The sequence below is a fragment of the Rhinopithecus roxellana genome, chromosome 21 (assembly GCF_007565055.1).
Source record: "Rhinopithecus roxellana isolate Shanxi Qingling chromosome 21, ASM756505v1, whole genome shotgun sequence".
Lineage (NCBI taxonomy): Eukaryota > Metazoa > Chordata > Mammalia > Primates > Cercopithecidae > Rhinopithecus > Rhinopithecus roxellana.
The window spans coordinates 54,773,402-54,845,490 of record NC_044569.1 but is presented as its reverse complement, the minus strand read 5'-3'; the positions used below and the strand labels follow the sequence as shown (position 1 = coordinate 54,845,490).

The 72,089-nt window shown below is 36.1% G+C and overlaps 1 pseudogene; it reads left to right on the top strand.

Moving 5' to 3' along the window:
- The first annotated feature begins 48,701 nt into the window (after positions 1 to 48,701).
- Positions 48,702 to 49,448, top strand: LOC104658705 (annotated as a pseudogene).
- The last annotated feature ends 22,641 nt before the right edge of the window (positions 49,449 to 72,089 follow it).

Sequence of the window (72,089 nt, the reverse complement as noted above, 5' to 3'; positions counted from 1 at the left end):
CCCCCCTCCCTTTTGCCCCCTCCCCACAATAGGCCCCGGTGTATGATGTGCCCCTTCCTGTGTCCAAGTGATCTCATTGTTCAATTCTCACCTATGAGTGAGAACATGCGGTGTTTGGTTTTCTGTTCTTGTGATAGTTTGCTGAGAATGATGGTTTCCAGCTTCATCCATGTCCCTACAAAGGACATGAACTCATCCTTTTTTATGGCTGCATAGTATTCCCTGGTGTGTATGTGTCACATTTTCTTTTTTTTTTCTTTTTTTAAAAATTTATTTATTTATTTTTTATTATACTTTAAGTTCAAGGGTACATGTGCACAACGTGCAGGTTTGTTATATATGAATACCTGTGCCATGTTGGTGTGTTGCACCCATCAACTCGTCAGCACCCATCAACTTGTCATTTACATCAGGTGTAACTCCCAATGCCATCGCTCCCCCCTCCCCTCTCCCCATAACAGGCCCCAGTGTGTGATGTTCCCCTTCCCGAGTCCAAGTGATCTCATTGTTCAATTCTCACCTGTGAGTGAGAACATGCAGTATTTGGTTTTCTGTTCTTGCGATAGTTTGCTGAGAATGATGGTTTCCAGCTGCATCCATGTCCCTACAGAGGACATGAACTCATCCTTTTTTATGGTTGCATAGTATTCCATAGTGTATATGTGCCACATTTTCTTAATCCAGTCTGTCACTGATGGACATTTGGGTTGATTCGAAGTCTTTGCTATTGTGAATAGTGCTGCAATAAACATACATGTGCATGTGTCTTTATAGCAGCATGATTTATAATCCTTTGGGTATATACCCAGTAATGGGATGGCTGGGTCATATGGTATTCTAGTTCTAGTTCCTTGAGGAATCGCCATACTGTTTTCCACAATGCTTGAACTAGTTTACAGTCCCACCAACCTTGTAAAAAGTGTTCCTATTTCTCCACATCCTCTCCAGCACCTATTGTTTCCTGATTTTTTAATGATTGCCATTCTAACTGGTGTGAGATGGTATCTCAGTGTGGTTTTGATTTGCATTTCTCTGATGGTTAGTGATGATGAGCATTTTTTCATCTGTCTGTTGGCTGCATAAATGTCTTCTTTTGAGAAGTGTCTGTTCATATCCATTGCCCACTATTTGATGAGCAAAAAAAAAAAAAAAAAAAAAAAGTTTGTTTTTTCTTGTAAATTTGTTTGAGTTCTTCGTAGGTTCTGGGTATTAGCCCTTTGTCAGATGAGTAGATTGCAAAAAATTTCTTCCATTCTGTGGGTTGCCTGTTCATTCTGATGGTAGTTTCTTTTGCTGTGCAGAAGCTCTTTAGTTTAATTAGATCCCATTTGTCAATTTTGGCTTTTGTTGCCGTTGCTTTTGCTGTTTTAGACATGAAGTCCTTGCCCATGCCTATGTAGATTGTTTTTTTAAAGGTCAACAGTTTGTCTTTGTGACATCTTTTACTCAGCCCGTAGTCTCCTCCTAGGATCATGCCAAAATTGAGGACTCATTTCCTTTGATTATTTTTCTCCTTCATTAAAAAAATATTCAACACCAATTTATTGAAACTTGACTAGTTACTAGACACTGTTCTTAAATTTAAGTACAAAGATAACCTCACACTTTACGCTTACAAGCCTGTACTGTCCAACATTATTTCTTACAACTTAAAATTCTCCACTGCAAGTTTTCACACAAAATTTCTTTATTTTAAAGCTGCTATCATGTTTCTGCCAGACTCTCATCTTTCTAAGGCTAGCCTCTTTAATTCATTTAATTGTTTCTCAGAGAGCATGGTTTCCAATCTTTCTAACATCTTGGTCATTCTCAGTTAGCTTTTTGTCCTATAAAGCACAGCACCAATAATTAAATGTAATTAAATATATATTACATTTAATTCCCTTCCCTTACAGAGAAGATTATCACTTTCACACTTTTTATTCTAGTTATCTTCATGCTTACTCTAACATAAACTAAATATGTATTAGCTTCCTTTTTGTGGCCACATGGCAAAGTGGATTCAAATTGGATTTATTGTTGATTAACCTGATTATGCTTTTACACATCTCTGTCTCACTTTAACTTGAAGAGCTGATTTTTAAAATTCACTTGCTCTCTTAAAGTTCATTCATCCCTGTTAAACTCATGCCATTAGATTCAGTTTGTTGCTCAGACTTGACATCATCTTTTTAGATTTTTATTTTATCATTTAACATGTCTCCCTCCTTTCCAACATCAGAACACACTGATTTCCTGATTATATATCTTCTTTATTGTCATACAGATTATGAAAAAAAATTGCTGTCACAGTGTCAAGGGCTATCCTTGAGGCTGACAGTAATCTAATAACAAATACTCTTTAAGCATGGTTATTCAGTTATTAATCTACAACTGCATAGAGTGCATAGAACCTCTCCTTTTAAATAAAAAGTTGTAAAATTGCACACTGAAAAATTCTCAGATACTTTTTGTGACATAAATAAGTCTAATAACATGGTCAAAGTGAACAATTAAATGAGTCTGATAGAATGTATATCATTGTATATAATGATATAATATAATGTATAAATCCATGCCAGCTCCCAACAATCACTGCTACTTTTCCTACATACTTTTGAACAATCCCTTTGAGTTCACAAATATGTAATTCATGGAATTTCACACAATTTTTACTCTCCAGTTTTTTTTTTAAAAATCATATCACATTCTCCACAACTATGTAAAGACTACTTGTGTTGATTTGGAAGCCTAATTTTCAGATTATCTCAGTAAATGCAAAATATGTGGAAAAAAATATGATGCTGTGACCAAAATGAGTTTGACATTTTCAAAAGCAGATGTATATCCAAGTGTACATGATTACTGAAGAATAGATTACTAGATCTAAGTGATATAACCTTCTGCTTTTGGACATTCTTCCAGCTTTCATCCATTTCACAAATAGACTATCTTAACCTGATTTAACAGACCCTTGGAAAAGTCTGTTTCAAGCATTTGGGGAAATGCAGGTAATGTAAGAACTAAAAGATGAGAGTTGACACATTCATGGTTTCGATTTTCATTAGCTTCAGTCCATTAAAGAAGCATTTGCCAATGTAATATTGTATGCATAAAACAACTGAAATATTCATTACATGGAAAAACGACTAAGGATGCAAGCCAACCGTTTCTCCTAGCCAGTTTTGCTGTAGCAATACAGCTCACCAGGGTCCACTGTTTTGCCATTTAGTTTAATTTTTTGAATATAAGGTTTTTAAATATCTGTGGCTCATCAGACAAATATATTTAAATTTTTATGGTGGAAAAGTTTTTTTTCTTTGCATCAAAACCATTGAAATATTAGGTAGGGTTCAAATACTTTTCAGGAAATATCCTGATCTATATGATTCAAGTCATCAGACAGAGCCAGTCCCCTTATTTTTTAAGTAGAAATACTTCCTCTGATGAATTAATTTGATTCATTCCCCCCAACATCCTTTCATGAAAGGAATGAAACAATTTTTCAATGCATTTCCAGGAATAAAGCAACACATGTCACTGCCTTCATACTCATAGATTAATGGAGAGATTAGACAGACACATATGTTAGTATAAAGTGAGGTAAAATGATGATGAAAAAATGATCTGAGTAAAATCAGTGGGTCAGTTTAAAAATAGGGAAATGTTGCATATGCTTACTAGATAATATTTTACATGAAACTCAGTTTGACAGGTAGAAATATGGGGTGTTTGATTCCAAGTGCATGAAGGAAGATCCACACGGTAGCAAGCATTTGCTTTGGAATCAGGAAACCAAAATTTCAGTTTAGATCTGCAAATAACTAGATTTGAGACATTACACAGTCACTTTTTCTATCTGAGAAATATTTATTACTTCTAAAATATGCCCATAAGATTTCTAATGTCCAGCTGTAAAACAAAAGATGTGTGAATATCATGTGCAAATTCATGAAGGTAATAAAGCGCATGTCTAGGGAAGAGCGTCACCATCCAGTTTGACTAGGTTTTATTATGTAGAAGGTAGATATAAATGGAATGACAGAGCCTTTGAAGTTCTTCCATGTCAAACTTAGGAGTTTTCATGTAACTAAAAAGGTATGATCTTAAAATGGTAGGATAATTTATGCACAAGAAAAAGTCACCAAGTTTTAAGAATACAATTTCATTAATTTTGACAAATATGTTTATAAATCTTAAAATGTATCTCTTATGCTGATAGTTAATCCCCTGTACCAATTCCAGCCTTCTGGCCTTCTTTTGTTACTATAATTTTGCCTTTTCTAGAATTCTAAATACATTGAATCATGCATTATATAGACTTTTGTCACTGACCTTTTTCACTTCCCATAATGCATTCTAGATTTATCCAGGTTGTCATGCATCCATGGTTCATTCTTTTATATTACTGAGTAATAGTGGCTATATGGCAATTTTACAGTTTGGTTCCCTTCACCGGCTGATAGGCATTTGGGTGGCTTGCAGTTTTGGACTATTATGAATAAAACTGTGTGAGAATAAAAATATAATTTTTTTTTGTGAATGATTTATTTTGGGAAAACACCCTGGAGTGAGGTGGCTGGATTACATGAAAAATGCATGGTTAAATGTGGAAGCAACTGCCAAACTGTTTTCCAAAGTTGAGGTGCTATTTTCATTCCCAAAAGTAACGTGTAAAAATTCCAGCTGTTTCAATTCCTTGCCAATATTTGACATCGTCAGAATTTTTAATGTGTGTAGTAGTATCTCAATGTGATCTTAATTTGCATTTTTCTAAGGACTAATCATGTTAGCACATTTTATGTGTTATTTGCCATATCTCCTCATTTTTTATAAGTTTTATACACCTCTTAATCAATTTTTAGTTGAGTAACTTTTGAATACTAATGAGTTTTTTATGTTTGCTATATATTCTAGATACAAATCTTTATCAAATATGTGTTTGCCAGATTTTGTTCTACTACTCTTCCACACATCTTGCTTTTTCATTTTCTTGATAGTTTCTTTTAAAGAGTAAATTTTAAAACTTTGATGAAGTCTGATTTACCATTTTTCCTTTTGTGGTTTGTATTCTCTGCATCCTTTTGAAGAAATCTTGGTATAACCCAAGTTCATCGAAATAGTCTCCCATGGTTTACCCAGAAGTTTCATAGTGTTGTCTCATAAGTGTAGAACTGTGATTTTTTGTTAGAAAAGCAATTGATTACTTATGAGTGGAAGTATTTCTGGACTTTCTATTCTGTCTATCCTTATACCAACACTGTACTATCTTAATAATTGTAAATCCATAGTAAGTTTTGCTATCAGATAATATAAATTCTCCACCTTTTATGCATCTAACAAAGCTCTAATATCCAGAATCTACAGGAAACTTAAACATATTTACAAACAAAAAACAAACCACCCCATTAAAAGCGGATGAAATTAAACTAAAGAGCTTCTGCACAGCAAAAGAAATTATCATCAGAGTGAACAGGCAACAAACACAATAGGAAAAAATTTTTGCAATCTATCCATCTGACAAAGGACTAATATCCAGAATCTACAAGGAACTTAAACATTTTTCAAGAAAAAAACAACCCCTCAAAAAGTGGGCAAAGGATATGAACACACACTTCTCAAAAGAAGACATCTATGTGGACAATAAGCGTGATAAAAAGCTCATCATCACTGGTCATTAGAGAAATGCAAATCTAAATCACAATGAGATACGCTCTAATAACAGTTAAAATGACAATCATTAAAAAGTCTGGAAACAACAGATGCTAGAGAGGATGTGGAGAAATAGAGACACTTTTACACTGTTGGTGGGAGTGTAAATTAGTTCAACCATTGTGGAAGACAGCATGGCGATTTCTCAAGGATATAGAACCAGAAATACCATTTGACCCAGAAATCTGACTATTGGGTATATACCCAAAGGATTATAAATCATTCTACTATAAAGACACATGCACACGTATGTTTATTGCAATACTATTCACAATAGCAAAGACTTGGAACCAACCCAAATGCCCATCAATGATAGACTGAATAAAGAAAATGTGGCACATATACACCATGGAATACTATGCAACCATAAAAAAGGATGAGTTCATGTCCTTTGCAGGGACATGGATGAAGCTGGAAATCATCATTCTTAGCAAACTAACACAGGAACAGAAAACCAAGCACCGCATAATTCTCACTCATAAGTGGGAGCTGAACAAGGAGAACACATGGACACAGGGAGAAAAATATCACACACTGGGGCCTGTCGTGGGGTGGGGGGCTCGGGGAGGGATAGTATTAGAGGAAATACCTAATGTAGATAACAGGTTGATGGGTGCAGCAAACCACCATGGCAGGTGTATACTTATGTAACAAACCCTTCATTCATGTTCTGCACATGTATCCCAGAACTTAAAGTAAAATAAAAAAAAAAAAAGTGGGTAAAATACATGAACAGGCACTTATCAAAAGAAGACATACAAGCACCCAACAAACATAAAGAATATTCGTTATCACTAATCACCAGATAAATATAACTCAAAATCACAATGAGATACCATCTCATGCAAGTTAGAATGGCTATTATTAAAAAGTCAAAAACCAACTAATACTGGCAAGGCTGCAGAGAAAAAGGAATGCTTAAACACTGTTAGCGGGAATGCAAATTAGTTCAGCCAGTGTGAAAAGTAGTTTGGAGATTTCTCAATGAACTTGAAACAGAGTTACCATTCAACCCAGCAATATAATTACTGGGTATATAATGGGTATATCTAAAAGGAATATAGATCATTATACCAAAAAGACACATTTACTCCTACATTCGTCACCGTGCTATTCACAATCGTAAAGACATAGAATTCACCTACGTGCCCATCAGCGGTGGATTGGATAAAGAAAATGTGGTGTATATATATACACTGTGAAATACTATGCAACAATAAAAATAGCAAACCATCATGTCTTTTGCAGTCACATGGATGGAGATGGAGGCCATAAGACCATAATCCTAAGCGAGTTCACATAGGAACAGAAAACCAAATGTCACATGTTCTCACATACAAGTGAGAGCTAAATATTGAGCACACATAGGTGTAAACATGAGAAGAATAGACACTGTGAACTACTAGAAGCGGGAGGGAGGGAACCTGGTATAAGTTGAAAAACTACCTATTGGGAACTATGCTCACCATCTGGGTCCAATATACCCAGGTAATACTCCTATACATGTACCCTCTGTTTCTAAAATAAAGCTAAAATATTAAAAAATAGACTTTATTTTTAGAGCACTTTCAGGTATAAAGAAAATTGAGCAGATAGTACAGAGAGCTTCCAGATATCTTCTCTCTCTCTTATTGATAGGTTCCCCTATTTTTAACATCTTACATTAGTGTGGTACATTTGTTGTAATTGACAAGCTGATATTGATACTTTTTAACTGAAGCCCATCGTTTATTTATTCATTTATTTATTTGTTATACTTTAAGTTCAAGGGTACATGTGCATGACCTGCAGGTTTGTTACATATGTATACATGCGCCCTGTTCCTATGCTGCACCCATTAACTCATCATTTACATTAGGTATTTCTCCTAATGCTATCCTTCCCCCATCCCCCCACCCCATGACAGACCCTGGTGTGTGACGTTCCCCACCCTGTGTCCAAGTGTTCTCATTGTTCACTTCCTACCTGTGAATGGGAATATGTGGTGTTTGGTTTTCTCTCCTTGGGATAGTTTGCTCAGAATGATGGTTTCCAGCTTTCCATGTCCCTACAAAGGACATGAACTCATTCTTTTTTATGGCTGCATAGTATTCCATGGTATATATGTGCCACATTTTCTTTATGCAGTCTATCATTGATGGACATTTGGGTTGGTTCCAAGTCTTTGCTATTGTGAATAGTGCCACAAAAAAACATACATGTGCATATGTCTTTATAGCAGCATGATTTATAATCCTTTGGATATATACCCAGTAATGGGATGGCTGGGTCAAATGGTATTTCTAGTTCTAGATCCTTAAGGAATCGCCACACTGTCTTTCACAACACTTGAACTAGTTTACAGTCCCACCAACATTGTAAAAGTGTTCCTGTTTCTCCACATTCTCTCCAGCACCTGTTGTTTCCAGACTTTTTAATGACTGCCATTCTCACTGGTGTGAGATGGTATCTCATTGTGGTTTTGATTTGCATTTCTCTGATGACTAGTGATGATGAGCATTTTTTCATGTGTCTGTTGGCTGCATAACTGTCTTCTTTTGAGAAGTGTTTATTCATATTCTTTGCCCACTTTCTGATGCAATTGTTTGTTTTTTTTTTCTTGTAAATTTGTTTGAGTTCTTTGTAGATTCTGGATATTAGTCCTTTGTCAGATGAGTAGATTGTAAAATTTTCTCCCATTCTCTAGGTTGCCTGTTCACTCTGATGGTAGTTGCTTTTGCTGTGCAGAAACTCTTTAGTTTAATTAGATCCCATTTGTGAATTTTGGCTTTTGTTGTCATTGCTTGGTGTTTTAGACATGAAGTCCTTGCCCATGCCTATGTCCTGAATGGTATTGCCTAGGTTTTCTTCTAGGGTGTTTATGGTTTTAGGTCTAACATTTAAGTCTACGTGATCCAGCATGTAAACAGAACCAAAGACAAAAACCACAGGATTTTCTCAGTAGATGCAGAAAAGGCCTTTGACAAAATTCAACAGCTCTTCATGCTAATAACTCTCAATAAATAAGGTATTGATGGGATGTATCTCAAAACAATAAGAGCTATTTATTTAAACTCACAGCCAATATTATACTGAATGAGCAAAAACTGGAAGCATTCACTTTGAAAACTGGCACAAGAGAGAGATGCCCTCTCTCACCACTCCTATTCAACATAGTGTTGCAAGTTCTGGCCAGTGCAATCAGGCAGGAGAAAGAAATAAAGGGTATTCAATTAGGAAAAGAGGAAGTCAAATGTTCTTGTTTGCAGATGACATGATTGTATATTTAGAAAACCCCATCGTCTCAGCCCAAAGTCTCCTTAGGCTGATAAGCAACTTTAGCAAAGTCTCAGGACACAAAATCAATGTGCAAAAATCACAAGCATTCTTACACACCAATAACAGACAAACAGAGAGCCAAATCACGAATGAACTCCCATTGACAATTGCTTCCAAGAGAATAAAATACCTAGCAATCCAACTTACAAGGGATGTGAAGGACCTCTTCAAAGAGAACTACAAGGCACTGCTCAATGAAATAAAAGAGGACACAAACAAATGGAAGAACATTTCATGCTCATGGATAGGAAGAATCAATATCGTGAAAATGTCCATATTTCCCAAGGTCATTTATAGATTTAAAGCCATGTCCATCAAGCTACCAATGACTTTCCTCATAGAATTGGATAAAACTACTTTAAAGTTCATATCGAACTGAAAAAGAGCCCATATTGCCAAGACAATCCTAAGCCAAAAGAACAAAGCTGGATGCATCATGCTACCTGACTTTAAACTATACTACAAGGCTACAGTAACCAAAACAGCATGGTGTTGGTACCAAAATAGAGATATAGGCCAATGGAACAGAACAGAGCCCTCAGAAATGACACCACACATGTACAACCATCTGATATTTGACAAACCTGACAGAAACAAGAAATGGGGAAATGATTCCCTATTTAATAAATGGTGCTGGGAAAACTGGCTCTCTTTTCTTCTTTATTAGTCTTGCTAGCAATCTATCTATTTTGTTGATATTTTCACAAAACCAGCTTCTGGGTTCATTTATTTTATTTTATTTATTTATTTATTTATTTATTTATTTATTTATTTATTTATTTTTTGAGACGGAGTCTCGCTCTGTCGCCCAGGCTGGACTGCAGTGGCCAGATCTCAGCTCACTGCAAGCTCTGCCTCCCGAGTTTATGCCATTCTCCTGCCTCAGCCTCCCGAGTAGCTGGGACTACAGGCGCCTGCCACCTCGCCTGGCTGGTTTTTTGTATTTTTTAGTAGAGACGCGGTTTCACCATGTTAGCCAGGATGGTCTCGATCTCATGACCTCGTGATCCGCCCGTCTCGGCCTCCCAAAGTGCTGGTATTACAGGCTTGAGCCACCGCGCCTGGCCTCATTGATTTTTTTGAAGAGTTTTTTTTGTGTCTCTATCTCCTTCAGTTCTGTTCTGATCTTAGTTATTTCTTGCCTTCTGCTAGGTTTTGAATGGATATGTTTTTGCTTCTCTAGCTCTTTTAATTGTGATGTTAGGGTGTCAATTTTAGATTTTTCCTACTTTCTCTTGTGGGCATTTAGTGCTATAAATTTCCCTCTACACACTGCTTTAATGTGTCCTGGAGATTCTGCTACATTGTGTCTTTGTTCTCATTGGTTTTAAAGAACATCTTTATTTCTGCCTTCATTTCGTTATTTACCTAGTAGTCATTCAGGAGCAGGTTGTTCAGTTTCCATGTAGTAGCATGATTTTGAGTGCATTTCTTGGTCCTGAGTTCTAATTTGATTGCACTGTGGTCTGAGAGATAGTTTGTTGTGATTTCTGTTCTTTTACATTTGCCGAGGAGTGCTTTACTTCCAACTTTGTGGTCAATTTTGTAATAAGTGTGATGTGGGGCTGAGAAGAATGTATTTTCTGTTAATTTGGGGTGGAGATTTCTGTAGATATCTATTAGGTCTGCTTGGTTTAGAACTGAGTTCAAGTCCTGGATATTCCTTATTAAGCTTCTGTCTCATTGATCTGTCTAATATGGACAGTGGGGTGTGCAAATCTCCTATTATTACTGTGTGGGAGTCTAAGTCTCCTTTGAGATCTCTAAGAACTTGCTTTATGAATATAGGTGCTCCTGTATTGGGTGCATATATATTTACTATAGGTAGCGCTTCTTATTTTATTGATCCCTTTACCATTATGTAATGGCCTTCTTTGTCTCTTTTGATCTTTGTTGGTTTAAAGCCTGTTTTATCAGAGAAAAGTATTGCAACCCCTGCTTTTTTTTTTTTTTTTTTTTTTTTTTTTTTTTTTTTTTTTGCTTTCCATTTTCTTAGTAGATTTCCACCATCCCTTTATTTTGAGCCCATGTGTGTCTCTGCACATGAGATGGGTCTCCTTAATACAGCACACTGATGGGTCTTGACTCTTTATCCAGTTTGCCAGTCTGTGTTTTTTAATTGGAGCATTTAGCCCATTTACATTTAAGGTTAATATTGTTATGTGTGAATTTGATCCTGTCATTATGGTGTTAGCCAGTTATTTTGCCCGTTAGTTGAAGCCCTTTATTCCTATCATTGATGGTCTTTACATTTTGGCATGTTTTTGCAGTGACTTGTACTGGTTGTTCCTTTCCATGTTTAGTGCTTCCTTCAGGAGCTCTTGTAAGGCAGGCCTGGTGGTGACAAAATCTCTTAGCATTTGCTTGTCTGTAAAAGATTTTATTTATCCTTCAGTTATGAAGCTCAGTTTGACTGGATATGAAATTCTAGCTTGAAAATTATTTTCTTAAAGAATGTTGAATATTGGCCCCCACTCGCTTCTGGCTTGTAGAGTTTCTGCCAAGAGATCTGCTGTTAGCATGATGGGCTTCCTTTTGTGGGGGATCCAACCTTGCTCTTAACATTTTTTCCTTCATTTCAACCTTGGTGAATCTGACAATTATGTGTCTTGGGGTTGCTCTTCTCGAGGAGTATCTCTGTGGTGTTCTCTGTACTTCCTGAATTTGAATGTTGGCCTGCCTTGCTAGGTTAGGGAAGTTCTCCTGGTTAATATCCTGAAGAGTGTTTCCCAGTTTGGTTCCATTCTCTCCGTCACTTTCAGGTACACCAATCAGACCTAGATTTGGTCTTTTCACATAGTCCCAGATTTCCTGGAGGCTTTGTTCATTTCTTTTTACTCTTTTTTCTCTAAACTTCCCTTCTTGTTTCATTCTATTCATTTGATCTTCAATCACTGATACCCTTTCTTCCACTTGATTGAATGAGCTACTGAAGCTTGTGCATGTGTCACATAGTTCTCGTGCCATGGTTTTCAGCTCCATCAGGTCCTCTATGGTCTTCTCTACACTGTTTATTCTAGTTAGCCATGCATCTAATCTTTTTTCAAGGTTTTTTGCTTCCTTGTGATAGGTTTGAACATCCTCCTTTAGCTCAGAGAAGTGTGTTATTACTGAACTTCTGAAGCCTATTCTGTCAACTCGTCAAAGTCATTCTCCATCCAGCTTTGTTCCATTGCTGGCAAGGAGCTGCGATCCTTTGTAGGAGAAGAAGCACTTTGGATTTTTTTAGAATTTTCAGCTTTTCTGCTCTGGCTTCTCTCCATCTTTGTGGTTTTATCTACCTTTGGTCTTTGATGATGGTGACCTACAGATGGGGCTTTGGTGTGCATCTGCTTTTTGTTGATGTTGATGCTATTGCTTTCTGTTTGTTAGTTTTCCTTCTAACAGTCATGTCCCTCAGCTGCAAGTCTTTTGGAGTTTGCTGGAGATCCACTCCAGACCCTGTTTGCCTTGGTATCACCAGCAGAGGCTGCAGAATAGCAAATATTGCAGAACAGCAAATATTGCTGTCTGATCCTTCCTCTGGAAGCTTCATCTCAGAGGGGCACTCAGCTGTATGAGGTGTCAATCTGCCCATACTGGGAGGTGTCTCCCAGTCAGGCTACACAGGGGTCAGGGACCCACTTGAGGAGGCAGTCTGTCCATTCTCAGAGCTCAAACCCAGTGCTGGGAGAACCACTGCTCTCTTCAGGGCTGTCAGACAGGCATGTTTAAGTCTGCAGAAGTTTCTGCTGTCTTTTGTTCAGCTATGCCCTGCCCCCAGAAGTGGAGTCTACAAAGGCAGGCAGGCCTCATTGAGCTGCCTTGGGCTCCACCCTATTCGAGCTTCCCAGCCACTTTGTTTACCTACTCAAGTCTCAGCAATGGCAGATACCTCTCCCATAGCTGGGATGCCACCTTGCAGTTTGATCTCAGACTGCTGCACTAGCAGTGAGCAAGTCTCTGTGGGCGTGGGACCCGCTGAGCCAGCTGTGGGTTATAATCTCCTGGTGTGCTGTTTCCTAAGAATGTTGGAAAATCAGGGGCAGTCTCCCAATTTTCCTTGTACAGGAAAATCCCTTACAGACCCCTTACACTTTCCGAGTGGGGCAATGCCCTGTCCTGCTTCAGCTCGCCCTCCATGGGCTGCACCCATTGTCCAACCAGTCCCAGTGAGATGAACCAGGTACCTCAGTTGGAAATGCAGAAATCACCCATGTTCTGTGTTGATCACGCTGGGAGCTGCTGACCGGAGCTGTTCCTATTTTGGCATCTTGGAACAGACCTCCAAGCCGAAGGTTTACATTAGGGTTCACTCTACTGTTCTGAGTTTTAACAAATATGTAAAGCCAGGTATTCACCATTATAGGATCAGACAGAATAGTTTTACTACCCTAAAAATTCTCTGGGCCCCACCTCTTTATTCATTCCATCTTTTTCAAACCCCTGGCAATTACTGCTGTTCATTTATTTATTATTTTTTAGCTGTCTTTATAGTTTTGCTTATGCCAGTATGTCATACTGTTGAAATCATAATGTATTTTTAATTTTAATTTTAATGTATTTTTAATTATTTTTAATTTTAATTATTTTTAGTCTTTCTTATTTTATTAAGCAATATGTATTTAAAGTTTCTCCATGTGTTTCTGTGCATTGATACTCATTTATTTTTATCACTGAATAATATTCCATTGTATGGATGAACCACACTTTACCTATTCTCCTGCCAAAGCACATCTTGGTGGCCTGGTGGGAGAGTATGTATAAAGCTATTATAATCATTTGTGTGCAGATTTTTATGTGGACACAAGTTTTCAACTCATTTGGATAAATACCTAAGAGTGTAATTGCTGGATCACATGGTAAGACTATGTTTAGTTTTTGAAACAGCTGCTTTACTAAGTGGTGTGCCATTTTCTATGCCATCAGCAAGGAATGGAAGTTTCTGTTGCTCCACATTCTTGCAAGCATTCCATCTTGTCAGTATTTAGATTTTAACCATTCTAGTAGGTGTATAGTGATGTCTCCTTCTTGTTGTAATTTGCAATTCTATAATGGCACATAATGATTAACGTATTTTCATGTACTTATTGGATATCTGTACATCTTCATTGGTGAGGTGTTTGTTCAGACTTTTTACTGATTTTGTGGCTTTGAAAAAAAAAAAAAGAAAATGGACAGAAAGAAGTAGAGAAAGACGAGAGAATAGCCACAATTATGTGTTATCACAGAGTCTGCCTTTCATTCCAAAGGACATTCCAAAGGACACAGACCTACCATTTATCTAAAAAAAATCCTCCAAAAACATAGAGTAAGTTCATGTATAAACTGAAACTAAAAATGGGGCAAAAAAAAAAAAAAAAAAAAAAAACAGTAAAAAGATCAGCTCTTGTAATGAAATATACTGTCTCCTTTTTTATTACATCTTTTCTCTGTACACATGCTCTGTTATTCTGTTTCACCCTTTCAGTGGGCTGCTTCTGTTCACTCATATTTTCTAATTTCTCATAATCTTGTTTACCAGTTTGTTATCAAGGGTGCCTCAAATGTCTTCATTATGGTTTTTCAGTTTCAACCTCTACTAACTAGTTCAGTCTGTTTATGTTCTTGGTTTAAGTACAGACACATGAAAAAATGCTCATCATCACTCGCCATCAGAAAAATGCAAATCAAAACCACAATGAGATACCATCTCACACCAGTTAGAATGGCAATCATTAAAAAGTCAGGAAACAACAGTTGTTGGAGAGGATGTGGAGAAATAGGAACACTTTTACACTGTTGGTGGGATTGTAAACTAGTTCAACCATTATGGAAAACAGTATGGCAATTCCTCAAGGATCTAGAACTAGATGTACCATATGACCCAGCCATCCCACTACTGGGTATATACCCAAAGGATTATAAATTATTCTACTACAAAGACATATGCACACGTATGTTTATTGCAGCACTATTCACAATAGCAAAGACTTGGAATCAACCCAAATGTCCATTTGTGACAGACTGGATTAAGAAAATGTGGCACATATACACCATGGAGTACTATGCAGCCATAAAAAAGGACGAGTTTGCGTCCTTTGTAGGGACATGCATGCAGCTGGAAACCATCATTCTTAGCAAACTATCACAAGAACAGAAAACCAAACACCGCATGTTCTCACTCATAGGTGGGAACTGAACAATGAGATCACTTGGACTCGGGAAGGGGAACATCACACACTGGGGCCTATCATGGGGAGGGGGGAGGGGGGAGGGATTGCATTGGGGAGTTATACATGATATAAATGATGAATCGATGGGTGCTGACGAGTTGATGGGTGCACTAAACGGACTGTTTAGTGTGAAAGCAGATAGACACCATATAACATGCCTATAACCAAAGTCACTGGGAAAGATAATTTTAAAATTGAGGAGGTGACAACCACCTTAAAATGTAGATAGTGCAAAGAGAATGAGGAATAAAAAAAGTCTTTAGACTTGACGATTAAGAAAGCAGCATGGATTTGTGATGATTCACCACAGAAAGGAAAATTTGTGAAGAATGAAGATTGGAAAGTAATATACAAAGTGGCTAATTCATCATTAGAAAGAAGTGAATTTTTTTTTTTTTTTTTTTTTTGAGACAGTCACTCTGACTGCAAGGCTGTAGTGCAGTGGTGCAATCTCAGCTCACTGCAACTTCCACCTCCTAGGTTCAAGCAATTCTCTTGCCTCAGCCTCCTGAGTGACTGGGACTTCGGGTACTACAGGCATGTGCCACCACTCCTGGCAAATTTTGTACTTTTAGTACAGACAGGGTTTCAGTATGTTGACCAGGCTCAAACTATTGACTTCAAGTAATGCACTCACCTCTGTCTCCCAAAGTGCTGGGATTACAGGAGTGAGCCATCATGCCCAGCCATAAGTAAGAACATTTTTGATTGAGAAACAGCATAGGCAAAATCCAGATAAAGAGATTAGAAATACTGAATACATGGAGAAGATAAAAGGAATTGCAGAAAGGAAAATAAATTCAAATATTGCAATCAGTTAGTTAATATTAATAAGGCTTTAGTAAAGAGTTAGCATATTATAATATGTCTTATAAGAAATATACTGTATTTAAAAATGTAAGAAAGTGAACTAAAATGACCAAGTACATTAAACCTTAATAAAATGTTACTTTCTTATATAGGCATTTTCTTTCACATCACTGCCCTCATATCTCATGATTCTAATTGAGTATTTAGAAGACAAATGTCATTTACAATTAGTCTAGACTGTTACTTGTTATTAGTTAGCTTTTGTAAGAAACACCATAAATTACAAAATTATAGTCTCATTTGGAGCTGTCAAACCTCTTGTCATGGAAGCAATTTAAAATCCTAGTATTTGATGACATCATTACATCATTCCCTCTGTCATTTTGGAGGAACACAATTTAACTTGCTGAGAAAGAAGGCTCTAAACAGTATTGTGAGATTTTCTTCTTTTCTCATCTTTCAAACTACCAAATAACATTATGTGATCCACACAGTCTGGAATCACAATATTTTATATTTTGTTTCATTAAAATCATCAAACTTTCTCAATTTATCCTTAATCTGCTTGGTCAAAACAGAAAAGAACTATGTTGACAATAATTTAGTGGACTTTATTCTCCTCTTCTTGTCCAACAGCATTTAAAAATGACTGAATTTTTTAAAATACACAGCTTTCAAAATGAAGACAAAAACTGTGTTTTTTTAGTTTTTTTTTTAATTTCCCATTTATTTATAAAATGAATGATCAAACACCCCAGTGACGTAAATTGTCTTCCCCTTTTCAACGTGTCTTTCAGATCCAATATGGAGCAAGTTCTAAGTCTGCAGCACATGGCCAGAGACGTGAAAGTCACAGAATAACTAAGAATTAGAGGTCAGTAACTGAATGATGTCCATTGAGGTTACATATTGACTTGACAAGTTTGGTAAACAGGCTAGAAACTTGATTATGCTCATGCTGCACAGATACTGACAGAGCACTATGATCAGCTTGTTTGTAAGTACAAAACGGGTTTATAAGTATTGGGGGCAAGGATGAGTTGCAAGGAAGACACAGCATTCTAAAACAGACCCCAGGTGATAGATGTGTCCTGCTAACAAGAACCTACTCAAATGCTTTTCTTATTGTGGAAGTGTTATGGTCCTTTCTGTTTCACTGTTGAGGAATGCATTCATTTTCTGTTTCCTCTCTACTGAATTTAAAATGTAAGATAGCTGCATTATGTTGTAGAAGTACTAGAGAATTGGGCCCTTGCTTATTGTTCTACAGATAAGCATAACTTTACTGGTTTAGGGGAAAAAATAGAATGAAGAAGAGGATCTCTATTTTGATCGGAACTCTTAGCCTCATATTCTCAAGAGAAACAGAAGGCAGAGATCACAAGGAATGTGTTTTCAGAAGACAAGTCATAATTTCCTCTCTTCATACTTTGGAGAGTCAGGGAAGATTCCCTAAAGAGGGATTTGAGTCAACACTGTAAACCATCTAGTCTTTAACATTTGTCTTAACTGCCCCATTTAGCTATTAGGTGACTCTAAGGATCACATTCATCTCATTCCTCCCCTATGGAGGAGAAACATTGCTGTACATGAACTGTGCCCAAGTGCATGTATATCTTAATAGTAGAAAATAGGATACAGGATCAAAAGCTTGGATTTTTGCCTGGTGAGTCCTCTTAAGATTTTAAACCCTTGGGAGGCTGAGGCAGGCGGGTCACCTGAGGTCTGGAGTTTGAGACCAACCTGACCAACATGGAAAAACCCCATATCTACTAAGAATACAAAAAAAAAAAAAAAAAAAAAATTAGCTGGGCAAGGTGGCACATGCCTGTAATCCCAGCTACTTGGGAGGCTGAGGCAGGAGAATCAACTTGAACCCCAGAAGCGGAGGTTGCGGTAAGCAGAGATCGTACCTGGACTCCAGGTACGTACATTGCACTCCAGCCTGGGCAACAAGAGTGAGACTCCATCTCAAAAAAAAAAAAAAAAAAAAAAGAATTTATACCTTTGGGATTGACCATAATATCAGATTATTTCTTCACAGGAATTTCTACTCTGTTTTTGTGAATATGGTAGGGAGCTGGGTGGGAATCTGTCCTTAGAAGGCATAGGGAATGCAGAAGTCAGGGATGCTTTTACACTTGGAAGACCCTTTACATCCAGTTTAGAATTGGCTGACTTTTGGTGAGATCTAGAAAGTCTAGAAGAACAAAGTTAAATAAACCTTTCCGCCCTTGTAGTGTAAGGTTTTGTTGCTTTGAAAGATGGAAAGAAGGAGTCTATTAGTTCCACATGGGCCAGCTCAGTTCAGCTGGAGTGGTTGTGTGGAAGGGCGCCCTGTATAGCATGTGGGAGCAGAAGCCTTATAGCAATATGGAACGTGATTTGCATAGAACATCTCCTCCGCATATATTATCACACAATCTGGCACTCGGTGAGATAAATAGAAAAAGATTCATGTATCCTGCATGCTGTCAAATATCACCTAATATGAAATAAACTCATTTAAGAAGTTTTGTTACTACCCATCATTTCAACCTGCTTCATTGTTTGATGCTGTGGTTAACATAATTGGAAAAAAAAAAAAAGATACCTAGGGAAGAGAAGTGAGGTTCTGGCCTTTAGCATCAGCTCTAGTCTAAGTGATAGGAGAAAATAGAAAGCTTGGTTTTCTATAATCTGACACAGAACCCACTGCACTCCCATTCCCCACCATGCTGCGTGTCAGGGCAGTTTACTACAAATCTGCCACTTATAACAAGATCACTTCTACTTTCACAACTTTTACTTTATTGTTCTTCTCACCAGGAAGGACTCCAATTTTCCTGTTGTCTAGAAAATTTCTACTTATTCTTCAAGGCCTGGGCCAAGTGCCACCCCTTCAATCAAGAATTTTCTATCCCTTCCCCCAACAACTTATGAACACTTAATGCTTTCTGAGGATTCTTTAAACTTTTCAAATGGTGGTATCTTGTTTCAATTTAATTTCAGACTCATCGAATACCATAAATATATCTAACCATTTCTTATATACATTAGAGCACCAATTATCAGTGAATTGTTTGAATTAAACTGAAATAGATGGTGTGATATCAACACATCCAACAGTGACTATGTACACAGTGCTCTTGTCTGGAGACTGGGTATTTTTTCATTTACTAGTCCTAGTAGAATATTTAATAAATATTATCCATTTTGCTCTTTGAGATCTATCTATCTATCTATCTATCTATCTATCTATCTATCTATCTATCTAGTATTTATTTGACATATTCCCTTCACCCATCTGTGCCCTTTGGCAGTGTCCCCTGCCACACACTGACTCCAGACTGGTCTGACAACTTTCTTCGGTTAGTAAGAGTTGTAATGTGCTGCACATTAGTCCTTATCTGTCTCTTGCTGCTCCTTGGAACCTGGGGACTAACATGTGCAGAATCATAGACAAGCCTCCTGAAAGGTGAGAGAACACGTGGAGCATAGACAAGCCAACCCAGCTAAGCTTAACCATTCTGCCAACTGACAAGCGAGGAAGGCCATCACAGACCATTCACGCTAGCTGAGGTGAATCATTCCAAGGGTTACCCCAGCATACCTGCAGGCTTGTTTTAAGCCACCAATTTGTGTATAGTTTCTAAGTTAGCAAAAGCACACTGATTTCCCAAATCACAGCATGCAGAATGAAAATCAATTCTTTTGAATTACCTCTGCCCAGCAGGTTTGTGACTGCCTAGAAGTCTTTAGGACAACAATGATAAATGACTGTATTAGTCAAAGGTGGAAGAGTTAGCTGTATGCTCAGGCTCTGAGTTGAAATGCATAGGGAAAAAGTCTTCTCCTCTGAAATATCTCTTCCAGCTTAAAATTCTTCCATACAGATAATTTGGGAGATGTACAGTATTGCTTATTTAGTTCCACAGAAGATTCTGGTAAGTTTATTTAGTTGAGCATCTAATTCTTGAGATAATGGGATACAGGACAGTTTTTTTTCAGTTTCTATAAGATTTTGGATAATATTGAGATTATCTATTCATTGATTACAAAGTAGAAACTTCTCTAAACTACTCTGAATCTTTTATTTACTGAACTGACAGATTTACTTTTCACAACTGAGTCAAAACTTTAATAGGAAAATTTCCACTTTAAATTTTCAAATTCATAATATTTTTATCTATGTGTTTAAAGAAATTTATATATTAGCTGGTTTTTAAATACCAGTATTATTGATTTCTGCATATTGTACTCATTGTTTAGTTTTGCTAGAAATCTATTTCAATAGCTTTTTACAAAAAACACTTCTTTTACATTGTTGACTCTATTTATTTATTTAGATAGGGACTTGCTCTGTCATCCAGCCTGGAGTGCTAGTCTCGAACTCCTAGGCTCAAGTGATCCTCCCACCTCAGCCTTTCAAAGTGTTTGAATTACAGGTGTGAGCCACCAAGCTTGGCCAAATTGTTGACTCTTTTCTTCTTCTGTGTTTTTTTTTTTTTTTTGCATTTTTATGATATTTTATTTATTTACTATTTTGTTTTAATTTCTTCTATCATTCTTTTTTATGAAAACAATAAATAAATATATGTATAATTTGAAATCACAGAATTATAGGCTTTTGATCTGGGAAGGTTTGAATCCACAGAATCAAGCACAGAGATAAGCCCCACATAAGGGCTCAATAAAAACTTTTTGAGTTGAATTAAATATAATTGTTTTCCATTTTACATTGTTTATCAATTAATGATCCTGTATTATGCTTCAGATAGAATATTTAACTCATTACATTTTGGTATTCATTTTTTCTCAAATATAAATCTTCACAAGTTTTGATGTGCTGCATTTACATGGACAATCATTTTCAAATATTTTTTAGTTTCCATTAAAATGTAGCAAACTTCCCTCACAAAGTAGTCAAGCTCTTCTACAATGTAAGCATAAATCTATAATCAGTGACTTTTTCTATCACAAATATTTGTTCATTGTGCCTTATGAAATAAAGACACAACTGATTTTTGGCATAGGTTCTAAATTAGCAAAAGTTAACTGACTTCTGAAAACACAGCATGTGGAGGGAAAGATAAATCTTTCAAATTATCCCTGCCCAGCAGTATTGTAGCTGTTCAGCAGTTTTTAGGACCACAATGACAGAAGATTGTTTTAGAAGATCCCAATTTTGGCAATATGATTTCATAAAGTTGGCGGTAAGAATTTGGCATGACACTGTTTATATTCCAGAGCTTATGTGGTTTTTATTTAGAATGAAATTGAGTTCTAAGTGAAGGGTAGAATTTGAAGACTGCTTTCCTCAGTACATTCAAAAACAGTTTTTGCTTTTTTTTTTTTTTTTTTAAATACTTATGGAGTCTATACTGTGAGTTAGGAATAGGAACAAATATTTTAAATATGAAATCTAATATTCTATATTTTAACATACCTCATCTTCATTTAAATTATGTAGAAACTAGGGTTTAGAAATGTTAAACTACCTTTACCAAAATCACCCAGGCAATAAGAATTGAATCAGGGGTTAAAATCCAAGCTAACTTACTTCATAGTAGCCTCTAGTCATCTCACAAATGAGTTGCATACAAACTGGTTAATGTTCACATGAAATTACTTAATTTTCAGGTTTTTGAATTAAATTAAAGACTAAAATCAATTTTTTTCCTGGAAGTATTAATTCACACATTTATCTATTGGCCCATGATTAAGAAAATATGTGTGTAAAAATGAAGAAAAATAATTTAAAAATTTCAAATATGGTAATGAAGAAAACAACCGGAAGAAATCAGGAAGTAATTCTGCTTGGATCCTGCCAACAATAGTGTGAGTGACGAGTAAACGTGGATAAGTTGTTTGAGCTCAGGAGTCTTCTTTCTGCAGTGAGAGGTGAGAATTTGGTTTCTTGGGTTCTTTACAATCTTGGCAATCTTTTAGAATCTCAGTTTAGCATCATCCTAGAGAGATGACGATAATATTCTAAAGACAAACACATCCCTCTAAGCACTTTTTGAACCACAGCCACTAATTAGTCATTCTTTTTGATGCAGATATAGAGTTTGCCCTGGAAGGTCATCATAAAAACATATAATTTGAAGTCAGAATAATAGGGTTTTGATCTGGAAAGGTTTGCATCCACAGGATCAAGCACAGAGATCAGTCCCATGTAAGGGTTCAATAAATATTTTCTGAATTGAATTAAATATTATTGTTTTCCATTCTACAATGTCCATCAATTAATGATAATGCATTATGCTTCAGGGGTAGCAGCCCAGTCTCACCATCTGAGTTGTCAATCCTTCAAGGCAGGAGTTATTTCTTCTAGCCCTTTTCTTATCAACTAACAAGATGAGGGCAAGGAAAGCATTCTCATTGTTTAATTTAATCCAATGGGTAAAACACCCTTCCTTTTTGGATTTGTTGAAAGCAACTCCATTTAGGTAAAATGATGCCTGTCAAGTTCCTTGATGGTTTCACATTTCCTGATACAATTACAGAAAGGCACACAAGGCTGGTCCTAAGTATTTCAGTGGCATGAACAGTATAGCTATAATTAGTGATTTTTGCCTGGTGTTAACAAATGCCAGAGGGCATCTCAATCTCTGTAGATGAGTTCTCCAGGATTTAATTAGCTCTCTCCTTCATTCTTTGTAGAACTGTGCTATTCCTGATATACCTGGTGCTTGCTTCAGGCATGGGTCAAAACATGCAGCTGTCAATTATTTAATATTCATGACATTTTAAACAAATGAACTGTGCAAAAAGCCTGTAGTATTAAAGGATATTGAAGCCAGTTCATTTATGGAATAGATAGCTTACATTTTTTAAAATAATTGTATGAATAACTCAGAGACACAAGAAATTTGTTCTTAAATCTTAAAATCTGTCTTCTCTATTTGCTTGTAATTATCAAGACAGAGAATGAAGCAAGTGTTATCTGGGTTTTAGTTTCTATCCTCTGTTATCTCAGTATATCAATTTTGCACATCACTGCAGGTTTCAACTTTTCATCTTTAAAATGGATAATTGAATGAGCTGATTTCTAAGACTCCTCTAGTTTTAAAAGTCTAGGCTTTGATGGTGATTATGGAAATTTTTATCAAATTCAGACTCATTTTTCTTTAAAATAGATTTCTGGGAGAAATTCTAATTTTTGCTTTATTATATGTGTGTACTATAGAGAGAAGGACATTACATAACTTTTTAAATTCTGTAATTTCTGTTCCTTGAAAAGTTTGAAAACAATTTTCTTGGCTACGCCAGTGACATGTGATACATAAAAATGTTTTGGAATGAATCCCTGGAAATAAGTTACACAGCTCAGAAAGTTACTGTAGTTTTTTCCAACCATCAGGTTACATTTCGGTGCCCTAAAGCAGAAATTTACTGAGTATCACGGTTAATATGGCTTCCTGAAATGGCTTTTATGTCTCTGGAGAAACTGATTCCTTAAAATATATTACAGTCAATTTTTAAGTTAATTCTGAAGATTGGGCTAATGGCTTAGCTACTGATCATTGCTCATTTAAGCTAAAGTCAACATTCCTTACAGACTAGACCTGTGATTTCACTTTTACTTATCTTAGCAATTATCCTGTTTACATCCTGATGGATGGGCAATGTATATGGCATAAAGTTATATGGATATGACAGTGAGCTTCCTTTTAAGTCTATCTGTTGCATTATGACAATTTTTAAGTAATAATAATGACACATATGTAGATATACCACAGGACCATGCTTTGTGTAGAGTATGGCAAGTCACCAACTCTTATGAATAACATTTATTTAATTTCACATGGAAAGTAATAAATATTTTAACAGCCTTACTGAGGTAAAATGGACAAATAATAAACTGCATATGTACAATTTAACAATTTTGGCAGATGTATGCCCATGAAACTATCACCACAATTAAGATCCTGAACTTACTTTACCTCCCAAAGTTTCCTTATGCCCTTTTTGAATCACTTCCTCTTGTATATCCCAATCTCTTTCCCTAGCCAATACTGAGACGTTGTAGTATGTCACTATAGTTTGTACTTTCTGTATTTTATATACATTAAATTGTATAGTATGTACTTGTTTATGACTTTTTTCACTCAGCATAATTATTTTGAGATTCACTAGTGTTATTGTGTGTAGCAATAGTTCACTTCTTTTGACAGTTGAGTAGTATTTTATTGTATGAATATACTGTAATTTGTTTATCCATTTCCCTGTTCATGAATATTTGTGTTATTTCCAGTTTTTGGCTATTACAAATAGACCTCCTATGAACATTTGCATGTAAGTCTTTGCACATTATATACACACACACAAACACAAATACACATATATGTATTTTCTCTTGATTGGTTAAATAATTATAAATGCTAAAGTAAATTATTAGTTCTAATAATTTTTTTGTAGATCCTGTCAAGTTTTCTATGTAGAAAATATCATCATCATGGCCAGGTGTGGTGGCTCATAACTAATACCAGCACTTTGGGAGTCTGAGGAGGGCGGATTGCTTGAGGCCAGGAGTTTGAGACCAGTCTGGCCAATATGACAAAACCTAGTCTCTACTAAAAATACAAAAAATAACCAGGCATGGTGGCAGGTTGCCTGTAACCCCAGCTGTTCAGATGGCTGAGGCAGGAAAATCGTTTGAACCCCGGAGGCAGACATTGCAGTGAGTCGACATCATACCGCTGCACTCCAGCCAGGGAGAAAGAGCAAGCCCCTATATCAAAACAAAGTAAAAAAAGGAAAAAGAAAGAGAAAGAAAGAAAAAGAAAAGAAAATATCATCGTCTGAGAATAAATATTATTTTACCTCTTCGTTTATAATCTGAAAGCATTTCTTTTCTTTTATTGCCTGATTGCACTGGCTGGACATCTAGTACAATGTTGAATAGAACTCGTGAGAGCAGACATCCTTATCTTGTTTCTGATCCTGGGATAAGTCATTTAGAATTTCACCATTAAGCATTATGTTATCTCTCTGTAGGTTGTCATAGATGTCCTTTATCAGGTAAGGATTCTTTGTGTTACTAATTTGTTGAGAATTTTTATCAGGAATGAGTGTCAAACTTTGTTAAATGCTTTTGCTGCATTGATTGAGATGATCATAAGTTTTTCTTTTACAGTTTGCGATATTTGCTACCTTGATTAATTTCCAAATGTTAAACCAATCTTTCATTTTGACATAATTCTTACTTGGTCATGATGTATTATCCTTTTCATACATTGTTGCTTTATTTAGCAAGAAAATATTTATTTCTAACAAATATTCGATAATTATATACTTTGAATGTAGTCATAAGCATTTATTAAGAGCATGGGCTCTTTGGTTGAGTGGATTTGTTCAAAATATCAGCCTTGGTTAAGTTACTTGAGCTTTTCTATCTTTCAGTTTGCTTAACTGTCAAATGTCAACAAGAACAACAGCTTAGCTATTTCATAGGCAGTTTCTAGTACAAAATAAAGTAATGCATTTGGGATTGCAGTATAATACCTGGTACATAGAACATGCTAGACATGGTTAAATAGCATTAATATATTTTGAGTGGCTGTAGTAAGTCCAGAGCATTAATGTGTGGCAAGTCATCAGTGGTGGGAAAATATGAGGGGAGAGGGTTTTGAAATAATTATGAGAGTGAGTTATTGAGCCAGTTGGAAGAATTGTTAAAAGTCAGTAAGAGACAATGAGAGATTGAGTTAAAGATAGACTTGCTGGTTTGAAGTTGGTAAAAGGGAAAGGTTCTAGACATTCTAGAGGTGAAAAGTTGAGTGTCTTAGAGTATATCTGTCTAGGTACATATAAAGGGACTTTTACAGAAAACCTATCAAAGGGCCGGCTAGATACTTAGAGGAAGTTAATAATACCAAAGTCAGTATTCCAATTCCAAAATCTCCACCTAGTCTTTTAGAATGCAATTTTCTAACAATCCTTGACTCTTTAACATCTTCAAATAATTTTATTCCCTGGACTCTTTTGAAGTGGAAGGAACTCTTTCTAACTCGTTCTATAAGACCAACATAACTCTGATACCAAAACCAAACAAAGACACAGAAAAGAAAGAAAGAAAGAAAGAAAGAAAGAAAGAAAGAAAGAAAGAAAGAAAGAAAGAAAGAAAGAAAGAAAGAAAGAAAGAAAGAAAGAAAGAAGGAAGGAAGGAAGGAAGGAAGGAAGGAAGGAAGGAAGGAAGGAAGGAAGGAAGGAAGGAAGGAAGGAAGGAAAACTACAGGCCAGTATGTCCAACATAAACACAAAAATCCTTAACAAAATATTAGCAACTGAATCCAACAATACATCAAAAAAGATAATATACCATTATCACATGAAATTTATTCCAGGAATGCAAGGATGTTTCCACATATAAAATCAATAAATGTGATACAGTACACCAACATAATTAATGACAAAAACTATATGATCATCTGAATAGATGCAGAAAAAGCATTAGATAAAAGTCAACATCCCTTTATGATAAAACTCTCAATAAATTGGGTATAGAAGGAATGTACCTCAACAAAAAAGCAATGGCAACAAAAGCCAAAATTGACAAATGGGATCTAATTAAACTAAAGAGCTTCTGCACAGCAAAATAAATTACCATCAGAGTGAAGAGACAACCTACAGAATGGGAGAAAATTTTTGCAATCTACTCATCTGACAAAGGGCTAATATCCAAAATCTACAAAGAACTCAAACAAATTTACAAGAAAAAAAAAAAAAAACCATCAAAAAGTGGGCAAAGGATATGAACAGACACTTCTGAAAAGAAGACATTTATGTAGCCAACAGACACATGAAAAAATGCTCATCATCGCTGGTCATCAGAGAAATGCAAATCAAAACCACAATGAGATACCAACTCACACCAGTTAGAATGGCAATCATTAAAAAATCAGGAAACAACAGGTGCTGGAGAGGATGTAGAGAAATAGGAACACTTTTACACTGTTGGTGGGACTGTAAACTAGTTCAAGCATTGTGGAAAACAGTGTGGCGATTCCTCAAGGATCTAGAACTAGAAATACCATTTGACCTAGCCACCCCATTACTGGGTATATACCCAAAGGATTATAAATCATGCTGCTATAAAGACACATGCACACGCATGTTTATTCCAGCACTATTCACAATAGCAAGGACTTGGAACCAACCTAAATGTCCATCAGTGATAGACTGGATTAAGAAAATGTGGCACATATACACCATGGAATACTATGCAGCCATATAAAAGGCTGAGTTCATGTCCTTTGTAGGGACATGGATGAAGCTGGAAACCATCATTCTGAATAAACTATGGTAGGGACAGAAAACCAAACACTGCATGTTCTCACTCATAGGTGGGAATTGAACAATGAGATCACTTGGACACAGGAAGGGGCACATCACACACCAGGGCCTGTCGTGGGGTGGGGGCGGGTGGTGATACACCATTAAGAGATATACCTAATGTAAATGACAAGTTAATGGGTGCACCACACCAACATGGCACATGTATACATATGTAACAAACCTGCACGTTGTGTACATGTACCCTAGAATTTAAAGTATCATTTTTTTTTAAATCTGTAAAAATAAGAAGTTAAGAGACTGATATAGAATAAATTAGAAAAAATAAGAAAACATTTTATTTCTTAAATATCTTTTCAAGTGAAATCTGTACATATTCCTTCAGTTCTTTATTTGAATGCCCCCTTTCCGTAAGGTCTTGTCTGGCTACTTTCTCTAAAACTGCAATATTTGGCTGGGCATGGTGGCTCACACCTGTAATCCTAATAATTTGTCAGGGGAAATCACTTGATCCCACAAGTTTGAGACCAGCCTGGGTAACATGGTGAGACTCTGTCTCTACAAAAAAAATACAAAAATTAGCTGGGTGTGGTGGTGCATGACTGTAGTCCCAGTTACTCGGAAGCTGAGTTGGGAGGATTACCTAGGCCTGGGACTCAAGGCTGCAGTGAGCCATGATCATGTCATTGCATTCCAGCCTGGATGACAGAGTGAGATCCTGTCTCAAAAAAAATCAAACAACAGTAACAAACCTGGCAGTACTCTCTAACCTGCCAACAGTGCCTGAACCAATTCTCTAACTTAGTTGTCTCCTTAACATTTGCTATTATCTAAACCCAGGCTCAGCAACTAGCCCATAGGTCCAATTAGGACCACCTCCAGTTTTTATATAATCCTAAAACGAAAAATGTATTTTTTAATATTTTAAATGATTTTTTAATCAAAAGCACAATATTTTATAACACAAGAAAATTTTATTAAATTTAAATCCTAATGACCATAAATCAAGTTTTTTGGAACAGAACTCATTCTGTGTATATGGCTACTTTCTTACTACAAGGGCAAAATTGGGTAGTTGTACTATCTGGTTCCTTAGAGTAAAAATTTTACTGATGCCTGTTTTAACATATTGTATTTTAATTTCTTTCATTTATTTACGTATGATATTTCATATATTGTATTTTTATTGTCTAATTCCCGTCACTGTTTATAAACTATTTGATGGTAGGACTCTATGGCTTTGTTTTGTTCTTTAGTCATTACTAATGTCCAGTAACAATATACGGCACATTGTAAGGCTTTCTAACCATTTGCTGGTTAAATGAATGTTTGCCACATTAATAACATACTATGTAGAACAGTTGAATGAAACAAGAACTATCAGAAAGAGAAGAGGTTGATCAGTGTGTGAGCTTTTTAAGAATGCCTTAATAAAGAATCTTGATGGATGAGTATGCCAACCCATAGGGGTGCCAAAAATCTCCAGGAAAATAACAGCAAGCTCAGGTTGCCAAGGTGGCAATTAGATGGTTCATTCAGGGAATAATGAGAAAGAAACCTAGAAAAATGGTTAAACTTTTAAGATGAGGAAGAAGTAGAAATACAATTGAAAACCATATAAATGAGGCCAGGTTATGTGTAACCTAAAATGCCAGGACGGAAGTTTGGTTTGAGACCAACTTTTGAATGTCTTCACTCAAATCTGTTTGTTTACAAACCTTGGAAAGAAATGGAGGCTGAAAAGGTTACAACTCAACTGAGAAGATGTCAATTTGCCCTGTAGTTACTTGTGATTTGAGCAATTCCAAACAAAAGCAGCAAATCGAAATATCCACGCCCTTTTATTTTCTACCCTTCACTTTAAGAATACCAATTACAAATGATTGAAAGAAAACATTTTCATGGTATTTCCCCAGACCTGATTGTATTACAAGTCTAGAGACAATCTCTAGGACTCCAGCCAGGACACATTTATAGGATATCGAGTTTGGATTTTATGCCTTGTTTTTGCCATTATGTGGAGGTTACTTTGACGTTTATTATACTGCTGTTTGATAAAAATTATAGTCAGATAAAGACAATCAACATTTTTTACTACTTCTTCAAATTGTGACTTGTCCTCAGCAGGAGTCAACGGTAATTTCTAGTACTTTAGAAATGTAGCTCAACTCCCAGGACAGTGAAGAGTATGTTTCATACTTTTAACCTATTTAAACATTTAGTATTTAATTTCATATGCACTTACTGGTACACATTGTTACCATATCAAACAATTTTAATAAAAGACAGACATTAAGTATATGAATTAACAAACTTAAATTCACAAAAATATTTTAAAATGTGGTAATTTTCTGGTTGATGATAAAATAGAATTATGTGATTATTAAATGGAGCTTGATAATACACTAACATTAAATACCAGCACACATTTTCATAACGCTAAATCATGCATTTTCAACATGAGTGACACCACCTTCCGGGGGGTGAAATTTATACTGGGGAGTGAACCAATTTTTTAGATATTACAACGGTTTATGGTCCTCCAAAGTGCTCATAGTATAAACACAAACATACAACGTATCTCTGGTATAAAAATTTCACAGAGGAAGTTTCTATTAAGAAAAAAAAAGTATTAAAAATCTCCTTGGCATTGAGGATCTTTAAAAAGTTTGAAAAACTATGATTTTAAAGAAATACGTGCTTGTCTTCATTTTGCCAGTCTTCTCAATATCTTGACAATGCAAACAACTTATAAATTACTTTTAAATATCCTCAAGGTGTCTGTGGGGTATATGTTTGTGTATGTGTGTGTGTGTGTGTGTGTGCACGCTTACATGTTCTACCCAGTAAGGTATAGACTTCTCAAAGATAGAGTCTGAGCCTCCTGTGTTTTCTGACCTTCTGAAATTATAATTGATATATAGCTTAGAATATCTAGGCAGTCTGATTGATGAATCATTAGGTTTAAGTGCTTTTCTATCCCTTATTCTTTTACACTATCTACCACTTTATATAGATTTGCTAATAATCTGTAAACCAGAAGAGTTTTTAATTAGAAAATTGTCCCAGCAGAAATTCTAATGTCAAGTAAGGAATTTGTTTTGTATGTCTATATTTTACTTGCTGAGTTTTATTGGATATGTCTCAATAAATGGGACTTCTAATTGCCTGAACTGACATTTGATTTTAACACAATTGATTCAAGTGTTAGATAAACCTCACCTCTGTGAAGAAATGGCTTAATAAGTGTTAACAGCATTTATCTGTACCTTTTTTCTATTGATGACATTTATGGTTTCAATTGGATCCTTTCAATTTTGAATGGCATCGTAAGGTGGTATAATGTAGCCGGACCTGGGTTTGAAACCCTGCATTAGTCATGACTACATTTCTGAACTGGAGAAAGTTATTTAAACATTTTAAAGCCTCATTTTATCTTATTTAAAATTAATATTATAATATAAGCCTCACAGTCTTGTTGTGAGAATTAAATGACATAACAGAAACAAAACTGTTAGCATAGATACTAACACATATTAAAAGCAAAATAAGTGATGATGGTAGTAGAAAGATAGAAGTAGTAGGATAGTACTGATAATCACAGTAGTAGTTTGATTTGAGATCATGTAATTTACACATCCAAGTTCCTATGTAAAATTATTATTTTAGAAACACAATGCAGTGACAGTAAAGAAAATGATGTCTGAACCCAGGAGGCGGAAGTTGCAGTGAGTGGAGATCACACCACTGCACTCTAGCCTGGGCGACAGACTGAAACTCCATCTCAAAAACAAAAATTGAGATTCTATAACATATTTAACTTGAGATGTGATTAGTGACTTTTGGAAAATCAGTAGTTGTGGGGAGCAAATGAAACCAGTATGAAGTAGTTCAACCAAGTAAAATAGGGAGAAATTTAACTGAAAGAGGCCAAATAGGAGTAAATTACAGATTTCATACATGAGACACAAAAGAGAAAAGGTGAAAGTTGAAAAAGCTGTCATTTTAAGGGGATATTCCTAATTCAAATTTCAAAAGTGAATGTTTCCACTTGGGATGGGAACCAGTTATGGCTGTGCTCACGGATTATAGTTGATCATCATCTAATCTGTGGTAGTTGAGAAATATTTATATCAGATCACCAGATGAATCATCAACATGTCTCTTGAACTGAAAGAGAAACATGCAGTAGATGGAGAGAGAAAAAAAAAAAATAATTGGGCTACTTGTTGAAATGCTCAAGGAAAATAGTGTAATCAGTTGTGGTGGCTAATGCCTGTAATCCCAGCACTTTGGGAGGCCAATGTAGAAGGATGGCTTGAGTCTAGGAGTTCAAGACCAGCCTGGGCAACGTAGCAAGACCTTGTCTCTGTTAAAAATGAAAAAAAAAAAAAATTAGCCAGGAAAGGTGGCATGCACCTGTAGTCCTAGCTACTTGAGAGGCTGAAATGAGATCACTTGAGCCTGAAAGTTCAAGGATGCAGTGAGCTATTACTGTGCCACTGCACTCCAGCCTGGGCAATACAGCAAGAGACCCTATCTCAAAAAGTAAATAAGTAAATGGAAAGAAAGTACAAGCGTGTCATGAGAACAAAAGTATTCTGGCGACAATGGTGATGAGGGATTTGAGAGTGTGTAATAAGAAAATTTTATTAAGCTGAATTAAGATTTGTGAAGAGTGTACATAATGCATGACACATGCCAAGTGCATGCGTCATGTGCCAAGTGCAAGAATGTATTAAATATAAACATAGTATAATGCGTAAATAACATGATCTCCAAATTTATTTATAGAGGTAACCTTTACTCCTTAATGGTGCAGGCACACAATACACATTCATTGAAAGTACAATCATGGCAATTATGTTGGAAATAAAACACCAATGATTGTTCATTATACGTTTATGGTAGAATTAAACAGGAACCAATTCCCTGAAACTGCCTAGCCAATCCAAAAGAAGTTGGCAACTCAAATCTCTTCCCTTTAACCAGACTGGGAAGTTAATATGTTGTGTGACCTTTCAGTTTACTTTTAATGCATATAATAAAATGTTATAGTCACACTATTACATGTCCTGAGAAAAAAGGAAATAAATTATGAACATTTCATTGAATATAGGGAGTCTTGAATGTCTACAGCTTCCTTTAAAATATCATTGACATAATTCCCCCACTGCTGATTGTACGCTTCTATAGAACTCATCTAAATGTGCTCAATGAATCCCTACAGAGTTTCTGCATCATTAACTGTTTACATGGTGACCTCAATAGAATGGATTTAGTCTGATGAGATGTATATCTCATAGGTTGCCTCAGGCAGCAGTTGTAATAGTCCATACGACTCTGCGATATATTGAAAAATGAAAAATATCACATTACCTTTCTTAATCTCATCTCATTAAGCACTGAAATTCCCCTTGTGTTAATCTCCAAATAGCCTCCATAATGCTGTATCTTAAGCTATATCCCTGAAGTCCTCAGTTTCCCCTGATTTGGAGTGAAAGAGGGTATGTATATATGTATATGTGTGTGTATATATATGTGTGTATCTGTACATATATATGTAAATAGTGCTTCATATATGTGTAAGCAGTGCTTCATATATATATACATAAAATGCAGCATATATATGCAGCACTATTTATTTATTTAGCACTATTTATATATATATATATACAGCACTATTTATTTCCTCCTACATTCCAAAGCTCTATAATCCTAAATTTGAAAGCAGGTGCCTTTAAGTGTTGAACTCATTTTTTAATGATCCTATTATTTGCTTTCCAAATTATAATGCCAAGGAAACCAATATATTCAAATGTCACTGAGCATCTTTCTAGAAATAATGATTTCTTAATCAGGTAAATGTTAGAAAAAGAGAAGAAATACATTACAACACAATAGTTGTCTGGTAGTAGAGTCTCTATTATAATAATGATTGGATAGATGGAATCATTCAGCAGATGATTCAGAGAAAGATATAATAATGCTATTTGAGTTTTGCATAACACAATGCCTTCCAAACTTATCTTTTGATAAACTGTAATAAACCTGATGCATGTAGAACAACATAAATTTTAACAAGAAGTATAAACATAAGAGAAGGCACTATGGCTGGGTTCTGGTCCCAAAATAGCTGGAAAACTCTGCTATATTGTGCAAATAACTTTATAATTTGTGGCCTCAGTTTTTACATTTCTAAAATTTGGGAAATGGGTGGCATAGTCTCCAAAAATTTAAATCAAAATTCTGTCATACTATGTGATATTGGATACCATTCCTGTCTATAAAATTATTAAACTAGTATATCATGTACTGTTAGGTGTGATTAACTAAAAAATTCTATGATTTTAGTGCTTTTCCCTATTTATTTATTCACTGACATTGTTTTCCAATACAGGCTTAAAATGTTTCCTTCAATTATTTTGATAATTATCTTCTAACTAATTGTGCATTTGCTAATCTTTCTCTCCCAGTCATATTCTATTCAATCATTAGATTCATGTTTCTAAGACATAAGTATTCAAAATCAGTCAGTAATCAGTAATGTTTAGAGAATAAAATCATTTCTGTCTAAATATACCTCATAGTGTATTTTATGTTATATTCCATTTGCACCTTTGTTACATCCTTTATTGGCTCTTTAGGCCCATATCAATTTCTCTCTATCCACATTCCTCCAAAACCTAAGCTTAGATATGCCTTTTAGTTGTTATTCACTTATAGAAAATCTCTCAAAAGCAGGCTTATCATTCCTTGCATTACCTTCAGTTCTTAGCACAATAGTGAACATACAGCTGGTGTGTAGTAGATAATCACTGCTGAAATAGATAATAGATACCTTTTAAAAAATACTTTACCATCCTTCCTCATTGCAGTAGGGACTGGGTTTTGAAACTTCTAAGAATGAGATGGATTTTGGTTATTCCATCTATATCTTCTTATCTGAGTCTCTTCACATCAAAGACTGAATTTTCAAAGGATTTTAGTATTTTTCAATTTAGAGTTAACTTCAGCTGAAAAGTTGGATGGAAATATTTCTGTGATGTAATGAAAAGGTGAGATGAAGTCAGAATATTTGATTTTACTAGTCTTAGTCTCCTCACCAGTCTAAAGGAAATACACATGTCATCTATACTAACCTCACTGGCTTTTCAAGGGACCCAGATGAGAAGCTGGATGTGAAAGCACTTAAATATTGCAGAATGTTGTGAGATGAGATGATTTTGTGTTTTATTAGCAGGAGTATTGTGGGTAATAGCAACAGTAGTAGTAATTTTAGTAGTGTTTGCAGTGTCATTATTTAGGATTCTTTTGGTCCATAGGGGTAGGAAGTATTCTCAGGACCACCACATCTGATACATAACTTGCATTTGTATATCATTTATGTGTATGCATGCATGTGTTTGTGTTTATGCATATATACAGTATGTATGTGTACATCTGTATATGTATATTTGTATTTGAAATCAAAGGTACATACATGTTCTCCTTTCCAAGCTATCACACAACGGTTCCTTATGACTCGATTCTCTAGATTATATATACGTACATGTATATACACACATATTACATATAATACACACACATATATATTTTTTCACAACATACAAATTAAGTGCTTAAGGCTGGAAAGAAGCATGAATTGTCTTGATGTCTTCAGCTGTATCATAGTCCACTCAGGATGCTATACCAAAATATCACAGACAATGTATCTCATAAACAAGATAAATTTATTTCTCACAGTCCTTGAGGCTGGGAAATTCTAAGCCATGAGTGGACAGATTGGGTGACTAGTGACCCATTCCTTATAAGTGGTGCTTTCTGGCTGCATATTCACATGTGGAAGAGGAAAGGGAAGGGTCCCTCTGGGGTCTTTTTTACAAGGGCACTAATCCCATTCATGAGGGCTCTGCCTTCATAACTTCTCAAAAAACCCACTTTCCTAACACCACCACTTTAGAGGTTAGGATTTCAACATTAATTTGGAGGCATACAAACATTCAGATCATAGCAGGTTGCAAGGAACTGAATGCATTCAAAAAGACTCAAGTACAAAGTTGCTTAATTAAAGATTTCAGGAGGTAATCCTGTGAACAATCAGGTATCACAAGGCATACAGAAATTGAGAGTAGGAACAAAGCTTATTTCGTTAGTCTCTTATTGAAGCGTATTTTGTATTTCTGGTCATTTTCTCACGTGCTTTCTCATAGTCTCTGGGCTTTCTGGGACTTGCTCATGCATTTGGTTTGCTGTGGAGCTTAGTCACACACAAACTTAATGTGACTTTTTATTTTTAGAGCTTACCATTAGTTGATTGATTGATTCTTAAGGTTTCAAAACTCCAATTTCCTTGGAAGGAAAACATAATGGACCCTTTTAAAATTGGGGTTCACCAATGGTTTCATAAGTTATGGGCTGTAGATAATAGTTGGGAGAGGTGGCAGAAATGTATTGCACACAGAGTTAGTCCTTTATGGAAAGTAGATTCTTCCACAACAGACTATTTGTGATGAATCAAAGCTTTAGATGTCTTTTCCATAATAAAAATCAATTTTTTATATCATTCAAATGAAACTAACAATTCTGTGTCTTTGTTAAAAATAACTCCATATTTACTGATACATGTAAAGTATCTGCAGTCAATATATAGGAAATCTATCCATTTTGGGGGATATCAGACAATGCGTCTTTTACTCAGTATAAATGCCCAGATACTTTCTCATCTCCTCCTGGTAGTGATCAAGAAAGTTTTTTGCTCTGACCTCTAAGGTACTGCTTCACAAAGTAAGTCTTGTCCATATCTTTAATTAACTTATACAAGAATAGATCATATGTTCATGTTTTTAATTCCTTTTTCATATAAAACAAGACTGAATAGAATGGCATGAAAGAACCTGTAAATTGTTGGGGGACAATTAAATGGCATTCAAGTGTTTTACTGTGGTAATTTTCTTGCCTTTTATCATATTGAATTTATATTTTTAAAGGTAGATAAATTTCCTCTTACTCATTTGCCTTTTATTTTTCCTTGAACAGGGTCAATACTTAAACTTTTTTGTTATCTTGGATATTTTGAGACTGTAATAAACTCATAGACCCCCTTCCCAGAGAAATGTTTCAAAATTAAAAATTTCTATCCCATTTTATGTGCCTCACTGAATTTCCATAGAACCCCTAGAGGTTCAGAATTCACTTACCAAATGTACAAACATAATGGAAATGATTACAGAAATGCTGCCCAATCATGGTTTAGAAAACATGCTTAAATAGGACATTATAATTATTGATGTGTCCTTCTTCCTGAGTTTTCCAAGTTCACCAATACATGAGTTGAAACAAATCTCCAAAAATAGTTTAAGTGCCCTAGATTTTCATTATGCTAGTGGACTATCCAAGATAATCAGAAATCTAACAGATGTCAGAGAAGCTCAGTGGTGTTGAATTTTTTTAAGTATAGAAAACCCTTTTTTTCAAATGAACTCCTACAAGGAAACCCAATATGTAAAACAGATCAAAAGTTTAGTTGGTTAGTTGAAGTGCAATTTGGTGAGGCCATGTATGGGTACTACCGATAAACCCTTTCCTCGCCTGTCTATTCCAGCTGCTAATAGAGCTCTTTAGATTCCTCAGGGATCAGAAACACATAAATGAGCCAACGATATAATGAAGAAAGAGAAAGGGTATTTTAGATAGAATCAGTGGCACTCACAAAAGTAACAAGGAAAAAGATAGTAGTTAAATATTGCCTTAAAATTATATTGGAAGTAAATAGAGAATTGATAATAGATTTTTAAAAGCAGCCTCTAGCTGGGCATGGTGGCTCATGCCTCTAATCCCAGCACTTTGGGAGGCTGAGGTGGGCGAATCATGAGGTCAAGAGTTCGAGACCATCCTGGCCAACATGGTGAAACCCCATCTCTACTAAAAAGTACAAAAATTAGCTGGGCGTGGTAGCATGTGCCTGCAGTCCCAGCTACTCAAGAGGCTGAGGCAGGAGAATTGCTTGAACTTGGGAGGTGGAGGTTGCAGTGAGCCGAGATTGTGCCACTGCACTACAGCCTGGCAAAAGAGCAAGACTCTGTCTAAAAAACAAAATAAAATGAATAACAATAATTAATAATAATAATAAAAAGCAGTCTCCTTCTTCAGGGACTTGTATTCTATAGGAAATAATTTAAATATTATTTTACAAGAATGAAGAATGAATAATTTAATTAGGTTTAAATTTTAGAAAGATCATTCTGGAAACTGTATAGAAGATAAAGGAAGAGATTGGAGACAAAAATATGGAAGATAATTTAAGTAATTCAGAAGAGATATTATTAGAGCCAGAATTAAGAAAATAACGTTGAGAGTGAAGAAAGGTAACAGGTTCCAAAAATGTTATGAAAGTAGAAGAAGTGACACAGCTTGGACAATTTGTATATGGTGATCATGATTTCCATCAAGTTGTTCATGTGTAGCACTAAAAATAAAGGAAGAATTACACAATAGAAGGGCTAGATAATTACAAGTTCACCCTTCCCTATGTTCTAATTCCTTTATGTGCATAAAATATCACTTTCCAGTTACATAGTGATTTCCCCTGTTACATTATATGTTTTATGAAGAACTCTCTAAAGTGAAAGTGGAAATAGTTTATTCAAATTGGATTAACTATCAGAAGCAAGTGTATTGGTAAGTTGAGAAGAGTGGCTATACCATAGCTAGGCTCTAAGAAAAAACATATTATGTATGTTTAACGATGTCTACCATGTCTGTGGAAGAGAGAAATACTTTTTTATATCTTCTACATGGTTATTATCTACATATCTACATATCTCTATGTATCACCTTGCCTGCATAGATTTGTTAGAAATAATATTTATTTTTCAATAGTAAGGCCAAGAAAGATTCCAAATTTGGTGAATTAAAATAAGCTTGTGCATGCCTTAATTAATTGCTTTATTTATTTATTCATTCATTCATTTAGATACGATTTCTATGTATTTCTCTTAAGGTACAAGATTGAAAGTAATGGCAAAATTGCAATTACTTTTATACTAACCTAGTAGTAAAGAAAAGGAGATAGTCTTTGTCCTTAAGATGCTTAAGGCTGAGAAGTAGACACTAGTGTAAGCATAACATGACATAATTAGGCCATAATATGTGGTGTGCATACTTGTGGTGACAAGTATTACTACAGGCAGTCAGTATCACTACAGTGGATATCAGATTAATACCATGTAAGTGTCTGGATCTTGTTTACATCAAGTGTTGGCAAATGGTGAAATTTGGGTGAGCGAAAATAGGTGGCAGATTATGGCAGGCTATGGCTAGGTTATTAATCTGTCTCTCTAGCTCCTCTGCACCAATGTTCTCTCCTTCTTTGCCAATTCTCTATGCTCCCCGGACTCAGGGTTCGTGTCTTGCTTCTGGCCATCCACGGTGCCCTGTTCCTGCTTTCAGGGAGGGTTCTCAGCTCTGGGTCTTGCCCTTACTCCTCATTCTTTGGTATATCTTATTGAGAGGGGCACGTCTGAATTTCTAGGGTTTTATGAAGCAATTTTCCTTCTTCATTAAGGGGTAAACTTGTAATCATCAAAGGCAAGGTAAAGTTATTCTAGTGAAAATAAAATACCTCCCTCTCTACCAGAAATTCCAGCCTGTTTTAGAGAGGGCTATTTGAGGATACCTGGGGGAATGCAGATATAACAGTTTGGTTTAAATCTCATAACCCTTCTGGAACATATCTAGGTTCTAGTTAAAAGTGTCTAGAAGAAAGTGCAATGCTTTGCAGCAAACACATATACAGCCACAGGGCACTGAAAAAACCCGTCTTTGAGGAAGATCTCTAGGCACAGGTTCTCTTTGGGTGTCTGGACCACACCACATAGACAGTGTATTGAGTGCACACAGGCACGAAAACGAGTTATCTTCAGGAAACAATGAGGAACTTACTCAATGGCCAATGTAAACCCAGTATCCTTAGAGAAGAGGTTGTCAACAGTTCTTTAGAATTTATTGTGGTGCTGATCATATTTGGATATGTCTGGCTTACTCTTTGGATATCTCTGTTCTAGGAAACTGTTCATCTACATCTGAGTTGGGATGGAAGCAACAACAAAAAAGAAACAATAGCAAACACCGTTTATTTCTATTGTCCCATAGGCTAATCAAATAGACACACAATAAATATGTACTGACCCAAGCAACAAATATATATATAAGATATTTAATTCATAAAGACTCAATGTATTTTCATTAATGCTGAGGTTTTTTTTTTTTTTTTTTTGAGAGATAAAGTCTCTGTTGCCCAGGCTGGAGTGCAGTGGTGGAATCATGGTGCACTGCAGCCATGATCTCTTGGAGTCAAGTGATCCTCTTACTTCAGCCTCCTGAGTAGCTGGGACCACAGGTGTGCACCACTACATCAGGCTAATTTTTATTTTATTTTATTTTATTTTTGTAAAGATGGGGGGGTCTCACTATGTTGCTCAGGCTGGTATTGAACTCCTGACTTCAAGCAATGCTCCAGTCTTGCCCTACCCAAATCCTAAGATTACAGGGATGAGCCATTGTACCTGGCCCCCTGCTATATTTTTTTTTTTAATAAAAGATAGGTTACTTTCATATTCTATCTTTCTGCTTCTCCATTTATCACTTTCTTTCTTGAGTGGACATATGGCCTCCTGCAAAGGATATGTGCTATAAGCTGATGCTGCTTTCTCTTCTGTGCAATATAAAATATATACATTATAGAATGTTCTGTCCTTTGATCCATTGCTTCATAGTAGATACAAATAAAGTATCATCATCATCATCATCATCATCAGGAATTATAGCATATACTTTGAGCCCATATTAGTGTGTATGTCATTAACTGCCAACATTCTGTTAGTATCCTAATTGGGAATCACTTAATTAAACTAACAAGGTCAATAGTAATTCTTTTTTCTTATGCTTGAGAGCACATTCACAACCATGACATTTTTTTTTCTCCTTCAGATTAAATGACTCTGTTTTCAAACATTCGTTAATTCCAACCCTAACACTTTTTCCCCAAACTGACCTGCAGTGTAGATTGGACACACACACACACACACACACGCACACACACACACACAAACATGCACATACACAGAGAAGGTTGCTTGGGAAAGGGCTCCTCCTCTCTGACTTTCAGTGTACTGCTAGAGATTTGAGCAGGTTCAATGATAAATCATGCAGTGTTTTGGTTTATTCTTCATTGCAATTTCCCAAAAATATTTTTGACAACCATTTAATTTGCAGTGGAATATTTATGTACTAACCCCACACTTTAAGCAATTTATTTTTGAAAATGGAGTAGGAACAATAGACACAATAGTATGATTTCAATAAATAACAAAAATTTACAGCAATTGTTGCCATATTAGGATACAGCTTACTGTCTTCAGAAACAGGTAAGATTTTAAGAGGAAAGATGCTTTTCAAAATGACAAGCAAGATATAAAATTGAGACAAACAGCTCAGGAGAGTGAGTACCCAGCTGTGCATAGTATTATTTGTGGGCTTGTTTCATTTGCTTTTCTGGAGGATTCCATTCCTTCCTGACTCTGGGATAGAATATCCTTTTTAAAGGCTGATACGTAAGAAAACGAGTACTCTGCCTAATAATTTTGCCTGCTCTTTCTATTCACAAAGCATTAGAATTAGGCTTAGTTTCCCCATGTAAATTGGGAAAGAATAAAAGTTTGCCTTTTTGACTTAACAGTAAAGCTTCTGATTTCACATTCTTTGTTGCTGTAAGAAGAATCCCACTCTGTCCTTTATAAGCACTAATGGGATTGAGGGCAAACTGGATATTTATTTTTCAGTGACATGTTTCTTGGCAGAGGCTATAACTTCTGATTACTACAGTCAGACTTTCCAACAATTCACTCATCCTATTGTATTTAAATATTCTTGTAAGCCAAAGGCACTGCATTGCTACAACTACAGTGGGAATAAATCCATCAACAGATACTTCCTAAGCATTTACCATGTATTAGACACCATGTTAGGCATGAAGAAGGTTTCAAACAACTGTAAAGCATCAATAAGACTTCAATAGACTAACAACTATATCAAGGGATAAATAATAGTGATTTAAAATATGAACAAAATGTTACTTCAGAACAAGACAATGCTCCAAGAAATGTCTCATTTTCGATGAATAAAATAGGATTACAAAGTGAGTACTTTATGCACGAACTGGTCCAGAAACAAATGTCTCATCTCAGATGAACAAAGTAGGATTACAAAGTGAGAGTTACCCACTAACTGGTTCAGAAGCTGGGGGACAGAAAACAATGTTATTAGAAATGAAAAAAAAAAAAAATTGGTGCTTGCTTTAGCAGCACATATACTAAAATTGTAAAGAAAGAAGGAATTTGGGCTGGATCTGCATATTATAAGAAGAGGTAGGTTTTGAAATAGAGAAGAGAAGGGAGTGTGAACTTTCACAAAGTGAAAATGATGATATGTATATGGTCTGAATCTTCCTTTACTCCAAAATTTATATGTTGAATTCTGACCCCCAAATTGATGGTATTGAGAGATAGGATTTTGTGGGAGGCAATTAGGTCATTAGGGTGGAGCCCTAATGAATGATATTAGTGCCCTTGTAAGAAATCCCAAAGAGATTTCTTATTTAGTCCACCATGGGAGGACACAGAGAGAAAAGAAGGCCATCTGTGTACCAGGAAGCATGCCCTCACTAGACATGAATCTCCTGGCACCTTGATCTTGGACTTCCCAGCCTCCAGTACTGTGAGAAATAAATCTCTATTGTTTAAAAGCCATCCAGTATATGGTATTTTTCTTTTAGCAGCCTGAATGGACTAAGACAATAGGGATGTTAAAATTTTAAAAGTCCTTCTGGAAGACACTAAACATAGCATTTTGTAGGAGCGAAATGTTTGTACTAACACTGATGAAAATTAAGTAGAGTAAGTTTAAAAGTCTAGTGTAAAGGAATTTAAAGGCAGAGTGTTTTTCTGTATTCTATTTTATATAGTTCGAAATTTATTTGTTTTGTGTTGCCCCTCTTGCAGGGATGACATGTAATTTTAAATTTAATTTTAAAGGGACTAAAATGTGTTCATATATTTACTTACTTATATATTTTTGAATTTACTTTTAAAATTTCAGCAGTGTTTTGGTTATAGAGAATCTAGCACTGAAAAGAACAGAAGAAAAAAGCATAGACTCACAGAATGAATATTCTGGTTGGAGTAAACACATAATCAATAAAATACATAAGTAAAACACTTTACGTTTTAGATATAGCTAAGTATATAAAAAAATAAAGTCAAAAGAAAAAATATGAAGTGTTTGGGATGGTGCATTGAAGTGTTTGAGGGTCCAGCAAATGCCTCTCTGAGAAGGTGACTTCTGAGTAAAGACCAATAGGTGTGAGAGTCTTCCATGTGGATATTTGGGGGCAGGAAGAACATGGCAATCAGGGGAAGGAGTATGTACAAGGCCCAAGAGAAGAAACAGTCCAGAGGGATTGGAACAGCATAAGCAAAACAAAAGTGGTAAATATGAAGTCAGAGAGAATAAGGATCAACTTATGGAGGAGATTGCAGCCCCCCCCGAGGACACTGGCTTTTACTCAGAACTGTGAAACTACTACAGGACCATGAGTGGAAGTTTAATGTGATCTGACTTACAATGCATTATGCAGTGGATATTAATATTACTATTGAATATATTTATAGACAAATGAGGTTTCAAAATTGCTACTGTTGACTTAGAAAGTTAAAAGCACAGAAGTTGAAAAAAAAGTATTCAACTATGTGTGTACTTGAGTTAGTCCATTCTTGCATTGCTATAATGAAACACCTGAGATTGGGAATTTTATTGGCTCATAGTTCTATAGGCTTTTCGAGGAGGCATGATGCTTACATCTACTTGGCTTCTGGGGAGGCCTCAGGCAGCTTGCAATCATGGCAAAAGATGAAGGGGGAGAAGGCATATCACATGGCTAGAACAGGAGCAAGGAAAAGAGAGAGTAGGGTAGGGAGGAGCCACACACTTTCAAATGACCAGATCTTGCAAGAACTCACTATTATAAAGACAGCACCAAGCCATGAGGAATCCACCTCCATAATCCAAACACCTCCTACCAGGCCCTACCTCCATCATCAGGGATTACAACTCAAAACAAGATTTTGGTGGGGGCAAATATCCAAACTATATGATTCCACCCTGGCCCCTCCCAAATCTCATGTCCTTCTCACATTACAAAATACAATATGCCCTTCCAAGAGTCCCTCAAAGTCTTTCATTTCTGCATTAATTCAAAAGTCTCATCTGAGACAAGGTAAATCCCTTCCATTGATGAGTCTGCAAAATTAAAAACCAGTTATTTAGTTCCAAGATGCAATGGAGGTATAGGAATTGGGTAAACATTGCCTCCCAAAAAGAAGAAACTGACCAAAGGAAAGGCGCTACAGGCCCCATGCAAGTTTGAAACCTAGTAGGGAGGTAATTAAATCTTAAAGCTCCAAAATTATCTGATTCCATGTCCCACATCCAGGGCACACTGGTACAAGTGGTGGTCTTCCAAGACTTTGGGCAGCTCTGCCTCTGTGGCTTTGCAGAGTGCAGCTCCTATGGCTACTCTCACAGGTTGCTGAGTGATTCCTTTACCACAGTTTCACTGGGCAGTGTGCTGCTGGAACTCCATGTGGGGAACCTAAACCCACATTTCACCTTGGCACTGATCTAGTGTATGTCCTCTGTGAGGGCTCTGACCTGGCATCAGGCTTTTGCTTAGAAACCCAGGCTTTCTCATACATCCTCTGAAATCTAGGTAGAGAATTCCAAGCCTCTTTTGCTCCTGTGTTCTGTGTACTCACAGGCTTAACACCATGTGGATGTCACCAAGGCTTCAGCTTACACTCTGTGAAGCTGCAGCCTGAGCTATATCAGGGTTCCTTTGAGCCAAGGCTGGAGCAAGAGTGGACAGGAATCAAGGAGCAGTGTCCTGAAGCTGTGCAGAGCACTGGAGGCGGAGGCACTGTACCTGGCCCACAAAACCATTCTTCCCTCCTAGACCTCTGGGCCTGTGATGGAAGAGGTTTCCTGGGAGATCTCTGAAATGCCTTCAAGGCCTTTTTCCCAATGTCTTAGCTGTCAGCACTTGGCACCCTTTTAGTTAGGCAAATTTTTCTAGCAAACCTCCTTGAACTCTTCCCTGCAAAAAGCGTTTTCTTTCTCTGGCATATGGCCAGACTGCAAATTTTCCAAACTTTTAAGCTCTGCTTCCTTTTAAAACACAAGTTCCAACATTAGGTCCTTTATTTCCTCCTGCATCTGAATGTAGGCTGTTAGAAGCAGCCTGGTCACATCTTGAATGCTTTGCTGCTTAGAAATTTATTCCAGTAGATACCCTAAATCATCATTTTGAAGTTCAAACTTCCACAGATTTCGAGGGCATAAAGAGAATGTAGCCAAGTTTTTTGCTAAGGCATAACACGTGTGACCTCTGCTCCATTTCCCAATAAGTTCCTCATTTCTATCTGAAACCTCCTTGGCCTGCAATTCCTTGTCCACATTACTATCAGCCTTTTGCTTACAACCATTTAACTGGTCTCTAATGAGTTCCAAATTTTCCCTCATCTTCCTGTCTTCTTCTGAGTCCTTCAAACTTTTCTAACCTCTCTGCCTGTTATCTAGTTCCAAAGTTGCTTCCACATTTTCAGGCATCTTTATAGCAATACCCTACTCCTTGGTACTGATTTTCTGGGTTAGGCAGTTCTTGCATTGCTCTAAAGAAATACTTGAGACTGAGCAATTTATAAGAAAATATTTGTAATTGGTTCAGAGTTCTACAGGCTGTACGGGTGACATAGTGCCAACATCTGCTTCTGGGGAGGCCTCAAGAAGCATTTAATCAGGACAGGTGAAGCGAGAGCAGTCATTTCACACGACAGGAGTAGAAGCAAGAGAGAGAGAGTGTGTGTGTGGGGTAAGGTGCCACACACTTTTAAATGACCAGATCTCATATGAAGTCAGAGCGAGAGTCCACTTATCACCAAGGGGATGGCCCAAGCCATTCATGAGGGATCCGCCCCCATGATCCAAACACCTCCCAACAAGACTCACCTCCAACACTGGGATCACATTTCAACATGAGATTTGGGCAGACACAAACATCCAAACTATGTTAATACTTCTAAAGACTAACAACCAATACATTTAATATCTCCTAAAATTAAGTGTTGAAATTCCTTTGTCATGATTGTTTTTAAATTAAATTGGTATAATTTGTTGAAAGAGTATAAAATCTTCAGACCTATGGGAGTTATGTTAATAAAATAATATATCTTTATGAAAGTACTTTCTGTTCTTTAGTAACTTAGTTTGGTTCAGCATTTCTGTGTGAATTAGTGAACAAACTTAAGATTGCAAGTGAGCTGATATGGATTTTAAAGCCAGATGAACAACTAACTAGTTCTACACTTGTAGGTAAACAGTTAATTTCTATAGACCTCAGCCAACAATTCCTACCCTGTCCATCTTATGTTATTCCTACTTTGGACCCTTTAAAATGCAAGCAGGGTACTCCCTCAAGTGCAGTGCTTCCAGTACTGAGCCAGATAACTCTATACTCCTTTCCCTATTTTCTGTTTTTCACTCTAACCTCCTGTGATTATTTAACTGCTGCTCTGTTTCATAGTCACCTCCAGTGCCCGTACCTTACTTGCTTTGTAAAGTACATACTTTACACCTTTCTCCCTGGACTCCATTCGATATTCTTCCTCCCATGATTCAGGAGTTCTCTTTGGTATACTCCCACTTGGTTTGCCTGTCAAAACACGGATGGATCTGTATAATTTTGTACATGGCTAATATTCTATACTAACAAATCCACACCTATGGTAACTTTCCCAAATACACTGTATTAAGTTTTGCTTCTTCAGGTCCTCAACTGGTAATGTTAGTCTTGACAAACATGATGGATTCATAATAGACGACCTTTGGTAGTCATTGAAAATCTACCTAAGTTCCTTGCTGGACATTCAATAGGTACTGTGAAACCTATTCTGGGTATTTTGTCTTTGCCTTGGACATTTGGAAACAGAGCAATACAATTATAATCCTCACCATCAGCATAATCTCTGACATCACTATCATTATTATAGTTAATGCATACTGAATACTTGCTGTGTATTAGGGTTAGAGCCAAGAATAGTAATGGGTCTTCTCATTTAATCTTCACAACTATTCTAAGAAGCAATGATTATTATTAGCCCTATTATTTTAGATGATGGAACTAAGGCAAAGAAAGGATAGTTTATTTACTGAAAGTGAATTAATTATAACTAATGAAGCTGGGATTTGAATCCATAACATCTGATTCTGAATATATTCCTTGAAGATATCTCAGCTATTTATTTTTGTCAACATAGTGAAATTAGGGTTAAGATTTTTCTACAATAACAAAACTATAAAGATTTTGTTTAGTATAAAAATGAATGAAAGTGGTAATATTTTTGAAATATTTGAGAATATGAGAAAAGGGGAATGACAACTTATGTGTATATAAATGTAGAATACACATATACCAAATTATGGTACTAATAAAGCAAATCCATACAACATACTTCAGTACTTTTTAAAGCTCACATTAAAAAATGGTGGACAATGTTATTGATTTGTGTCCTTGTAGATTTTGAAACAAATCATGCTCTATAACACAGGCCACATAGTATTTACAGATGAGTGAAGGCACTGACCAACTGTCCAAACACACAGAAAGCAGAGGAAATGATGTGAGTTTATTTGGAGATGCCTATTATCAAGCTCACATTACAGGCCATCGTAAAGCTGCAGAATACATTACAAACAGATTTGTTATAATTTAATAGTGTTTTTTCCCTCTTGGAACAAGAGAACATAAATGTGAGCAATAACATTTTAGGATATATAATACTTCAGTATGTGCTTTCTTTGGCATTTTGATGAATAAAAGAAAAGATGAGAACAAAATTTTTCATCCAGGCAAATGGATCTGGATTATTAGAATATAAAAGCTAATCATACAAATCCATTAAACACAGTAAAGGGAAGACATAATAGCAGGAATACTAATGCTATGAAAAGTCCTCACAGGACACTGAAAAGGGGGCTGAACACAATCAGGAGGCTCAATGGTTCTTTCACTGACTGGCTGTAATTCACATAATTTCCCTGGATCTCAGTTTCTTCATTTGTAAAATGAATAATTTAGACTGAAATAGTCTCTAGGATCCTTTCTAGTCCTAGCATTCTGTTATTTAGATTTGAATTAAAACAGAGGTTCACTTAGGTGCCAAAATTTACCAATGAAAACAACTTTAAGTAATATCTAATACATTGTTTCTTGGGGACTGTAGAATTATTTTCATTTACAAAAGAATTTGTGGTGTTACAATGAAAGAATACCCTTTGGAGTCATAGACTTAGGTTTTTATCCCAATACTTTCACACACAAGCTGTGAATAGGCTACGTAAATCTGTTACATGTGAGGCTCAATATATTATTAGATGGTTGAAGTAACCTGGCCTATTTTATACAGATGAGATAAGCATTAAATAAAGCCTTTTGAAAGGACTTTACAACTTATAAAATGACACAACTATAAAAGACACTCACAGGCCTTTACAGGGACTCTCAGACCTTTAACACAAAAATTCTGTGAGGGCAGGGATGATGTCTATTAAGTTCATCATTTGATTCTCAGCATATAGCACAGTGTCTGGCTCAGAATAAGTGCTCAGTAACTATATTTATGATTGAATAATCAAAAGGGTAGTTGACTTACTTTTGGATCACAGGGCCTTCCTATAATGTTTCAAATTGCTTTTATCAGGTTGCATATCCATTGTATTTAGTGCTAATCTTGATCATGTATTATAGACGGATCCCAATCTTTGATATCCTAGTTAATAAAAACAGGAATCTGTAGGAATCCTTTCATGGCACATCTTCAATTAAGTCACTTAATATAAAACATATGAACAGATTTAGTGGATAAAATGTAGGCTTTGTGTCTCACAGTTCTGGTTAAATTCTTACATTTTAACCTCTCTTAAATACTCAGAGACAGAAATTTCCTTGGATGATTATAAGTTAGATTGTGTTTATAAATTAGCTACTACAGTGCCCAGTTCATAATAGGCATTCAATGAATATGTATTCCTTTTTCCTCCATGCTATAATTTCCTGTACTCAATGAGGAAGAGACAGAGTTAAACAAATGAGAAAATAAAAAGTTTCATTGCTATATTTAAATAATAAATATCTCCTTTATTAGTGGGTTATAAGAAATTGTAATATAAATTGTAATATGAAACAATTTCAATGTTATAAGAAATTGTATAAGAAATTGTAATATGTTGACCACTAGAAAGATGACGGAGCAAGAGCAAAGAAAAATCCCTTTGGTTCCAGAAAATCTGCTGAAAAAGAGGAAGGCTTATCAAGCCCTCAAAGTCACCCAGGCAAAGCAGGCACTTTTGGCAAAGAAGGAGCAGAGGAAAGGAAAAGGGCTCAGGTTTAAGCGACTGGAATCATTCCTACATGATTCCTGGCGGCAGAAACGTGACAAGGTGCATCTCAGATGACTAGAAGTGAAACCTAATGCCTCGAAATTGCCAGATAAACATTCCTTGGCCTTTGTTGTACACATTGAAAGGATTGATGGTGTGAGTTTACTGGTGCAGAGAACCATTGCCAGACTTCACCTAAAGAAAATTTCTAGTGGTGTCTTTGTAAAAGTCACCCCCCAGAACCTAAAAATGCTGCGTATAGTGGAACCTTATGTGACTTGGGGATTTCCAAATCTGAAGTCTGTCCGAGAACTCATTTTGAAACGTGGACAAGCCAAGGTCAAAAATAAGACCATCCCTCTGACAGACAACACAGCGATTGAGGAGCACCTAGGGAAGTTTGGTGTCATTTGCTTGGAAGACCTCATTTATGAAACTGCCTTCCCAGGGAAGCATTTCCAGGAGATCTCATGGTTCTTGCGCCCTTTCCACCTCTCAGTGGCCCATCATGTTACCAAAAATAGAGTGGGCTTCCTCAAGGAGATAGGCACACCTGGCTATGGGGGTGAAGGCATCAATCAGCTCATCCGTCAGCTGAACTAGACCCAGGTGTCAAACTGTGGTAAATTTTTATCAATGAAGTGGAAGCATGTGTTTACTTTTTGGAAATTTGTATCAAATATCTTCAGAGAAGATTATTTCCTGCTTTATCTTCAAAAACTGGAAAGGTTGGGTCAAAGAAAAGATAGTAGCTGGCCTGGCATGATGGCTCACGCCTATAATCCCAACGCTTTGGGAGGCTGAGGCGGGCGCATCACCTGAGGTTGGGGGTTCGAGAACAGCCTGACCAACATGGAGACATGCCATCTCCACTAAAAATACAAAAATTAGCTGGACATGGTGGCATATGCCTGTAATCCCAGCTACTCGGGAGGCTGAGGCAGGAGAACTGCCAGGCGGAGGTTGCAGTGAGCCGAGATCACGCCATTGCACTCCAGCCTGGGCAACAAGCGACACTCCCTCTCAAAGAAAAGACAGTAGCTTATGTTCATGGCAAGCGCTTCTCATCACAGTCCAGTTCCAAGAAAAATTCCAGTGTTTTCTACATTGGGTGCTGCATCGTCTGAAATCAGTACATTCTGTGGAGGAAGTAGTCCTGCTTTGTTGCATCTATCTTAGGGTTTAGTGTTGGTAAATGAATCACTCTAGCATTTGTACAAGGCTCCCTAAGACTCCTGCAGCAGTTGACCAAGCCCAAGGACATAATTGAATCTGGAGAGTCCTAGGGCCTTGTTTTGAAAAAGACTTGAAATACACATAGGAAAAAAGGCATACAAATAAATGTCCACTTGTCTCTGCAAAAAAAAAAAAAAAAAAAAAAAAAAAAGAAATTGTAATATGTTAACTAAAATAAACATTTTGGTATACAAAGTGTAAGAAAAGTAATATATACATAACATCTAGAATATATGCCCTAAGAGGTTGTATCATCTTGATTTTGAGATGTAGTTGTATGCAAAGGTAGATGAGATTTGTTTTTATTTTGTTTTTTTTTTCTCCTGGCTTTAATGGACTTTAGATTGATTTAAACATTAGAATAAGAGTGATTTTTTATGATATGGATAAAAACACAGGAATCCAAAATACCTGGTTTATGCTGTCCAGAATCTTTACCAGTGGGGCAGCAAACTTTTTCTGTAAAGTGACAGTAAGTATTTTCAGCTTTGCAGGCCATGTTATTATCTCTGTTTCAACTACCAAAACTTTTGGTTGTAGAACGAACACAGCCATAGACAAAAAGTATAATAATGGTCATGGCTGTGTTCCAATTAACCTTAATAGCATTCATATTGTTGCCATATTTGGCCCAGGGGTCATAGTTTGCCACTCATTAATTACTTCAATTGTATACAAGGATTTTCCATAATTAATAATGAATGTCCTGTTACATGCCTAACCCTATACCATATACCTTGTTTGATGGAACTGAATAGAATATACATATCAGTCATATAGCTCCATCAATAGAATTATAAGCTAGTGACTCAAATTTCCCAGGATGTACTATTGCCCTTTTCTAGAAATTCCTGTTTTGTTTCTTCATGTTTCCTCTTCCATCCAGTTAGATTCACCATACCATCCTCTATTTTATTAATTCATTTAATTAATATTTATTAAGTGTTTTCCCAGACTACTTATTTTAAACAAATTTTCAATGACTGGCAAAAATGTCCCGATTCTTGTATGGAGATAAATTTAAAAAATTAAAGTGAAAGTATTAATCCATATAGTGAAAAGAACAGGTACCAATGAACAGCTGAAATAGATTGTTATGGTAGACAAATTTTTTCTTAAATTCACTTCCACAGGGAGAAGTTTTTTTGATCTAAGGTTGGTACCAGGCTTAAAATTTTGTTATTTAGAGTAGCATTAAATTTAATAATTCAAACTTCATTTTTTTTTTGTAGTGGAATTATGACAGTAACATGCACATACATATATTCTTTATATGTATATTTGTAGGTTAATTTCAATAAAACTAACAGTTTCTGTGAGTTTTCAATCATTCACATTCCAGTGTGAATTAAATTTTCTCTTGCCTTTTCAACTGGGAGTAAACTAGAGTATAGAGTTCTCATAGATATACAACAGTGGTTCATAAACTGTAACCAGCATCATGAAACATCACCTAGAAATGTATTAGGTCTATTGAATCAGAAACTCTGTAGTAGGGCAATCCAGAAATCTGAGTTTTATAAAGTCCTGCAGGTGATTCTAATGTTAAAGTTTGAGAACCACTCTCCAATAAGCTAATTGGGCAGGCTCTTTTTCTTTTCTCAACTCACTGTCTTTAGTAAACCAATTCCAAAAATTTTCTGACTAGGCCATTGTTTTCCATCCATTGATCCTTCTACTAACTGAAAGTTAATATATGTGAAACACATAGAAGAATGCCTGGACTATGTGTATCCAACTCTGTTATAATTTTTGTCTTATTTTTCACTTGTTCTTACATAACTCCTTATCTAGCTTTAACTCCATGGTTAATCTTGACAAACATTATTTTGCTACTTGTTCAACTCTCTTGGCACTTTCTTACTTCATTTTACTAGCTTGACAAAGCTATGAATACAATTCTCCAAGTGCTCTGAATAGGTATCTGCATAGCTAAATGGAAGAAGAGACAGCCAGGTGACTGGTCTCACTCAAAATTCACGATCACTAAACTCAAATGGGTCATTATCTGAGCCCAATAATCAAACTACTATTTCCAAATTCCCCTCTCTCCCATTCCTCTGGCTAGATACTTCATAAAAGTTCATCTTTCAAATTTCTAACATCTCTTCCACTATTGCCAATCAAATCTGATAACTGTATTTCACTAAGATAATTCAAGCAATAAGAGAAATTTCCAGAAAATCCTACCTCATCTACTTACCCCATTTAGTGCAGTATTCAGTATGCTCTAAAAGCATTATGGATGGACTATTCATGATCCCACCTAGGGCCACCTCTCTATTGGTGTTAGATCCCATCCCTTCTGACCTACTAAAGACATTGCTTCAATAATTCTCCCATCTCCAACCTCTCCAGAAACAGTAAATTTTCCCTCTTTAGTGAATCATTCTCATCACTATACAAACAAACCATTATTTTTCCCATCTTAAAAAAAAAAAAAAACAACTGTATTCATCTCACGTTCCCTCTTTATTTCTTGTTGTTTTTCTTTCTCTTTACCTCAAACTTCTTAAAAGAGTTGTGTATACAGGTTCTCTTTCACGTAAATTGGATCCACTCTGATGTGACTTCCCCCTGCTCCTAACACCCTACAAAAACTATAGTTAACATTACCAATTACATGTACGTTTCTAGATCCAATCGTAATTTTTTGGGCCCCTTCCTTCCTTCCTTCCTTCCTTCCTTCCTTCCTTCCTTCCTTCCTTCCTTCCTTCCTTCCTTCCTTCCTTTCTCTCTCTCTCTCTCTCTCTTTCTTTCTTTCTTTCTCTTTCTTCCTTCCTTCCTTCCTTTCTCCTTTCTTCCTTTTCTTCCTTTCCTTTCCCCTTCCTTCCTTCCTTCCTTCCCTCCCTCCCTTCTCTCTCTCTCTCTTTCTTCTTTCTTTCTTTCTTTCTTTCTTTCTTTCTTTCTTTCTTTCTTTCTTCCTTCCTTCCTTCCTTCCTTCCTTCCTTCCTTCCTTCCTTCCTTCCTTCCTTCCTTCCTTCCTTCCTTCCTTCCTTCCTTCCTTCCTTCCTTCCTTCCTTCCTTCCTTTCTTTCTTTCTTGATGGAGTCTCTCTCTGTTGCCCAGGCTGGAATGCAATGCAGTGATCTCCACTCACTGAAACCTCCACCGCCCGGGTTCAAGTGATTCTCCTACCTCAGTCTCCCAAATAGCTGGGATTACAGGCATGTGCCACCATGCCAGGCTAATTTTTTGTATTTTTAGCAGAGACGGGGTTTCACCATGTTGTTCAGGCTGGTCTCCAACTCCTGACCTCATGATCCACCTGCCTCACCCTCCCAAAGTGCTGGGATTACAGGCGTGAACCACAGCGCCCAGCCATTTTCATACTTTGTTCTCCCTAAAGAACGTATTGCACTTGACTCAAATGACCCTCTGTGGGCCTAGTTTACCTGTTACTTTCTGGCTTCCTCCTCTTTATCTCTTATAAGCTTCTTTTCATTTTCCTGAACTCTAAATTGCAGAGTGGCCTAAGACTCTGTTTTTGTACTGGTATTTATACTCATTATTGATATTATCAAATAGATGACTCCCTTAGACTCCCGAGTCAAATATCCAAATGCTTACTGGCATCTTCACTTGGATGACTAAAAGGCATCCTAAAATTAATACATTCAGGAGCTTTCACTTCTGGTCATAGTGAAGCATTAGGAACTAGATTTATCCACTCAGTGATAAAATTAACAAACAATACAAAAATATATATAAGCAATGATTTTTAAATATTGACCTTCCTGTAGTACAGGACAGAGGTTTCTGAGAAAAGTGAAACCAATGAGTTGAGTCTTATGGTTGCCCCAAGTTACTGTCCAAGGACTGTTCCAGGATGCAGCACATACGGGGGGTATCTAAGTGGAATCTAAATTTCCTTGTGTTGAAGAGACAGAAATCCAGAAGGGCTAAGGTAGACTGAGTTCACAGTGCAGAGTGCCAGACAGAAGACAACCACACACAAAGGGATTCTAGAGATTTGGAGAGGGTCTCCTCAAGTTTCCAACTGAGTATTGATCATTGTATTTGTGTCTGCAAACTACTTCAAACCCAGGGGTGTGGGAGGCACCCAAAAGGAGCAAAAAGAACAATCTTTGGCATTTTCATAAGACCAGTAATGGTTTGTGTTCTCACAAGCCAGAGTAGAAAAACTTCATAATTCATCAAATTTTGGATAAAGTACTCAGAATAGTGCTGACATAATAGTCAAAATGAGTCCTGAAGAAACATTGTCCCAAATCAGCCTCACAAAGCACAAAAGGAAGCATTACAAAGATCCAAACATTTCTAAGTAACATAATTGCACCCTAGAACAATGCTCAGGAATATTTATAGTAATGTCAAAAAATCCAGAACACAAAAAAATAAAAGTCACAATGCCTGACATCCATTCATAAATTATCAGCATGAAGAAAGATGAAAAATCAATCAATAGAAATAAGTTTATAAATAATTTAGATAATAGAATTAGTAGACAAGGGTTTAAAAACAGTTATCATAAGTTGCATTCCACATGTTTAAGAAAGAAAAGATTAAGCATATTAAAAAAGTGAGAGAAGAAATAAAGATACAAATTTGACTTCTAAAGAGGAAAACTACTTATCTAAGTTAAAAAAAAACACAACGAATTAGAGTTTGAAGAGAAAAAATCAAACTTAAAGGCATAGCAATAGAAACTGCAAAACAACAATAAAACCTCGAGTGACAACCATGGAAATCCCAAAGTATTAGTGAGCAGTCATATAGCATCAGGTGGCCTAATATATGTATAAATGAAGTTTCCAAAGAAGGTTGTAACACTAAGAGAAAAAACAGGAAATAAGGGAATCGTTTTTAAATTTAGTAAGTAATCTAAACCTACAAAGTCAAGAGGCTCAACAAAACCCGAGCACAAAAAAGTGGAAAAAATCTATACCAAAGCACATCCTAATCAAATTGCTTAAAACAAATAATAAAGAAAAATACCTTAAAAGGAGCCAGAGGGGGGAAAACACATATTCAGGGAGGAACAGATAATGACAGCAGACTTCCCATTGGAAATAATAGAAGTGAAAAATCAAGAAAGTAGTATAGATAATTTACTAGGGGAAAACATATCTAATTTTCAGTGAATATTAAGATTCCTGCTGGTAGCGGTGGCTCACGCCTGTAATCCCAACACTTTGGGAGGCCGAAGTGGGTAGATCCCAAGGTCACGAGTTCCAGACCAGCCTGGCCAACATAGTGAAACCCCATCTCTACTAAAAAATACAAAAATTAGCTGGGCGTGATGGCGTATGCCTGTAATTCCAACTTCTTGGGAGGCTTAGGCAGGAGAATCACTTCAACCTGGGAGGCGGAGGTTGCAGTGAGCCAAGATTGCACCACTGCACTCCAGCTTGGGTGACAGAACAAGCCTCTGTCTCAAAAAAAAAAAAAAAAAAAAAAAAAAAAAAAAGTTCCTTTACAAAACCCTCTTTAGTCAACCTTCTTCTACAGACATGACTGAAGTATTAATATTCGTTTATATAATGAATCAAACTAAACTTAGTACATCTCTGTCCACTATAGCATATACATTTCTAATATTCTTTTTGCTTTCATGGATCTTTTCATCAGGTCTGTGCACTTCTTAAAGATGGAATCTATCAATCATCTTGACCAGTACTTGGTATAAACTGGAATTTACTAAATCATAAAAAGGAGCAGAAGGTAAATTACTTTCATGTTGTAATTATAAAGATAATAGTTCACATTTATTGAATATTTACTATTTGTATATGAAATACTTTGCACATTTTTACACAAAATATCTAATTTAATAATGCTACCAAAGCTATAATGTAGTCTTATGGTTTGGCTGTGTGTACCCACCAAAATCTCATCTCAAATTGTAAACCCCAGAATCCCCACACTTCGAGAGAGGAACCAGGTGGGAGATGATTGTATCATGGGGGCAGCTTCCCCCCATGCTGTTCTCCTGATAGTGAGTTCTCATGAGATCTGATGGTTTTATAAATCAGTTTTCTCTGCTCTTGCTTGCTCTCTCTTGCCTACTGCCATGTAAGATGTGCTTCTTCCCCTTCTGCCACGATTGTTTCCCGAGATCTCCTCAGCCATGTGGAACTGTGAGTCAATTTAACCTCCTTTGTTTATAAATTACCTAGTCTAGGGTAGGGGTAGTATCTTCATAGCAGTGTGATAATGGCTGGCTCAAGCCTGTAATCCCAGCACTTTGGGAGGCCGAGATGGGCGGATCACGAGGATAGGAGATCGAGACCATCCTGGCTAACACGGTGAAACCCCGTCTCTACTAAAAATACAAAAACTAGCCGGGCGAGGTGGCGGGCGCCTGTAGTCACAGCTACTTGGGCGGCTGAGGCAGGAGAATGGCGTAAACCCGGGAGGCGGAGCTTGCAGTGAGCTGAGATCTGGCCACTGCACTCCAGTCTGGGCGACAGAGCGAGACTCCGCCTCAAAAAAAAAAAAAAAAAAAAAAAGTATATAGGTACTTTCAACATTCATCTATTTTTAGTGTGCCTTTATTATTATTAAAGAAACAAAGCTTTGAGATGTAGCAAAGTGGATATTCACACCCAAATGTTTTCTATAACAAAGCATCCCTTTCAGAATTTAGGTCCTAAAACCTAAATTCGAGGGTATTATCTGTCCCTTAATAGTTCTGTGATTTTTTAGGAAGCTATTTATCTTTCAGCTTTAGTTTCTTCACTTACAAAAATAGGATAATAATATATTACAAAGTTTCTTCTAATGATTAAATAAGATCACACATTTTAGAGTGTCTAGCATATGACAAGTAGCTAACAAATATCACTTATGTATTACATCATAGTTACAGAAAGCTCTAATGTGGGACGGCCCTCAGTAGGCCATCAAAGGAAAGGAACTTGTGTAAATACAAGTGTAAAATGGATGGGCAAAACACAACCCTCTCTGTGGTGTCAGTGCTGAACTTACTTATTCTATCTTCAATAGTTCCATGTTGTTTTGTTTTATTTGTATTTATTTTATTTATTTATTTATTTATATTTTTTGCTGAGGCTGGGGTGCAGTGGTGTGATCTTGGCTCACCACAACCTCTACCTCCCGGGTTCAAGTGATTCTCCTGCCTCAGCCCCCCGAGTATGTGGGGTTACAGGTGTGTGCCACCACGCCTGGCTAATTTTTGTATTTTTAGTAGAGATGGGGTTTCACCATGTTGGCCAGGCTGGTCTTGAGCGCCTTACCTCGAGTGATCCACCCACCTCCAGCTCCCAAAGTGCTGGGATTACAGGCATGAGCCGCTGTGCCCAGCTCCATGTTGTTTTAATAACTTGATGCTCTTTGAAAAATGGGGAGATAAATACTCTTTTTAAATATATGTCTCTTCTACAGAGAAAGAGTTAAGAGAAGCCGGCATCTGTTGAAATTCTTGGTCTGCTATGATGAAGGGCTCATAAGGCATAGGAAGACCATTTGGCAACTATGGCTAATGGTGCCATAGCCACAGGACCACAGTCTCAAAGAAAAGAAAGTCTACCTTTTGGGGCTGGTTGAAAGGAGGATTTAGCACTTAAACACTTTTATAGGCCAATATTTTATGGGAATCAGTGCTCCTTTCTTGCTGATCTCTTTGGTGTGCATTCTTGGCCTAACCTTAAATAAAATTTTCTTAGAATTAAACCATCTCAAATACACATCCTTGTGTTCAGTAACTTTTGAATGAAAATTGAACAAAAGCCAATTAAGAGCTTTGTTTTTACCTATCTGGATAATACCTCAATTAGTTTCATTTGTGACATGAATTTCCTTGGATAATTAGTCTCATGGACTTCTGCCAGAAGGCATATTTCCCTTTTCCCTCCGCACTTCCTAGCAGTGGCTGAGATATTAGATGAATATTCTTACAACAAATTATATTAAGAAGTTTAATTAGTAGGAAATAAAATATTACACTGATATTAATCATTAAGTGGTTAGGCTGCATCTAGACACTGACAACTACTTGATCTGTGTAACCCTTTTAACAAACCGGCAATTGTGGCCTCTTTGTTCCACTGCTAGTTTGTCAAAATAATCTCCATCGAGTGGCTTTGCTTCTTTGTTCAGTCTTGCTAAATTTCTAGTGATTCTTTTGCATTTGTTGGCTTCTGTGTCCTAAAAGGCACATGAGTCTTCATAGTCATTAAGATACAAAACTGATTTATTTTCGAATGCTCTCATTAATACACACTAGACATCAATATCTTTTAGCCACTTAGAAATCTTGTAGCAACTTCAACCGAGCACCATATTTTCTCTTTACCATAAGTGGCTCAGATCTGATCTTCCTCTAATCTATAGACCTTGTAGTCCTTCCTCCTTTCTAAACTACATTTCAACTGAATTAAACAACGCTGAGATACTTTCTGATGTTTCCTATAGGAGGAGGAGGATTTCTTTCACTGGCTGATGCAATCAAATTTCTCTCTGCCTATCCCTCGTCCTTTGATAGTCTTGTGTTTTGCTTTGTCCTTTTAGCTTCTATCAGGCTTTTTTTTTTTTTTTTTTTTTTTTGCTTGAATATACCCATAGATCCCTTCTCAGAAAGTGCTTAGTGTTTTTAATTTATATTTTAAGTTTTCAGTTGCCCATTGTATAATCAATGATTGGAATTACTGTTAATATCTTTCAGGTCTTTATATAATATAAATATTTTAAATGTTAGAATCCTATTATTTATATGATATGTGCAATCCTCTCATCTACCCAAATCTGGAAAGAATCTAGAGGTTTGCCATTATGTTGGCAAGACACACTTTTGTAGCTCAAATTTTAGTGTGTGTGTATACACACACACACACACACACACACACACTTTGTGTCATTGCAAAACACCTTAATTTCTTCCTTCAGATGATAATTTTTATTAGTAAAGGGTAAGTTTCCTGGTAAATTTCTCATCAAGCTGACAAGCAATCCACTTCAATTTATTTGAAATTCTTACTTTTATATCAACATTAAGCAGATTGACCAGTATACACCTGTCTTTATCAGTTAAAAATTATTATTAAAATAGACAAGAGTGAAGCATGATTTTCTCTACTGAGACTGATTTTTTACATTATTACATATATGTGCTCTAATGTTAACCAAATTCATAACAATAAAAAAATTAAAAAGCTAATGGAATGTTGAGTTGCTCAGTCAATTGTATTGGAAAAAAGATGACAAAAATTTATTTGACTGTGTAAAGGCAGTATTTTGAACATAAGCCTATAAAATTGAATAATAGAAAGGACATAGGAGAAGGAGTAAGAAAATATTGTGTTTTATCTTCCTCTGCATTCATCATACATTTGGTTTGAGTAAGTTTACTCACCTTACTCAGTCTTCTTAATTATTCATTTGGAAAGATAAACAGAAATATCTGTGGGTATTTTGTCTGTTCTAATAAGGACATTCAAGAGTGCATTCAATGTGCATTAAAAGTTAGATTAAATCAGTCACAAAAAATCAGAAAATATATTAAGACACCATTTTCAATATAACGTGAAGTAAATATCTAAAATGATGAATGTTATATTAAGTCCTTGAGACAATCTCATAAGTAGTTGTAGTATGCTGAGATTTATTATATGGCCCACCTATTCTAAAACACTCCACCTACTGGGTTCTCAAGAGGGGAAACAACCTAGAATAATCCTAGTTGAATCACAGAAGCACAGCAGGCAACCTCTAGAAGCTGAAAAAGGCAAGAAAACAGATTCTCCCCTAGGACCTCTAGAAGGGAACACAGCTCTGCTGACAGCTTGATTTCAGCCAAGTGGGACTGTGTTAGTCCAGTAGGACCTGTGTTGGACTTCTAACCTGTAGAACTGTAAGACAATCAATGTGTTATTTTAAGTCACTGAGTTTTTGGTAAGTTTTTATGGCAGCCATAGAAAATTAATACAGATAGTTACAAAATAATATTTAATATTAATTAACATTTTTCTATTAGAGAGGGTAAACATACTTTTTTATACATGGTTGGCCATTTATAGTTTTTCTTACGTACATTTCTTGTTCATAATTATTACAATCCTTCTGCTTTTGCCAAGATTCCTTTTTTTTTTTTTTTTTTTTTTTTTTTTTTTTTTTTTTTTTTTGAGATGGAGTCTCACTCTGTCACCCAGGCTGGAGTTCAGTGGCGTGATCACAGCTCACTGCAACCTCCACCTCCCTGGTTCAAGCAATTCTTCTGCCTCAGCCTCCCAAGTAGCTGGGAATACAGGCACCCACCACCATGCCTGGCTAATTATTATTAATTTTTTTTGTACTTTTAGTAGAAACGGGGTTTCACTACGTTAGCCAGGCTAGTCTCGAACTTCTGACCTTGTGATCCACCAGCCTCGGCCTCCCAAAGTGCTGGGATTACAGGCATAAGCCACTGCACCTGGCCGATTCCTTTTTTATCTTATCCTCGGTAGTCTTTTGCATAATTTTGGGGCAATTATATTTTCTTATGTCTTATGTCTCTGTGTAGCTAATGCAGTCTGCCGTCTGATTTTCAGGAATTCCTTAAAACGTGTGATTTTCTGACGGTACTCTTTTTTCTTCCCTTGCTACTCTTTCATTGTGTAAAATGTGTTTTTTTTTTTTTGCCATTTGATGGGAATTCAGATGGCAGGCGAAATAGAAATATCAGCTTAGCCTGCCTTCTTGACCCAACTACTATCATTTAATTTTTACAACAAATCTGTGATAAAGCTTGTAGAATTCTCATTATATAGATGAGAAAACTGAGACTCAGAGAATTTAAATAACTTGTGCAAACAGACATATATCAACATGGAATCTGGGTGTGAAATCAGAAGTGTTTACCTCAAAGTAATTTTTTTACTTTCACTTCAATGTAATGTAATGCCTTATGAAATTGATATATTTCAATTTCAAGGTACTCTTGCTTTGAGGTATTTATACTTGTTGGCAGAGATGGGACTTTTTGAAGCTCTTTTCTGTCTAGTTTATTCTAGCAATGTCTAAATAAATAAGAGTAACATTTATTGGAAGTACTATTAATACACAAGAAATCATGGGTTCAAGATACAAGCATGCATTTTGGAGTATAGCGGATTCCTATTTAAATTGTGGTTTTCAGTTCCAGTTATTAGCTATGTAACCTTGGACATGTGATAATTCTTTTCAACTTTCTTATATTTTACCATCTTCATTTGCAAATTATATATAGTAATGTCTATTTGAAGGACTTATGTAAGGATTAATTGAGAGGCATATTTAAGAGCATAGAAGAGGGTGGAGCATATGATAAACACTGACCAAAGGTTAGCTTTTATATCATCCCATACATTATATTTAATTTTAAGAACAACCCAGAAGTTGTGTACTATCATTATATTATAGGCAAGAACATTTTGGCTTAGAAAGGTGAAGCATGACTTGCACTAAGTCATGTATCTAATAAATGGTGTAGCCACATTTAGCATGGAAGTCTGTAGGACACTACACTTTTTGTTTTCTCCAGGGATTTTTCTAATTCACATTCTGCACTTGGTACCACACGAACACTTCCTTTGATCTAAGCAGTCCCTTGCGTTGGAATCCCTGAGTTTACTTCTTCTCTTTGGTGTTTCAAGCCACTGGATTTAATTAAAGAGAATGGAGTTTCTGTTTGTTGGAAAACCTTCAGGAAAGGAACCTATTTTTAATGGTTTGGAAAATGAAGAACTAAACAAATCTGAGCCTGTAGCTGCAATTATTAGCAAATAGTTTGTGTGATAGTTAGGACTATGGATGGAGAGGAACAAATGTTCCACAGCAGAGCAAAACCATCGCAAAGGGAAAAGACTCTTCCTCCATTCACGTAACTAAAAAGGTCTAGGTTTAATAGGAAGTTGCCCAGATGCCTATATTTACCTCAAAAATGTGTAAGTCAGCCTGGATTTGGCTTTCTGCAATGAAAAATTGTACAAACAGTTTGCAAAAGTTTTGTTTGTGTTTGTTTTTGTTTTGTTGTCATTGTGAAAATCAGTTTTTTGTCCACCCCAAAACATGCTAACAGACATATTTCCAGTTATGTTGTTGTTGTAGTAATACATAGGGCCCTAGTTTTTATTCAACTTTTACCCCCAAAGAATAATGAAAATTGCTGAAAGAGGAAAGACTAACTCACAAAATGAAAGAAGGGAGTTTAAGAAGTTGGTTCTTTTGTTTTTTCTTTTGAGGAAAAAAAAAAAAGTGTTTTTCTTCACATGGACTAATGCACTTTGACAGAGGAACCCAGCAAGCATGATTCTACCAAATGCACAATTTAAATCTGTAGCATAAACCAGTAGATCTGGAGGGAACCCTACAAATTAACCTCTGCAAACACTTCAGTTTACAGAGGTGGCAACAGAGGCACAGACAGCAGAAGTAACTTACCCTAAGTCACTTCGTCGATGAGGCATAGATTTGAAATTCAAGTTTGTCTTCTGGTGCCAGCTACCTTGGCCCACTTAACATTTTAACTTGTTATTTTGTGTATGCAAATAAACACAAGTAATTTTCAAACAACCTCAGATTCCATCATTAATTTAGAGATGCTTTCTTCTATATGTCTATTAACATTACAAACTCTGTGTGTTTTTTAACTTTTAAGTTCAAGGGTACATGTGCAGGTTTGTTTATATAAGTGAACTTGTGTCATGAGTTTTCTTTGTACAGATTATTTCATCACCTGAGTACACTCGTTTGATGATCAAAAGAACAAGTAAATAAAAACATGTGCACAATATAGACAACTTAGCCAGTAATCCCCTTCATGTCTTTGCACAGACAAATATTGAAAATTTCAAGCCCCATTTTCTCAAATATAAAACAGTAAGGTTGAATTACCTTCTTAAGGCATATGAGCATAAGTACCAAATGCAAATTCATAACAAATAAGTACATCGAAGATGGTACAGAGTAAGACAAAGTCTCTTCTGAATACCAAAGGCAGAAAATGCTTTGCTTTTGTATCTCTTGCCTGAAGGAAACTTTTTTTTCTCCCCTTTGTTAACTGTAGCTGATTTTCCTCTGCAGATTTGAAACACCTATGACATCCATCAACATGATTATATATACTAGAAAAACGCTAAATCTTTGTTCGTCTATTTTGGCATATAAAGATTCTGATTTAAAGTAAGGAAGAAAAATAAGACATATAGTATCAAAAAGTCTGATCTCCACATTCAAATTATCTGGCTGATCTGTATGTGCCACCGTACACACACACACACACACATACATACACACACACACAAACCATACCATTTACACATGGACTTATCACAGAGAAAGCACCACTTTCCACAGCATTATTCCCTATCTAATTAGAATGCAGTTATTTGTTCAAAGTCACAAAACATTGCTGGCAGCCCTACAAAACAAGATTTATTGAAATTCCCACCTAAATCTTGCTATGAATTCACCAATTAATATGATGAAACAATAATCATTAGAATGGAAAAACAGTGCAAATATGAACAAAAATATAAGTGATAATTTGATACCAAATAATTTTGAAGAAATCCTTGTTTATAACAAATGAACCAAAAACTTGTTTCAGAAATGTTTTTAAATAGTTTTTATGATTTGTTTATTTTTGAAATGTATGAAGCTTGTTTCTGGAAACTCTGGTTAAAAATCGCTAGGGCAGAGTTTAAAGTTAACAGCATGGACCATAGAACATTAGTTACCCAATAAACCTTAATATTATCTCCTCCTGAAGAGAACTGCTTCTTCATTGACTTTTGAAATAAACAACACATTCAAACAATTACTCATTCTTTTGTTGACTTCAGCCCAGTGTTCTTACATGTTCACACTAAAAAGTTCCATGAAGTTTATTTCAAGCAACAGGGGGCTGAGAAAGCTGATTTCACTTATAGTTTGAGGTTTCTTCCCCTGTCTTTAAATATTTATACTTCCAGTAAACAAACACAGATGTTTAAAGAGAAAAAATCTAACTAAAAACCTTGTCCTGTGAAAACAGGCATATGGCAGAGGTTTTTCAGTATGGTTTGATTTGGAATATACTAGAAATGATGCAATTATTTAATGGTTTTGCATAACTAACACAAAAAATCTTTGGCTTATGTAGACAATAAAGTTTTTACAAGTCATCTAAACTTTTTACAAATAGATAAGTGATTACATTTAGATAGATGTGTCAGAGTTGTCTGTAAGATGGAAAATACCTGGCACGATTTGAGTACATTAATCAAATACAGACAACTGGATAAGAATCATGAATAGATATTCTGTCTCTAGCTACAACATAAGTTAATATATCAGCAGGGAAGAACAATTAGGAAAGTCATCAGTTATATTTATATTTATACTTTATTATTGAAAGCTAATTGTTTCTGTAGCTAAAATATTATTTATTGATTATAGACAATAGAAAGTTATTTATAATGAAACTATGCTTGATTATTCAGAGTATTGATTTTCACGAATGAGAGCTAAAACCACTCAGTGATGTGATAACCTGTGACCAAGGCATCAGCCATATTTGAAAATGTAACATTTAGCACAGGAATTGAACCATAAACAAAAGGAATATAAATGAGGCCGTGCCCTGTTCTTATCTTGCACAGGTGTTAGCCTGGATTTAGTCTTGGCTAGATTTGGGAATATTTTTACATAAATAAAGATGTATTTACTCATTTTGATAAGCTGTTTCCCTAGCAATAAATTAAAATAACCATATCACAATTTTCTTGATTATCAAGTCAAATAACGAATGTAAAGTTGTTGTGGGAAATCAGGGGCACCAAACAGAGGGACCGGCTGGAGCCATGGCAGAGGAACATAAATTGTGAAGATTTCATTTTAATATGGACATATATCAGTTCCCTAATACTGCTTTTTTAATTTCTTATGCCTGTCTTTACTTCAATCTCTGAACACAAATTGTGAAGATTTCATTTTAACATGGACATTTACCAGTTTACAAAATTAATACTTTTATAGTTTCCTATGCCTGTCTTTACTTAATCCTGTTATCTTTGTAAGCTGAGAATATATGTCACTTTAGGACCACTATTGTGTTAACTGTATAAATTGATTGTAAAACATGTGGGTTTGGACAATATGAAATCAGTGCACTTTAAAAAAGAACAGAATAACAGTAATTTTCAGGGAACAAGAGAAGACAACCATAAGGTCTGACTGCCTGTAGGGTCGGGCAGAATAGAGCCATATTTTTCTTCTTGCAGAGAGCCTATAAACGGACATGCAAGTAGGGAAGATGTTAAATTCTTTTCCTAGCAAGGAATATTAATAATTAAGACCCTGGGAAAGGCATGCATTCCTGGGGGGAGGTCTATGAATGGCCACTTTGGGAGTGTCTGTCTTATCTGGTTGAGATAAGCACTGAAATATGCCCTAGTCTCCCGCAGTACCCTCAGGCTTATTAGGGTGAGGAAAAACCCCCACCCTGGTAAATTTGAGGTCAGACTGGTTCTCTGCTCTAGAACCCTGTTTTCATGTTTATGAAGACAATACCTGCACAGCTGAATATGGACCCTTACCGGTAGTTCTGAATTTGCCCTTGTCCTGTTTCCTCAGAAGCATGTGATCTTTGTTCTCCTTTTTGCCATTCGAAGCAGGTGATCTTGTGACCTACTATGTATTCTTGCACCCCCTCCCCTTTTGAAAACCTTAATAAAACTTGCTGGCTTTAAGGCTCAGGTGGGCATCACAGTCCTACCGATATGTAATGTCACTCCAGGCGGCCAGGGGTACAATTTCTCTCTTTGTACTCTTTATTTCTCAGACCAGCTGACACTTATGGAAAATAGAAAGAACCTACATTGAAATATTGAGGGCAGGTTCCCCTGATATAAAGTATACATAATAGGCATATAATAGTTTGTTCATTTGTTTCTCATTTTACAGTATTTCTGCTCTTTCCTGGTGTTTTGACATCATAGAGAGACACCATTTCTCTCTTAACCTTTCTGTTGAAAAGGCATTGTCCTGGGCTGGGGAAACCAGAGTATGGCACACTAAAACATTCAATAAAATTATAGTGTCCCCAGTTTTCATCTTCTGGCATATCATTTAAGAGAATCTTGAGGGAAAAACAATGAGAGTGATATTGTTTGAATATTGTAGACGATTAGTCAGAATGAAAAAATTGAATAATCAAAAAAGTCTGAATTCAAATTTTAGCTTTGTGACTTTCTAGGTGCATGACTCTAGATGAATTACTTAATTCCTCTGAGTTTTAGTTCTTCATCTATAAACTGTGAAAAATTACTCATCAGAGCTATTGGAGGAGTTCCCCTGCAGAGGATTTCTGTTGTGTTGTGACTTCTGCACTGGGGTTTAAGGAGATAGCTACTCTTCAGCTTTGAGAGGATCCCTACTATTAATGCCTCACAAGGACTCAAAAAAAGAAGATGAGAACAGATTTCTCTCTCTTTCAAAATGACTTTTATCTGCTTTTGCTTTTCTTTCATGTCCTGTTGAAAAGACTGTGATTTGAGAGAAACTACAACATTTTGACTGAAATTAGAGATAGAAAGGAATAAAATAATCATATGGTTTGGCTCTGTGTTCCCACCCAAATCTCACGTTGAATTGTGATCTCGAGTGTTGAAGGCAGAGCCTGGAGCAAAGTGATTGAATCATGGGGGTGATTTCTAATGGTTTAGCACCATCTCCCTAGTGCTGTCTTGTGATAGAGTTCTCACAAGATCTGGTTGTTTGAAAGTATGTAGCACCTCTGCCTTTGTGTGCTTTCTTTCTCTCTTGCTTCCAGGTGAAATGTGTCTGCTTCTCCTTTGCCCTTCTGCCATGATTGTAAGTTTCATGAGGCCTCCGAGCCATGCTTCCTGTACAGCCTGCAGAACTGAGTCTATTAAAGCTCTTCTCTTCATAAATTACCCAGTCTCAAGTAGTTCTTTACAGCAGTGTGAGAATTAATTTAATATAAAGAAAAAATAAGTGGATGAAATGAGAGCAAAGTAAAATTAAAATAATTCTTATTAAAAGGTCCAGTGGGCCAGGCACATCGGCTCATGCCCATAATCCCAGCACTTTGGGAAGCCAAGGTGTGTGGATCATCTGAGGTCCAGAGTTCGAGACCAGCCTGGCCAACATGGTGAAACTCCATCTTTGCTAAAAATACAAAATTAGCCAGGCACAGTGGCTTGCACCTGTAATCCCAGTTACTGGGGAGGCTGAGACAGGATAATCACTTGAACCTGGGAGGAGGAGGTTGCAGTGAGTCAAGACTGTGTCACTCACTCCTACCTGGGTGACAGAGTGAGACTCTGTCTCAAAAAAAAAAAAAAAAAAAAAAAAAAAAAAAAAAAAAAAAGAGTTTCAGAGGCTGTGAACTTTGGTAGGACTCATGATATATGAGGAAAAATGCCTGAAAGAATAAATGTGGATATTTTGAACTTCATTCTGGTATTTACAAGACAGATGTTTTCAATAGATGAATTGATTTTAATGTGAAAAATAGTAGAAGAGAACGGTTATCTTTTAATGGAAGAAATTTAAACAAAAGCATTAATTGCACATTGGTTATATAATCATAAGTGGTAGTTATTTATTTCAATCATTCATTCATTTACTCAATCAAAATTTATTTATTATGTACTGAGTGTAGGCTGGAGGATAATGAAGGAAAAAGTAAACTCACTACTGGAGCACCAACCTGACTACTACTATTTACTTTTCAGCAGTAAGAGCAGATTGGGTGCTTTGTGCATCACCAGGTTTCCTAACTACATTCAGTGGGATAAACAGAGTAGCCTATGCTTACTCTGTCTTAACCAGAACTGAAACTACATTCTTTTCTAAATTCAGTGAAGTTTTTGCTTCCTACAGTCCTCTGAAAATGCTCCCATGAGGTCATCAGGATTCTCCATGGTTCTAAATCCAGTGTTTAAACTCTGTCTTTAACTTTGTTGAAATTTAAGCCTTCAGTCAAATTTCACCTTCCCAGGGAGGTTAATTCTAACTGCTTTATTTAATGCTATAAACTTCTCTTATACAGCTCAGCTTTTCTGTGCCTTGCTTTACTTTTTTTCCATAGCACTTTCGTGTCCTCATATTTTAGACAATTCAGTAGTTTATTTTATTCATTTCTTTACTGTACTAAAATGTAATAATCATGATGTCAATGGTCTTTTATTCCACATGACTAAGATACTGGTAAACCTAGAAAGCCTTCAGCCAACATTTGTGGAATAAATGAATGTGCTTTAAGAATTTTTTATTTCTTTGAAAATTTATTTTATTTTCTATGTAAGTATGTTTTGTAAAAACGTTTTAATGTAACAGATTGCTATGTTTAGCAAAAAAAATTTTTTTTTGCCAGATTGGCCCTTGACTGGAATCTAGGAAACTGGATTTCAGAAAGGCCCCCATCACACCCAGAAATGATGAGTAGCATTTATTACATGTTTTTACGACTTATTGGTTGGGAAATTAAATACATCCTGTATGATTCCACTGGGAGAGTCTCTTGCAAGTCTGCATCTGGTTTCATCCAAACTTTGTGTACCTTCCCTTGCTGATTTTGTTGTGTATGCTTTCACTCCATGAGAAAGCCTGTATTCAGAGTCCTGTGAGTTATCCTAGAACTGGGGATTGTTTTGGGGAACACTGATGCACACCCCACACATAAATGTATACACACACACACAAACATATCTATTTATCTAACTGGCACATATATGTGGCATAAATTTGTCAGATAAAATATAATTCATTATTGCCTTCTTGCCTTATTTCCATCATTTCTATGTTTTCTGTTTATTTTATCCTCTATTGCTTATATTGGAAAATTTCCTCAACTGGGCAGACATAGTTGATTGTAAATTGATATTTAAAAGCAATGTCTCTAACATAGATTGGCAGTTTTGTTTGTATTGATGGGAGTCTTTGCTTAAGAGTGACCAGTAATATCCCAGCAATTATATTGGAGATTTCTGAATATGAAACTTCAGATGCTTTTTTTTCCTGGAAATATTTAACATGAGACTATTTCTCATGTTTATTTCCCAGAAGACAAAGTCTTCCTACTGCTATTCTCCGTGTTTGCAGTGGTAATAGTAGTCATGCTGTATTCTACCTTACCTCCATTTTTTCAGTTCTGTGCCTCAGTTCAGATCTCTACTTGCTCTAAGGACCTAGTCTCTGCTGTGTTTTTGAGGGCACATTGGCTGCCTTACCATCGACATCTTGCTCTGTTGGCACACAAGGCCTAAGGGTCTCTCAGCCCTGCTTCATCAGTTATCACCTTCCAACCCCATCTGCTTTTAATTTTGAAAAAAGATGTTGAAATCTCTTATTATTGTGGCTCCTTTTCTGCTTCTTCTGTTTTCTTTAATACTGCGGATTTATACATTTTCATTATTTTTACTATCGTGCTAATAAGGTCTTGAAACAGACGATGGAAACCTGTATTAAAGCCCAATTATAAACATCTTATTAACTATTTTACAAAATGATCTGTAGACATAATCCCTGAGAAGGATGTTACACTGTCTACATGGTGTGATTTCAGCAGTCACAAGATGCCTCTTCCTCCACAATCTCTGGTTTACCTGCTTCTTCACATATGAAATCCTTGTTCCATTAAGTAAACACTTTAATTACACCAATAGAGACAACATTGAACAGGTAAATGTCTATGAAATGTTGGCATAATTCATAATTCAAACTCATTTTTAAACATAGACTTTAGATTTTTTACTGAGAGCAAAGTTTGAAAAGGAAAAAGTAAACCATAGTGTTAAGACTCCATGCCTAAAAGTAGGAATTTGAGCAGTAAAATTAACACTGAAGCAATGTACACAAGATGGGATATTCAGTTATTAAAACCACTTCACTTCTGATAAGGTTTTGTAAAACACAATGTGAGCTGGACTGGGAAACAGACTTATACTCTTAGCATCACCGAAGGGTTCAGTGTTTTTTTGCTATGCCTGAAAGGGATTACACTAGTGGTACTTAATTCCTCTTCACCTCTACAGTCTTGTAATGCTTTAAAAATGTTTGTCCTGAAACTACAATTATGTTTGCTGATCTCAATTTAGCATTATTATTGATCTTTAAATATTAATATTTTTAAAGTATTTGAACATGTATCATTTTCTTGGATTTCCTTTTGTTGTTCCACAGTTAACGTTTCTCAAGTTTAAAGAATTTGTTTAAGAAAATCTTTATTTTGTATCCATGAGCATGGTATGTTCTTCCATTTGTTTGTGTCCTCTTTTATTTCACTGAGCAGTGGTTTGTAGTTCTCATTGAAGAGGTCCTTTACATCCCTTGTAAGTTGGATTCCTAGGTATTTGATTCTCTTTGAAGCAATTGTGAATGGAAGTTCATTCATGATTTGGCTCTCTGTTTGTCTGTTACTGGTGTATAAGAATGCTTGTGATTTTTGCACATTAATTTTGTATCCTGAGACTTTGCTGAAGTTGCTTATCAGCTTAAGGAGATTTTGGGCTGAGACAGTGGAGTTTTCTAAATATACAATCATGTCATCTGCAAGCAGGGACAATTTGACTTCTTCTTTTCCTAACTGAATCCCCTTGATTTCTTTCTCTTGCCTGATTGCCCTACCCAGAACTTCCAACACTATGTTGAATAGGAGTGGTGAGAGAGGGCATCCCTGTCTTGTGCCAGTTTTCAAAGGGAATTCTTCCAGTTTTTGCCCATTCAGTATGATATTAGCTGTGGGTTTGTCATAAATAGCTCTTATTATTTTGAGGTACGTTCCATCAATACCGAATTTATTGAGCGTTTTTAGCATGAAGGGCTGTTGAATTTTGTCAAAAGCCTTTTCTGCATCTATTGAGACAATCATGTGGTTCTTGTCTTTGGTTCTGTTTATATGCTGGATTACGTTTATTGATTTGCGAATGTTGAACCAGCCTTGCATCCCAGGGATGAAGCCCACTTGATCATGGTGGATAAGCTGTTTGATGTGCTGCTGAATCCGGTTTGCCAGTATGTTATTGAGGATTTTTGCATCGATGTTCATCAGGGATATTGGTCTAAAATTCTCTTTTTTTGTGGTGTCTCTGCCAGGCTTTGGTATCAGGATGATGTAGGCCTCATAAAATGAGTTAGGGAGGATTCTCTCTTTTTCTATTGATTGGAATAGTTTCAGAAGGAATGGTACCAGCTCCTCCTTGTACCTCTGGTAGAATTCAGCTGTGAATCCATCTGGTCCTGGACTTTTTTTGGCTGGTAGGCTATTAATTATTGCCTCAATTTCAGAGCCTGCTATTGGTCTATTCAGGGATTCAACTTCTTCCTGGTTGAGTCTTGGAAGAGTGTAAGTGTCCAGGAAATTATCCATTTCTTCTAGATTTTCTAGTTGATTTGCGTAGAGGTGTTTATAGTATTCTCTGATGGTAGTTTGTATTTCTGTGAGGTCGGTGGTGATATCCCCTTTATCATTTTTTATTGCATCTATTTGATTCCTCTCTTTTCTTCTTTATTGGTCTTGCTAATGGTCTGTCAATTTTGTTGATCTTTTCAAAAAACCAACTCCTGGATTCATTGATTTTTTTTGGAGGGTTTTTTGTGTCTCTATCTCCTTCAGTTCTGCTCTGATCTTAGTTATTTCTTGCCTTCTGCTAGCTTTTGAATGTGTTTGCTCTTGCCTCTCTAGTTCTTTTAATTGTGATGTTATAGTGTCAATTTTAGATCTTTCCTGCTTTCTCTTGTGGGCATTTAGTGCTATAAATTTCCCTCTACACACTGCTTTAAATGTGTCCCAGAGATTCTGGTATGTTGTATCTTTGTTCTCACTGGTTTCAAAGAACATCTTTATTTCTGCCTTCATTTCGTTATGTACCCAGTAGTCATTCAGGAGCACGTTGTTCAGTTTCCATGTAGTTGAGCGGTTTTGTTTGAGTTTCTTAGTCCTGAGTTCTAGTTTGATTGCACTGTGGTCTGAGAGACAGTTTGTTATAATTTCTGTTCTTGTACGTTTGCTGAGGAGTGCTTTACTTCCAATTATGTGGTCAATTTTGGAATAAGTGCGATGTGG